Source organism: Myxine glutinosa, unplaced genomic scaffold (genome assembly GCF_964187855.1).
Source record: "Myxine glutinosa unplaced genomic scaffold, kmMyxGlut1.1 SCAFFOLD_1307, whole genome shotgun sequence".
NCBI lineage: Eukaryota > Metazoa > Chordata > Myxini > Myxiniformes > Myxinidae > Myxine > Myxine glutinosa.
The window spans coordinates 53,285-120,355 of NW_027617402.1; the positions used below are offsets into that span (position 1 = coordinate 53,285).

At 45.2% G+C, this 67,071-nt stretch overlaps 1 protein-coding gene across 2 annotated transcripts; it reads right to left on the reverse strand.

Moving 5' to 3' along the window:
• Nucleotides 1-20,661: 20,661 nt before the first annotated feature.
• Nucleotides 20,662-59,738, reverse strand: LOC137431763 (tetratricopeptide repeat protein 21B). Of its 2 annotated transcripts, XM_078769126.1 has the most exons (12): nt 59,672-59,738; nt 51,679-51,808; nt 50,473-50,583; nt 50,179-50,345; nt 47,985-48,107; nt 46,150-46,307; nt 44,466-44,550; nt 40,036-40,134; nt 31,894-32,086; nt 31,679-31,776; nt 21,059-21,256; nt 20,662-20,967 (listed from the first exon to the last, which is right to left on the reverse strand). In XM_078769126.1, exons 1-12 carry the CDS (start codon nt 59,699-59,701, stop codon nt 20,821-20,823), a joined length of 1,539 nt encoding a protein of 512 aa, XP_078625252.1. In that variant the 5' UTR covers nt 59,702-59,738; the 3' UTR covers nt 20,662-20,820. The 2 variants fall into 2 exon arrangements, with proteins under 2 accessions (XP_078625252.1, XP_078625251.1); XM_078769125.1 differs by having other exon boundaries at nt 20,664-21,256; nt 59,672-59,737.
• Between the last annotated feature and the right edge of the window lie 7,333 nt (nt 59,739-67,071).

Below are 67,071 nucleotides of genomic sequence, written 5' to 3' on the forward strand. Positions count from 1 at the left end.
GATAAAGATTATGTACACGCACAAAATGTTTGGGAAAAATATAACATCAAGAATCTTGGCGAGTATCACGATTTGTATCTCAAAACTGATGTGCTTTTATTGGCCGATGTATTTGAAGCCTTTAGATCTGTTTGTCGCACTGGATATGGATTGGATCCTGCTCACTACTACACAGCACCTGGATTGGCCTGGAGTGCGATGTTGAAAATGACAAAACAAGATTTGGATTTGATAACCGATGTTGATATGCTTTTGATGATTGAAAAGGCAAAAAGAGGTGGAATTTCACAAGTCTGCTCGAGTAGATACGCAAAAGCAAATAACAAATATCTTCCAAATTATGATCCAACGAAAGAGAGTTCTTACTTGATGTACTATGACGCGAACAACCTGTATGGCTGGGCAATGTCTCAGGCTCTTCCTTATGGAAAACTTAGATGGGTAAAGGAAAAAGACTACAAAAACGTTTTACAAGATGTATGTATCTCTACACAAAAAGAATTGGATGAAGAAAAAGTTGGTTATTATTTTGAAATTGATTTAAAATATCCAGAGGAACTCCATAACCTACACAAAGATCTCCCATTTGCTTGTGAGAAAGCAAGTCCAAAGAAAGAATGGTTGAGTGATTATCAACGATCGTTTGATATAGGTGAATCAACAGAAAAATTACTTACTACATTATATAACAAGAAAAATTATGTTCTACACCAAAGAAATTTGCGACAATATTTATCAAAAGGTCTAAGAGTAGAGAAGATCCATAGGGTTCTAAAGTTCAATCAAAGTCATTGGTTAAAGGGGTACATTGATTTTAATACACAAAGAAGAACAGAGTCAAAAACAGATTTTGAGAAAGACTTTTATAAATTGATGAATAATGCGGTCTTTGGTAAGACTATGGAGAATGTGAGGAAAAGACAAAATATCAGACTATCAACATCTTGGGAACAAGCATCAAAATTAATTAATAGACCGAGTTTTACTCGAGCTGAGGTCTTTACTGAGAACTTTTGTGCGATCCATTTGATTAAAGAGAGTATTGAAATGAACAAACCTATTTATATTGGAACAACAATTCTTGATTTATCAAAGTCATTAATGTATGATTACTTTTATAATAACTTGAGGAAGAAATATCAAAATGATGTTAATCTACTTTATATGGATACAGATAGTTTTATTTTGAAAATTAATACCAACGATGTTTATTCAGACATGAAAAGAGACATTAATATCTATGACACGAGTAATTACAGTCCAGAGAGTGAGTTGTTCTCTTCTAAAAATAAAAAGGTGATTGGAAAGTTCAAGGATGAATTAGGAGGAAATGTTATGAGTGAATTTGTGGGATTGAGGTCAAAGGCTTATGCTTATAAATACATTGTGAATAACGTTGAAAAGACTGATAAGAAGTTAAAAGGTGTAAAGAAAAATGTTATTAAAGAAACAATAAACTTTAAGGATTATTATAACTGTTTAACAACAAAGAAAGAAGAGTTTAGAAAGATTAATGGAATAAGAAGTTATAAACATCAATTATATTCAGAAGAGATAAATAAGAAAGCATTGGGGGCTTTTGATGATAAGAGGTTTATTTTAGAAAATGGAATTGATAGTCTCCCTTATGGTTATATAAGTATATAAGTGATAAGATATATATATAAGTGATAAGATATATATAAGTGATAAGATATATATAAGTGATAAGTTAAAAAGGGGGGGGGGGTTGGGGATTTTAACGGGCTACCGCCGCCTTTTTTACTATTATATAAATGATAGAACCAAGTATCAACCAGACTAAAGAGTGGAGGTGTAATCAACCTTGGTATATAAATGGAAAACATAATGAATGTGAAAAATATCAAATAGGTATAATTGAAAAGGCAACTGGTAAAAAAGTTCACAAAACAAATAAGAGAATTAATTTAAATACCGGTGAATTGGGTAAAAAAGCTGGAAATATTTTTGAGTGGACGGAAAACTTTGATGGTTGTCAGGAAAATATATACTTTAATTTAAAAATGGTATGTGGCACTGGAGGCGCTCAAGCAAGAACATTGAGGGAGGTTTACCATTTTATCTTAGCTCAGTTAAAATATCTTAATAAAGAACCAAACTCAAACATATTTTTTGTTAATATATTAGATGGTGAAGAGAGTTGTAGGAGAATTAAATTATTTCCCACGCATAAACAAATATTTGTAGGGTCGTTGTTTGAGTGGGTTATATTCACCAGATGATATTAAGAGTAAAAGGTTAAAAGGTCCATGAGGTCAGAAGGATCACAGGTGTTTAAGTGGTCTAATGAATAAGGATAACATGTCAAAAGGTTAGAAGGTTCGTAAAGAACAGGGTGAGAGAAATATAGGTGTTTAGGGGCAATGAGGGAGGGAAAGAATTAATATGGAAGTGAATGGGTCAATGTTTGAGTGGGTCAAAGATTAATCTGCCAGATGATATGTAGAAGAAGGATGATAGGTCTATAAGAGAAAACAAATATTTGTAGTGTTTGAGTGGTCTAATGAACAACATTAAGGATAGGTACTACAGACAAAAGGTTCATAAAGATGAGGGTGGGAGAAATAGAGGTGTTTATGATTTTTGAAAAAGACAAGGGGGTAAATGACATTAGATAGGGATTTCCCATGTTAAACGGAGGTGTCCCAGAAGCAACATTATTACACTACTACTACCACAAGTGCGAAAAGTGGTTTTTCAACACTATCACAAGTGCAAAAAGTGTTTTTTCCACACTAATACAAGTGCAAAAGTGGTTTCCTGCACCAACACAAGTGCGAAAAGTGGTCTTTCAACACTAACACAAGTGCGAAAAGTGGTTTTTCAACACTAACACAAGTGCAAAAAGTGGTTTTTTCCACACTAATACAAGTGCAAAAGTGGTTTCCTGCACCAACACAAGTGCGAAAAGTGGTTTTTCAACACTAACACAAGTGCGAAAAGTGGTTTTTCAACACTATCACAAGTGCAAAAAGTGTTTTTTCCACACTAATACAAGTGCAAAAGTGGTTTCCTGCACCAACACAAGTGCGAAAAGTGGTTTTTCAACACTAACACAAGGGCGAAAAGTGGTTTTTCAACACTAACACAAGTGCGAAAAGTGGTTTTTCAACACTAACACAAGTGCGAAAAGTGTTTTTTCCACACTAATACAAGTGCAAAAGTGGTTTCCTGTACCAACACAAGTGCGAAAAGTGGTTTTTCAACACTAACACAAGTGCGAAAAGTGGTTTTTCAACACTAACACAACTGCGAAAAGTGTTTTTTCCACACTAATACAAGTGCAAAAGTGGTTTCCTGCACCAACACAAGTGCGAAAAGTGGTTTTTCAACACTAACACAAGTGCAAAAAGTGGTTTTTCAACACTAACACAAGTGCGAAAAGTGGTTTTTCCACACTAATACAAGTGCAAAAGTGGTTTCCTGCACCAACACAAGTGCGAAAAGTGGTTTTTCAACACTAACACAAGTGCAAAAAGTGGTTTTTCAACACTAACACAAGTGCGAAAAGTGGTTTTTCAACACTAACACAAGTGCGAAAAGTGTTTTTTCCACACTAATACAAGTGCAAAAGTGGTTTCCTGCACCAACACAAGTGCGAAAAGTGGTTTTTCAACACTAACACAAGTGTGAAAATTGTTTTTTCAACACTAACACAAGTGCGAAAAGTGTTTTTTCAACACTAACACAAGTGCGAAAAGTGTTTTTTCCACACTAATACATGTGCAAAAGTGGTTTCCTGCACCAACACAAGTGCGAAAAGTGGTTTTTCAACACTAACACAAGTGCGAAAAGTGGTTTTTCAACACTAACACAAGTGCGAAAAGTGGTTTTTCAACACTATCACAAGTGCAAAAAGTGTTTTTTCCACACTAATACATGTGCAAAAGTGGTTTCCTGCACCAACACAAGTGCGAAAAGTGGTTTTTCAACACTAACACAAGTGCGAAAAGTGGTTTTTCAACACTAACACAAGTGCGAAAAGTGGTTTTCCACACTAATACAAGTGCAAAAGTGGTTTCCTGCACCAACACAAGTGCGAAAAGTGGTTTTTCAACACTAACACAAGTGCGAAAAGTGGTTTTTCAACACTATCACAAGTGCAAAAAGTGTTTTTTCCACACTAATACAAGTGCAAAAGTGGTTTCCTGCACCAACACAAGTGCGAAAAGTGGTTTTTCAACACTAACACAAGTGCAAAAAGTGGTTTTTCAACACTAACACAAGTGCGAAAAGTGGTTTTTCAACACTAACACAAGTGCGAAAAGTGGTTTTTCCACACTAATACAAGTGCAAAAGTGGTTTCCTGGACCAACACAAGTGCGAAAAGTGGTTTTTCAACACTAACACAAGTGCGAAAAGTGGTTTTTCAACACTATCACAAGTGCAAAAAGTGTTTTTTCCACACTAATACAAGTGCAAAAGTGGTTTCCTGCACCAACAAAAGTGCAAAAAGTGTTTTTTCAACACTAACACAAGTGCGAAAAGTGGTTTTTCAACACTAACACAAGTGCGAAAAGTGTTTTTTCAACACTAATACAAGTGCAAAAGTGGTTTCCTGCACCAACACAAGTGCGAAAAGTGGTTTTTCAACACTAACACAAGTGCGAAAAGTGGTTTTTCAACACTAACACAAGTGCGAAAAGTGTTTTTTTCCACACTAATACAAGTGCAAAAGTGGTTTCCTGCACCAACACAAGTGCAAAAAGTGGTTTTTCAACACTAACACAAGTGCGAAAAGTGGTTTTTCAAAACTAACACATGTGCAAAAAGTGGTTTTTCAACACTAGCACAAGTGCGAAAAGTGGTTTTTCCACACTAATACAAGTGCAAAAGTGGTTTCCTGCACCAACACAAGTGCGAAAAGTGGTTTTTCAACACTAACACAAGTGCGAAAAGTGGTTTTTCAACACTATCACAAGTGCAAAACGTGTTTTTTCCACACTAATACAAGTGCAAAAGTGGTTTCCTGCACCAACACAAGTGCGAAAAGTGGTTTTTCAACACTAACACAAGTGCGAAAAGTGGTTTTTCAACACTAACACAAGTGCGAAAAGTGGTTTTTCAACACTATCACAAGTGCAAAAAGTGTTTTTTCCACACTAATACAAGTGCAAAAGTGGTTTCCTGCACCAACACAAGTGCGAAAAGTGGTTTTTCAACACTAAATCAAGTGCAAAAAGTGGTTTTTCAACACTATCACAAGTGCAAAAAGTGTTTTTTCCACACTAATACAAGTGCAAAAGTGGTTTCCTGCACCAACACAAGTTCGAAAAGTGGTTTTTCAACACTAACACAATTGCGAAAAGTGGTTTTTCAACACTAACATAAGTGCGAAAAGTGGTTTTGCCACACTAATACAAGTGCAAAAGTGGTTTACTGCACCAACACAAGTGCGAAAAGTGGTTTTTCAACACTACCACAAGTGCGAAAAGTGGTTTTTCAACACTATCACAAGTGCAAAAAGTGTTTTTTCCACACGAATACAAGTGCAAAAGTGGTTTCCTGCACCAACACAAGTGCGAAAAGTGGTCTTTCAACACTAACACAAGTGCGAAAAGTGGTTTTTCAACACTAACACAAGTGCAAAAAGTGGTTTTTCCACACTAATACAAGTGCAAAAGTGGTTTCCTGCACCAACACAAGTGCGAAAAGTGGTTTTTCAACACTAACACAAGTGCGAAAAGTGGTTTTTCAACACTATCACAAGTGCAAAAAGTGTTTTTTCCACACTAATACAAGTGCAAAAGTGGTTTCCTGCACCAACACAAGTGCGAAAAGTGGTTTTTCAACACTAACACAAGGGCGAAAAGTGGTTTTTCAACACTAACACAAGTGCGAAAAGTGGTTTTTCAACACTAACACAAGTGCGAAAAGTGTTTTTTCCACACTAATACAAGTGCAAAAGTGGTTTCCTGCACCAATACAAGTGCGAAAAGTGGTTTTTCAACACTAACACAAGTGCGAAAAGTGTTTTTTCAACACTAACACAAGTGCGAAAAGTGTTTTTTCAACACTAACACAAGAGCGAAAAGTGTTTTTTCCACACTAATACATGTGCAAAAGTGGTTTCCTGCACCAACACAAGTGCGAAAAGTGGTTTTTCAACACTAACACAAGTGCGAAAAGTGGTTTTTCAACACTAACACAAGTGCGAAAAGTGGTTTTTCAACACTATCACAAGTGCAAAAAGTGTTTTTTCCACACTAATACATGTGCAAAAGTGGTTTCCTGCACCAACACAAGTGCGAAAAGTGGTTTTTCAACACTAACACAAGTGCGAAAAGTGGTTTTTCAACACTAACACAAGTGCGAAAAGTGGTTTTTCCACACTAATACAAGTGCAAAAGTGGTTTCCTGCACCAACACAAGTGCGAAAAGTGGTTTTTCAACACTAACACAAGTGCGAAAAGTGGTTTTTCAACACTATCACAAGTGCAAAAAGTGTTTTTTCCACACTAATACAAGTGCAAAAGTGGTTTCCTGCACCAACACAAGTGCGAAAAGTGGTTTTTCAACACTAACACAAGTGCGAAAAGTGGTTTTTCAACACTAACACAAGTGCAAAAGTGGTTTCCTGCACCAACACAAGTGCGAAAAGTGGTTTTTCAACACTAACACAAGGGCGAAAAGTGGTTTTTCAACACTAACACAAGTGCGAAAAGTGGTTTTTCAACACTAACACAAGTGCGAAAAGTGTTTTTTCCACACTAATACAAGTGCAAAAGTGGTTTCCTGCACCAACACAAGTGCGAAAAGTGGTTTTTCAACACTAACACAAGTGCGAAAAGTGTTTTTTCAACACTAACACAAGTGCGAAAAGTGTTTTTTCCACACTAATACATGTGCAAAAGTGGTTTCCTGCACCAACACAAGTGCGAAAAGTGGTTTTTCAACACTAACACAAGTGCGAAAAGTGGTTTTTCAACACTAACACAAGTGCGAATAGTGGTTTTTCAACACTATCACAAGTGCAAAAAGTGTTTTTTCCACACTAATACATGTGCAAAAGTGGTTTCCTGCACCAACACAAGTGCGAAAAGTGGTTTTTCAACACTAACACAAGTGCGAAAAGTGGTTTTTCAACACTAACACAAGTGCGAAAAGTGGTTTTTCCACACTAATACAAGTGCAAAAGTGGTTTCCTGCACCAACACAAGTGTGAAAAGTGGTTTTTCAACACTAACACAAGTGCGAAAAGTGGTTTTTCAACACTATCACAAGTGCAAAAAGTGTTTTTTCCACACTAATACAAGTGCAAAAGTGGTTTCCTGCACCAACACAAGTGCGAAAAGTGGTTTTTCAACACTAACACAAGTGCGAAAAGTGGTTTTTCAACACTATCACAAGTGCAAAAAGTGTTTTTTCCACACAAATACAAGTGCAAAAGTGGTTTCCTGCACCAACACAAGTGCGAAAAGTGGTTTTTCAACACTAACACAAGTGCGAGAAGTGGTTTTTAAACACTAACACAAGTGCGAAAAGTGTTTTTTCCACACTAATACAAGTGCAAAAGTGGTTTCCTGCACCAACACAAGTGCGAAAAGTGGTTTTTCAACACTAACACAAGTGCCAAAAGTGGTTTTTCAACACTAACACAAGTGCGAAAAGTGGTTTTTCCACACTAATACAAGTGCAAAAGTGGTTTCCTGCACCAACACAAGTGCGAAAAGTGGTTTTTCAACACTAACACAAGTGCGAAAAGTGGTTTTTAAACACTAACACAAGTGCGAAAAGTGTTTTTTCCACACTCATACAAGTGCAAAAGTGGTTTCCTGCACCAACACAAGTGCGAAAAGTGGTTTTTCAACACTAACACAAGTGCGAAAAGTGGTTTTTCAACACTAAAACAAGTGCGAAAAGTGTTTTTTCCACACTAATACAAGTGCAAAAGTGGTTTCCTGCACCAACACAAGTGCGAAAAGTGGTTTTTCAACACTAACACAAGTGCGAAAAGTGGTTTTTCAAAACTAACACATGTGCGAAAAGTGGTTTTTCAACACTAGCACAAGTGCGAAAAGTGGTTTTTCCACACTAATACAAGTGCAGAAGTGGTTTCCTGCACCAACACAAGTGCGAAAAGTGGTTTTTCAACACTAACACAAGTGCGAAAAGTGGTTTTTCAACACTATCACAAGTGCAAAAAGTGTTTTTTCCACACTAATACAAGTGCAAAAGTGGTTTCCTGCACCAACACAAGTGCGAAAAGTGGTTTTTCAACACTAACACAAGTGCGAAAAGTGGTTTTTCAACACTAACACAAGTGCGAAAAGTGGTTTTTCAACACTATCACAAGTGCAAAAAGTGTTTTTTCCACACTAATACAAGTGCAAAAGTGGTTTCCTGCACCAACACAAGTGCGAAAAGTGGTTTTTCAACACTAACACAAGTGCGAAAAGTGTTTTTTCAACACTAACACAAGTGCGAAAAGTGTTTTTTCCACACTAATACAAGTGCAAAAGTGGTTTCCTGCACCAACACAAGTGCGAAAAGTGGTTTTTCAACACTAACACAAGTGCGAAAAGTGGTTTTTCAACACTAACACAAGTGCGAAAAGTGTTTTTTCCACACTAATACAAGTGCAAAAGTGGTTTCCTGCACCAACACAAGTGCGAAAAGTGGTTTTTCAACACTAACACAAGTGCGAAAAGTGTTTTTTCAACACTAACACAAGTGCGAAAAGTGTTTTTTCAACACTAACACAAGTGCGAAAAGTGGTTTTTCAACACTAACACAAGTGCGAAAAGTGTTTTTTCCACACTAATACAAGTGCGAAAAGTGGTTTTTCAACACTAACACAAGTGCGAAAAGTGGTTTTTCAACACTAACACAAGTGCGAATAGTGGTTTTTCAACACTATCACAAGTGCAAAAAGTGTTTTTTCCACACTAATACATGTGCAAAAGTGGTTTCCTGCACCAACACAAGTGCGAAAAGTGGTTTTTCAACACTAACACAAGTGCGAAAAGTGGTTTTTCAACACTAACACAAGTGCGAAAAGTGGTTTTTCCACACTAATACAAGTGCAAAAGTGGTTTCCTGCACCAACACAAGTGCGAAAAGTGGTTTTTCAACACTAACACAAGTGTGAAAAGTGGTTTTTCAACACTATCACAAGTGCAAAAAGTGTTTTTTCCACACTAATACAAGTGCAAAAGTGGTTTCCTGCACCAACACAAGTGCGAAAAGTGGTTTTTCAACACTAACACAAGTGCGAAAAGTGGTTTTTCAACACTATCACAAGTGCAAAAAGTGTTTTTTCCACACAAATACAAGTGCAAAAGTGGTTTCCTGCACCAACACAAGTGCGAAAAGTGGTTTTTCAACACTAACACAAGTGCGAGAAGTGGTTTTTAAACACTAACACAAGTGCGAAAAGTGTTTTTTCCACACTAATACAAGTGCAAAAGTGGTTTCCTGCACCAACACAAGTGCGAAAAGTGGTTTTTCAACACTAACACAAGTGCCAAAAGTGGTTTTTCAACACTAACACAAGTGCGAAAAGTGGTTTTTCCACACTAATACAAGTGCAAAAGTGGTTTCCTGCACCAACACAAGTGCGAAAAGTGGTTTTTCAACACTAACACAAGTGCGAAAAGTGGTTTTTAAACACTAACACAAGTGCGAAAAGTGTTTTTTCCACACTCATACAAGTGCAAAAGTGGTTTCCTGCACCAACACAATTGCGAAAAGTGGTTTTTCAACACTAACACAAGTGCGAAAAGTGGTTTTTCAACACTAAAACAAGTGCGAAAAGTGTTTTTTCCACACTAATACAAGTGCAAAAGTGGTTTCCTGCACCAACACAAGTGCGAAAAGTGGTTTTTCAACACTAACACAAGTGCGAAAAGTGGTTTTTCAAAACTAACACATGTGCGAAAAGTGGTTTTTCAACACTAGCACAAGTGCGAAAAGTGGTTTTTCCACACTAATACAAGTGCAAAAGTGGTTTCCTGCACCAACACAAGTGCGAAAAGTGGTTTTTCAACACTAACACAAGTGCGAAAAGTGGTTTTTCAACACTATCACAAGTGCAAAAAGTGTTTTTTCCACACTAATACAAGTGCAAAAGTGGTTTCCTGCACCAACACAAGTGCGAAAAGTGGTTTTTCAACACTAACACAAGTGCGAAAAGTGGTTTTTCAACACTAACACAAGTGCGAAAAGTGTTTTTTCAACACTAATACAAGTGCAAAAGTGGTTTCCTGCACCAACACAAGTGCGAAAAGTGGTCTTTCAACACTAACACAAGTGCGAAAAGTGGTTTTTCAACACTAACACAAGTGCAAAAAGTGGTTTTTCCACACTAATACAAGTGAAAAAGTGGTTTCCTGCACCAACACAAGTGCGAAAAGTGGTTTTTCAACACTAACACAAGTGCGAAAAGTGGTTTTTCAACACTATCACAAGTGCAAAAAGTGTTTTTTCCACACTAATACAAGTGCAAAAGTGGTTTCCTGCACCAACACAAGTGCGAAAAGTGGTTTTTCAACACTAACACAAGGGCGAAAAGTGGTTTTTCAACACTAACACAAGTGCGAAAAGTGGTTTTTCAACACTAACACAAGTGCGAAAAGTGTTTTTTCCACACTAATACAAGTGCAAAAGTGGTTTCCTGTACCAACACAAGTGCGAAAAGTGGTTTTTCAACACTAACACAAGTGCGAAAAGTGGTTTTTCAACACTAACACAACTGCGAAAAGTGTTTTTTCCACACTAATACAAGTGCAAAAGTGGTTTCCTGCACCAACACAAGTGCGAAAAGTGGTTTTTCAACACTAACACAAGTGCAAAAAGTGGTTTTTCAACACTAACACAAGTGCGAAAAGTGGTTTTTCCACACTAATACAAGTGCAAAAGTGGTTTCCTGCACCAACACAAGTGCGAAAAGTGGTTTTTCAACACTAACACAAGTGCAAAAAGTGGTTTTTCAACACTAACACAAGTGCGAAAAGTGGTTTTTCAACACTAACACAAGTGCGAAAAGTGTTTTTTCCACACTAATACAAGTGCAAAAGTGGTTTCCTGCACCAACACAAGTGCGAAAAGTGGTTTTTCAACACTAACACAAGTGTGAAAATTGTTTTTTCAACACTAACACAAGTGCGAAAAGTGTTTTTTCAACACTAACACAAGTGCGAAAAGTGTTTTTTCCACACTAATACATGTGCAAAAGTGGTTTCCTGCACCAACACAAGTGCGAAAAGTGGTTTTTCAACACTAACACAAGTGCGAAAAGTGGTTTTTCAACACTAACACAAGTGCGAAAAGTGGTTTTTCAACACTATCACAAGTGCAAAAAGTGTTTTTTCCACACTAATACATGTGCAAAAGTGGTTTCCTGCACCAACACAAGTGCGAAAAGTGGTTTTTCAACACTAACACAAGTGTGAAAAGTGGTTTTTCAACACTAACACAAGTGCGAAAAGTGGTTTTTCCACACTAATACAAGTGCAAAAGTGGTTTCCTGCACCAACACAAGTGCGAAAAGTGGTTTTTCAACACTAACACAAGTGCGAAAAGTGGTTTTTCAACACTATCACAAGTGCAAAAAGTGTTTTTTCCACACTAATACAAGTGCAAAAGTGGTTTCCTGCACCAACACAAGTGCGAAAAGTGGTTTTTCAACACTAACACAAGTGCAAAAAGTGGTTTTTCAACACTAACACAAGTGCGAAAAGTGGTTTTTCAACACTAACACAAGTGCGAAAAGTGGTTTTTCCACACTAATACAAGTGCAAAAGTGGTTTCCTGGACCAACACAAGTGCGAAAAGTGGTTTTTCAACACTAACACAAGTGCGAAAAGTGGTTTTTCAACACTATCACAAGTGCAAAAAGTGTTTTTTCCACACTAATACAAGTGCAAAAGTGGTTTCCTGCACCAACAAAAGTGCAAAAAGTGTTTTTTCAACACTAACACAAGTGCGAAAAGTGGTTTTTCAACACTAACACAAGTGCGAAAAGTGTTTTTTCAACACTAATACAAGTGCAAAAGTGGTTTCCTGCACCAACACAAGTGCGAAAAGTGGTTTTTCAACACTAACACAAGTGCGAAAAGTGGTTTTTCAACACTAACACAAGTGCGAAAAGTGTTTTTTTCCACACTAATACAAGTGCAAAAGTGGTTTCCTGCACCAACACAAGTGCAAAAAGTGGTTTTTCAACACTAACACAAGTGCGAAAAGTGGTTTTTCAAAACTAACACATGTGCAAAAAGTGGTTTTTCAACACTAGCACAAGTGCGAAAAGTGGTTTTTCCACACTAATACAAGTGCAAAAGTGGTTTCCTGCACCAACACAAGTGCGAAAAGTTGTTTTTCAACACTAACACAAGTGCGAAAAGTGGTTTTTCAACACTATCACAAGTGCAAAACGTGTTTTTTCCACACTAATACAAGTGCAAAAGTGGTTTCCTGCACCAACACAAGTGCGAAAAGTGGTTTTTCAACACTAACACAAGTGCGAAAAGTGGTTTTTCAACACTAACACAAGTGCGAAAAGTGGTTTTTCAACACTATCACAAGTGCAAAAAGTGTTTTTTCCACACTAATACAAGTGCAAAAGTGGTTTCCTGCACCAACACAAGTGCGAAAAGTGGTTTTTCAACACTAAATCAAGTGCAAAAAGTGGTTTTTCAACACTATCACAAGTGCAAAAAGTGTTTTTTCCACACTAATACAAGTGCAAAAGTGGTTTACTGCACCAACACAAGTTCGAAAAGTGGTTTTTCAACACTAACACAATTGCGAAAAGTGGTTTTTCAACACTAACACAAGTGCGAAAAGTGGTTTTGCCACACTAATACAAGTGCAAAAGTGGTTTACTGCACCAACACAAGTGCGAAAAGTGGTTTTTCAACACTACCACAAGTGTGAAAAGTGGTTTTTCAACACTATCACAAGTGCAAAAAGTGTTTTTTCCACACGAATACAAGTGCAAAAGTGGTTTCCTGCACCAACACAAGTGCGAAAAGTGGTCTTTCAACACTAACACAAGTGCGAAAAGTGGTTTTTCAACACTAACACAAGTGCAAAAAGTGGTTTTTCCACACTAATACAAGTGCAAAAGTGGTTTCCTGCACCAACACAAGTGCGAAAAGTGGTTTTTCAACACTAACACAAGTGCGAAAAGTGGTTTTTCAACACTAACACAAGTGCGAAAAGTGTTTTTTCCACACTAATACATGTGCAAAAGTGGTTTCCTGCACCAACACAAGTGCGAAAAGTGGTTTTTCAACACTAACACAAGTGCGAAAAGTGGTTTTTCAACACTAACACAAGTGCGAAAAGTGGTTTTTCAACACTATCACAAGTGCAAAAAGTGTTTTTTCCACACTAATACATGTGCAAAAGTGGTTTCCTGCACCAACACAAGTGCGAAAAGTGGTTTTTCAACACTAACACAAGTGCGAAAAGTGGTTTTTCAACACTAACACAAGTGCGAAAAGTGGTTTTTCCACACTAATACAAGTGCAAAAGTGGTTTCCTGCACCAACACAAGTGCGAAAAGTGGTTTTTCAACACTAACACAAGTGCGAAAAGTGGTTTTTCAACACTATCACAAGTGCAAAAAGTGTTTTTTCCACACTAATACAAGTGCAAAAGTGGTTTCCTGCACCAACACAAGTGCGAAAAGTGGTTTTTCAACACTAACACAAGTGCGAAAAGTGGTTTTTCAACACTAACACAAGTGCAAAAGTGGTTTCCTGCACCAACACAAGTGCGAAAAGTGGTTTTTCAACACTAACACAAGGGCGAAAAGTGGTTTTTCAACACTAACACAAGTGCGAAAAGTGGTTTTTCAACACTAACACAAGTGCGAAAAGTGTTTTTTCCACACTAATACAAGTGCAAAAGTGGTTTCCTGCACCAACACAAGTGCGAAAAGTGGTTTTTCAACACTAACACAAGTGCGAAAAGTGTTTTTTCAACACTAACACAAGTGCGAAAAGTGTTTTTTCAACACTAACACAAGTGCGAAAAGTGTTTTTTCCACACTAATACATGTGCAAAAGTGGTTTCCTGCACCAACACAAGTGCGAAAAGTGGTTTTTCAACACTAACACAAGTGCGAAAAGTGGTTTTTCAACACTAACACAAGTGCGAATAGTGGTTTTTCAACACTATCACAAGTGCAAAAAGTGTTTTTTCCACACTAATACATGTGCAAAAGTGGTTTCCTGCACCAACACAAGTGCGAAAAGTGGTTTTTCAACACTAACACAAGTGCGAAAAGTGGTTTTTCAACACTAACACAAGTGCGAAAAGTGGTTTTTCCACACTAATACAAGTGCAAAAGTGGTTTCCTGCACCAACACAAGTGCGAAAAGTGGTTTTTCAACACTAACACAAGTGCGAAAAGTGGTTTTTCAACACTATCACAAGTGCAAAAAGTGTTTTTTCCACACTAATACAAGTGCAAAAGTGGTTTCCTGCACCAACACAAGTGCGAAAAGTGGTTTTTCAACACTAACACAAGTGCGAAAAGTGGTTTTTCAACACTATCACAAGTGCAAAAAGTGTTTTTTCCACACAAATACAAGTGCAAAAGTGGTTTCCTGCACCAACACAAGTGCGAAAAGTGGTTTTTCAACACTAACACAAGTGCGAGAAGTGGTTTTTAAACACTAACACAAGTGCGAAAAGTGTTTTTTCCACACTAATACAAGTGCAAAAGTGGTTTCCTGCACCAACACAAGTGCGAAAAGTGGTTTTTCAACACTAACACAAGTGCCAAAAGTGGTTTTTCAACACTAACACAAGTGCGAAAAGTGGTTTTTCCACACTAATACAAGTGCAAAAGTGGTTTCCTGCACCAACACAAGTGCGAAAAGTGGTTTTTCAACACTAACACAAGTGCGAAAAGTGGTTTTTAAACACTAACACAAGTGCGAAAAGTGTTTTTTCCACACTCATACAAGTGCAAAAGTGGTTTCCTGCACCAACACAAGTGCGAAAAGTGGTTTTTCAACACTAACACAAGTGCGAAAAGTGGTTTTTCAACACTAAAACAAGTGCGAAAAGTGTTTTTTCCACACTAATACAAGTGCAAAAGTGGTTTCCTGCACCAACACAAGTGCGAAAAGTGGTTTTTCAACACTAACACAAGTGCGAAAAGTGGTTTTTCAAAACTAACACATGTGCGAAAAGTGGTTTTTCAACACTAGCACAAGTGCGAAAAGTGGTTTTTCCACACTAATACAAGTGCAAAAGTGGTTTCCTGCACCAACACAAGTGCGAAAAGTGGTTTTTCAACACTAACACAAGTGCGAAAAGTGGTTTTTCAACACTATCACAAGTGCAAAAAGTGTTTTTTCCACACTAATACAAGTGCAAAAGTGGTTTCCTGCACCAACACAAGTGCGAAAAGTGGTTTTTCAACACTAACACAAGTGCGAAAAGTGGTTTTTCAACACTAACACAAGTGCGAAAAGTGGTTTTTCAACACTATCACAAGTGCAAAAAGTGGTTTTTCCACACTAATACAAGTGCAAAAGTGGTTTCCTGCACCAACACAAGTGCGAAAAGTGGTTTTTCAACACTAACACAAGTGCGAAAAGTGGTTTTTCAACACTAACACAAGTGCGAAAAGTGTTTTTTCCACACTAATACAAGTGCAAAAGTGGTTTCCTGCACCAACACAAGTGCGAAAAGTGGTTTTTCAACACTAACACAAGTGCGAAAAGTGGTTTTTCAACACTAACACAAGTGCGAAAAGTGTTTTTTCCACACTAACACAAGTGCGAAAAGTGGTTTTTCAACACTAAAACAAGTGCGAAAAGTGTTTTTTCCACACTAATACAAGTGCAAAAGTGGTTTCCTGCACCAACACAAGTGCGAAAAGTGGTTTTTCAACACTAACACAAGTGCGAAAAGTGGTTTTTCAACACTAACACAAGTGCGAAAAGTGTTTTTTCCACACTAATACAAGTGCAAAAGTGGTTTCCTGCACCAACACAAGTGCGAAAAGTGGTTTTTCAACACTAACACAAGTGCGAAAAGTGTTTTTTCAACACTAACACAAGTGCGAAAAGTGTTTTTTCAACACTAACACAAGTGCGAAAAGTGGTTTTTCAACACTAACACAAGTGCGAAAAGTGTTTTTTCCACACTAATACAAGTGCGAAAAGTGGTTTTTCAACACTAACACAAGTGCGAAAAGTGGTTTTTCAACACTAACACAAGTGCGAATAGTGGTTTTTCAACACTATCACAAGTGCAAAAAGTGTTTTTTCCACACTAATACATGTGCAAAAGTGGTTTCCTGCACCAACACAAGTGCGAAAAGTGGTTTTTCAACACTAACACAAGTGCGAAAAGTGGTTTTTCAACACTAACACAAGTGCGAAAAGTGGTTTTTCCACACTAATACAAGTGCAAAAGTGGTTTCCTGCACCAACACAAGTGCGAAAAGTGGTTTTTCAACACTAACACAAGTGCGAAAAGTGGTTTTTCAACACTATCACAAGTGCAAAAAGTGTTTTTTCCACACTAATACAAGTGCAAAAGTGGTTTCCTGCACCAACACAAGTGCGAAAAGTGGTTTTTCAACACTAACACAAGTGCGAAAAGTGGTTTTTCAACACTATCACAAGTGCAAAAAGTGTTTTTCCACACAAATACAAGTGCAAAAGTGGTTTCCTGCACCAACACAAGTGCGAAAAGTGGTTTTTCAACACTAACACAAGTGCGAGAAGTGGTTTTTAAACACTAACACAAGTGCGAAAAGTGTTTTTTCCACACTAATACAAGTGCAAAAGTGGTTTCCTGCACCAACACAAGTGCGAAAAGTGGTTTTTCAACACTAACACAAGTGCCAAAAATGGTTTTTCAACACTAACACAAGTGCGAAAAGTGGTTTTTCCACACTAATACAAGTGCAAAAGTGGTTTCCTGCACCAACACAAGTGCGAAAAGTGGTTTTTCAACACTAACACAAGTGCGAAAAGTGGTTTTTAAACACTAACACAAGTGCGAAAAGTGTTTTTTCCACACTCATACAAGTGCAAAAGTGGTTTCCTGCACCAACACAATTGCGAAAAGTGGTTTTTCAACACTAACACAAGTGCGAAAAGTGGTTTTTCAACACTAAAACAAGTGCGAAAAGTGTTTTTTCCACACTAATACAAGTGCAAAAGTGGTTTCCTGCACCAACACAAGTGCGAAAAGTGGTTTTTCAACACTAACACAAGTGCGAAAAGTGGTTTTTCAAAACTAACACATGTGCGAAAAGTGGTTTTTCAACACTAGCACAAGTGCGAAAAGTGGTTTTTCCACACTAATACAAGTGCAAAAGTGGTTTCCTGCACCAACACAAGTGCGAAAAGTGGTTTTTCAACACTAACACAAGTGCGAAAAGTGGTTTTTCAACACTATCACAAGTGCAAACAGTGTTTTTTCCACACTAATACAAGTGCAAAAGTGGTTTCCTGCACCAACACAAGTGCGAAAAGTGGTTTTTCAACACTAACACAAGTGCGAAAAGTGGTTTTTCAACACTAACACAAGTGCGAAAAGTGGTTTTTCAACACTATCACAAGTGCAAAAAGTGTTTTTTCCACACTAATACAAGTGCAAAAGTGGTTTCCTGCACCAACACAAGTGCGAAAAGTGGTTTTTCAACACTAACACAAGTGCGAAAAGTGGTTTTTCAACACTAACACAAGTGCGAAAAGTGTTTTTTCCACACTAATACAAGTGCAAAAGTGGTTTCCTGCACCAACACAAGTGCGAAAAGTGGTTTTTCAACACTAACACAAGTGCGAAAAGTGGTTTTTCAACACTAACACAAGTGCGAAAAGTGTTTTTTCCACACTAATACAAGTGCAAAAGTGGTTTCCTGCACCAACACAAGTGCGAAAAGTGGTTTTTCAACACTAACACAAGTGCGAAAAGTGTTTTTTCAACACTAACACAAGTGCGAAAAGTGTTTTTTCAACACTAACACAAGTGCGAAAAGTGGTTTTTCCACACTAATACATGTGCAAAAGTGGTTTCCTGCACCAACACAAGTGCGAAAAGTGGTTTTTCAACACTAACACAAGTGCGAAAAGTGGTTTTTCAACACTAACACAAGTGCGAAAAGTGGTTTTTCAACACTATCACAAGTGCAAAAAGTGTTTTTTCCACACTAATACATGTGCAAAAGTGGTTTCCTGCACCAACACAAGTGCGAAAAGTGGTTTTTCAACACTAACACAAGTGCGAAAAGTGGTTTTTCAACACTAACACAAGTGCGAAAAGTGGTTTTTCCACACTAATACAAGTGCAAAAGTGGTTTCCTGCACCAACACAAGTGCGAAAAGTGGTTTTTCAACACTAACACAAGTGCGAAAAGTGGTTTTTCAACACTATCACAAGTGCAAAAAGTGTTTTTTCCACACTAATACAAGTGCAAAAGTGGTTTCCTGCACCAACACAAGTGCGAAAAGTGGTTGCTTTGCTTTCACCCTTCTGTCCAGTTCATCCCAAACCAGCTCGATGGGGTTTAAGTCTGGAGACTGTGCTGGCCATTCCATGATTTGAAGCCTACCGTCTTGTTCTTTTCCTCGAAGGTAGTTTTGACATAGCCTGGAGGTGTGTTTAGGGTCATTATCGTACTGTAGGATGAACCCCTGACCAACTAAGCGTATACCAGAGGGTATTGCATGGCGCTGCAAAATGCTGTTGTAGCCCTTTTGGTTCAGGGTGCCAGTCACTCTGTGCAAGTCGCTGACTCTGGATCCAGCAAAAGAGCCCCAGACCATCACGCTTCCTCCTCCATGTTTGACAGTTGGTGTCACACACTGAGGAACCATCCTTTCCCCTACTCGACGACGTACAAAAACCCTGCGTGATGAACCAAAGATTTCAAATTTTGATTCATCGGTCCATAAGACCTTCCAGTCTTCAGTAGTCCACTGGTGGTGCTTCATGGCCCAGACAAGCCTCTTTTTCTTATTTTGCCATCTTAGCAATGGCTTTCTTACTGCCAATCGGACCTGTCAAACCTGCAGCTCGAAGTCTTCTCTTCACAGTTGAAACTGAGACTTGCTTACTTCGAAAAGTGTTAAGCTGTGCTTGAAGCTGTTGTCCTTTGAGCCGCCTATCACGCGAGCTGTTGACTCTCAGAAACTTGTCTTCTGATTCTGTTGTGGCTTTGGGTCTGCCAGACCTCTTCCTGTCAGAGTTTCCTCCAGTTTCCAAGTGCCTTTTGATGGTGTAGGAAACTGTACTTGCTGACACCTTGGCTTTCTTTGCAATTTCTCTAAAGGAAAGACCTACACTTTTCAGGGTTATCATGGTCTGTCTGTCTTCCTTTGTTAATTGCCTTTTTCTCGCCATTATGATAGCAATATACTACTGCCTGCAGTGCAATATTGTCCAAATAATGCTTCAGAGGGTGTAATAACAGTCTGTTCCAATACTGCTTTTATACAGACAGGGGGTTTGTAATCAAGTAATCAGCAGAGGTTGGGACACCAGGAGACATTGTTTGCATCAACTTTCAAGGCTTAATTTACTTACATTGCTGCAGACCAGCTGTAAGTTGTTAACCCATTACTTGTTCCCTGAAAAGAAGGCCTTTTTTTTAACAATATAACTGTGAAATTTACATTATTTTCCCGTTTTTGCAAACCTAAACATGTTTGGCCAATGTTTGGCCAATGAGGGAAGAACTAAGGGCCAACACCAATAACTTAGAAAGCAAATTGTAGGGACTCGGAGGCAAATTGGAGTGAGTCGGAAGCAGATTAGGGGACAAATTGAGGGGCATAATTGGCCAAGCCAAATAAATTAATGAGGGGTTGGCGAGGGGGCAAGCCGCATATGAGGTGAGGGAAGCCGAGAGGGAGGTTGACCGCAGGTTGAGCGGGAGGGGCACACGGGTGCACGACGATGTAACGCGGGTCGAGGAGCGCTGGTTGAGCGAGTCGGAGCAAGGCACAGGTAACTGGACCGGGGTAGACATCGCGACCCGGGGTATGGAAAAGCCAGCGACCGCTGAGGTAAGAGAGAAAATTTTATTAAAGCCAGCGGTCGTCGAGGTGAATAAAGAAAAAGTGCTGGGAATTGAAATTGGAGAGACCGGGGGCTTAGAAAAGCACTCGCGGCAGGGAAAGATGGAAAATGTGCAAAGTCCCTGCTCACATCACGATGCTGTGCTTAATAACACCAATGAAAGTTTGCAGGTGGTGTTGGAGCGAAGGAGAAGAATCCCCCAGGTGAGTCGTGCTGTGTATTGTGCGGGGAGATTTTGTTGAAGGATGTTTGGCGACAAAAGAATTTTCGCGCGCTTGGGATCGAGAAAGCATCCGGGCGTTGGTGAAGGGTCCCCTGTGAGTGGTGTGAGTGGAAATGGCACGCTTGTGGAAAAAAGTGTGCATCGGGATTATATTTTGCCAAGTATCACTATGAGTGATTTTTCATTTGTTTGTCTGTCTGTCCGCAAATTCGAAAAAATTTCAACATCGCTCAATATAAAGTACGACCCAATGGGGAAAAAGGTATACATATTCATGATGACGTCATCCGTGCCTTCATTAGGACGTCATAATTAGACAATAGAATAATTAGACTTGATCCGATCGGTTTGAAACTTTGTGTGCGTGATCTACACAAAAATTGTATGGGAGGATTAAATTGATGACATCATCAGTCATGTGGTTCAGCAGCCTTGTTGGAATCGACATCAATCTATGTCATCAATAAACCGCACAAACACAGCAGCTAATATACAACACACAAAATATACCAGATAAACACATCCTGGTGAGGGTCTGCAGTCTCTGATTGCTCTTTCTTGGTTTTATACTGTTGTCATTGGAAAGATTTCATACCTGCAATATACTTTACTTTTGCCATCAAGAGCAGTCCTTCCTTCAAAATGGGAACAGAGTTGATGACTAGGTCGAGAATTGAAAGGCATTTGGTAGAGAATGGTGATGCGTGTTTCCAAACACCTGGCTGCAGGAGAAAAATATATCAGACTTGTTGCAATTTTTACACACCTTGGAAAAATGAAAAAGGTCAATATGATTGTAAAGGGAAAGCTTACCTGTGCTGGTAAAAGCGTTATGTATATTTTTGCCATTTCTAATAAAAAGTCCGCATTCAGCATTTCAAAATATTGGAAACCTAGTGGAATTCTATGCAAGGAAGACAAATGTATGTCAATGGCATCATCCAATAGAGCAGCCATATTTTCTTGCCCTCGTCGCTTTGTTGCCAAAAGTGCTTGCAAGTACTTCAACTCCTGTACGAGACAAGAAGGAGAAGACATAATGAAGTGTGGTGCTGCGCACACACAACTTGCTTGCCAAAGAGGTAGGCCACAACGCGTTTGTTAAAACAAAAGAGTCTTTATTTCGAAAGCTCGAACTGCAGCACTGAGCGGGCTCGAGCTTAGAGCCCGCATATATGTGCCGAGGCCACGCCTAGTCCCCAGGCGTGGCCGATCGGTCGAAGGGCGGGGCATGTGCCATCGGTCCCTGCCTGGGCGCTCGCGCCACCCACTGGTGCGTGGAATTATTACCCCTTGTGCCCGCCTCACGCACCCCCCCAGAATTCCCGCGCACCTGAAGGGTGAGTTTGCGGGGAAGCCGGATGACCCGGCCGAAACGCCCCCTGGCGATGGGTGCAGGGCTGGGGGGTAGCGGGCCGGTGGGGCTGAGGGGTGCCGGGGGTCCGACCGCCGGGGGGCGGCCTCGACGCGGAGGCAGAGCTGCTGGCGGGGGTGCTGGGAGTCCGACCCCCGGGGGGCGGCCCCGACACGGAGGCAGAGCTGCTGGCGGGGGGTGGTCCGGATCGAGGTGGGCCGGCTTGAGGCGGCCCACGGAAATGCGATCCGGTGCACCGCCGATGTCGACCGTGAATAATTTGTCCCCGGTCTCCAGCACGCGGAAGGGCCCGTCGTACGGGGGCCGTAGCGGTGCCCGGTGGGTGTCGTGCCGGATGAACACGCACTTTGCCGTGCGGAGCTCCGGGGCGACGTGGGAAGGCGGGCAACCGTGGTGTGCCGTTGGCACCGGGGCGAACCTCCGGGCGGTCTCCTGAATGGCGGAGCGCTGTTGCGCCACGGACCAAGGAGCCGTGGAGTCGGGGATAAATTCACCCGGTACCCGCAGTGGTTGCCCGAAGACCAGCTCCGCCGAGGACGCGCACAGGTCGTCCTTGGGCGCCATCCTGAAGCCCAGCAGGACCCAGGGGAGTCTGTCGACCCAGCCGCCGTCGCAGAGGCTGGCCCGGAGCGCGGCCTTCATGGAGCGATGAAAGCGCTCGCACAGGCCATTGGCCTGGGGGTGGTAGGCCGTGGTGCGGTGTCGTTTCACCCCGAGCCCTTGCGCCACCGCGGCCTAGAGCTCCGAGGTGAACTGGGGGCCGCGGTCGGACGAGATGTCCGAGGGGGCACCGAACCGGGCAACCCACGTGGCAATAAAGGCTTGCGCCACCTCAGCTGCAGATGTCGCCGCCAATGGGACCGCCTCCGGCCACCGTGTGGTGTGGTCGACCATGGTGAGGAGGTGGGTGAACCCTCGCGAGGGGGGCAGAGGTCCCACCAAGTCGACGTGCACGTGGTCGAACCGCCGCTCGGGCACCGTAAACGGGGCCAATGGTGCCTGGGTGTGGCGGTGGACCTTTGCGCGCTGGCACGCGAGGTACGTCCTGGCCCAGTCGCGGACGTCCTTCCTGAGGCCATGCCAGACGAACTTCGCCCCGACGAGTTTCTGGGATGCCTTTGTGCCAGGGTGGGACAGGCCGTGGATGGCGTCGAACACTGGGCGCCGCCAGCCAGCGGGCACGATGGGGCGAGGCCGGCCGAGGGAGACGTCGCATAGGAGGGCCGTGCCCACGGCGTCTAACGGCACCTCGGTGACGCGGAGGCCCGTGACGGCGGTCCGCAAGGCCTGGACGCCGGGGTCGGTGGTCTCGGCCTCCGCCATCCGGGCATAGTCGATCCCGAGGTGGACCGCGTGCACGACGGACCGGGAAAGGCAATCCGCCACTGGGTTGTCCTTACCCGCCACGTGACGGATGTCCGTCGTGTACTCGGACACGGCAGAGAGGTGGCGCTGCTGTCGAGCCGACCATGGCTCGACGACCTTGGCCATCGCGAACACAAGGGGCTTGTGGTCAACGAAGGCCGTGAACGGGCGGCCCTCCAGCAGGTGGCGGAAGTTTCGGACCGCCAGGTGGAGCCCGAGCAACTCGCGGTCGAAGGTGCTGTACCGGCGTTCGTGCGGGCAAAGCTGCCGGCTAAAAAACGCCAGCGGTTGCCAAGCACCACGCACCCATTGCTCGTGCACCGCCCCCACCGCGTAGGCGATGAGGGCGATCGGTGCATCGGGCGCCGGGTGCGCCAGCATGGTGGCGTCGGCCAGATCCAGCTTTGCGCCAGCGAACGCCGCGGCCATCGGCTCCGACCATGCGATGTCACCTTTGCCCGGCTTGCCCCGAAGGGCCTCGTGCAATGGGCGGAGGAGCCGGGCGACGTGGGGCACGAAGCGGTGGTAAAGGTTTACCATGCCCAGGAACTCCTGGAGCCCCTTGATCGTGCGGGGCCGTGGGAAATCCCTGACCGCCTCCATCTTGGCCGGTAAAGGGATGGCCCCGTGCTCGGTGATGCGGTGCCCCAAGAAGTCGATGGTGGCGACACCGAAATGGCACTTGGCGGGGTTGATGATGAGGCCATGCTGGCCCAGGCGTTCGAAAAGCGTGCGAAGGTGGAGCAGGTGCTCCTCCCGGGACGCGCTCGCGACTAGGATGTCGTCCAGGTAGACAAACAGGAAAGGTAAGTCGTGCAAGACGCTATCCATAAGCCGCTGGAACGCCTGGGCCGCATTCTTCAACCCAAAGGGCATCCTTAGGAATTCGAAGAGGCCGAAAGGGGTGATGACGGCCGTCTTCGGGACGTCGTCCGGTTGGACGGGGACCTGATGGTAGCCCCGGATGAGGTCCACCTTAGAAAACATGGTCGTGTTGGCCAACCGGGCGGAAAAGTCCTGAATGTGTGGGACCGGGTAGCGGTCGGGGGTGGTGGCATCATTGAGCCGGCGGTCGTCCCCGCACGGCCGCCATCCCCCACCGGGCTTTGGCACAATGTGCAGCGGAGAAGCCCAAGCGCTGTTGGAGCGCCGTACGATCCCCAGCCGCTCCAGCGTGGCGAAACCCGCTTTTGCCACGGCGATCTTCGTGGGCTCGAGTCGGCGTGCCCGGGCATAGACCGGCGGCCCGACCGTGGGGATGTGGTGCTCCACCCCGTGTTTAACGGCCACCGCTGAGAAGGTGGGCCGCGTGAGGGCCGGGAAACTGGCGAGGAGGCGGGTAAAGTCGTCCGCTGCCGGAAGCGTGCAAACTAAACTCGCCGGGACGGAACCTTCCAGCAAGCCGCTTGGCAAGCCGCTCGGTGAGCCGCTCAGCGAGCAAGCGAGCGAGCTAAAGGTTTCGGCCTGGACGAGCCGTCTGTGCTTCACGTCAACCAACAACCCATTCGCACATAGGAAGTCCGCACCAAGCAATGCCATTGGCACGCTGGCGGTCACGAACGACCATTGAAAGCGCTGCCCTCCGAACCGCAGGGAGAGGCAGCGCTTCCCGAATGTGTGGATGGGTGTACCGTTGGCGGTAAGCAACGCGGGGCCCCGGCCCACGGTTCGCTTGTCGGACGTGGAGGCGGGGATGATGCTTACCTGCACTCCTGTATCGCAGAGGAAACGGTGCCCGGACAAGGTGTCCGTAATAAACAGGAGGCTGCCGGAATGGCCGACGCCCTGGGCCGCTAATGAGCGCCGGCCCGGTCGTTTCCCGAATTGTCAAACGAGCATGGCGGGCGACACGTCCTAGCCTTGTGGCCGAACCTGGCGTGGAAATAGCACCAGGCTTGCGGCGGCGGCCGCGGTGTTCTCGGCGGCGGTGGTGGTGGGCGGGGCGCGGCAGCGGCCACGAGGGACGCTGTAGCCTCTGCCCCGGGATCCACGACGGCAGCACCGTAACTCGACCGCGTGTCGCAAGCCGCGAAAAACTTGTCGGCCTCTATGGCCAGGGCGCGGGGTTCCCTTATGTTGGAACCGGCCAGCGCGAGGCGTACCTGTAGAGGTAGCTGGCATAGGAAAAGCGCCCTGAATAAGAAATCCGGGGCTTGGTCACCCAGCAGCGACAGCATAAAATCCATCCGCACGGATGGTCGTGTGTCGCCCAGTTTGGGAAGGTCCAGGAGGCAGTCGGCCCGTTCGATCTCCGTGAGGCCGAACGTGGCGATGAGACGTTTGAGCGCCTTGTACTTGTGGTCGACCGGCGGGTGCCACAGAATGGACACGACTCGGGCGGCAGTGCCGGGCCCGAGGGCGGCGACCACGTGGTAGTAACGGGTCTCGTCCGCCGTTATGCCTCGAAGCTGAAATTGCGCTTCGGCCTGCACGAACCACACGTCGGCCTGTGCTTCCCAAAACTCTGGGAGTTTTACTGCGACGAGGTTGGTCGCCATGGCGCGTTCGGTGGTCAGCAACGGCTGAACCAATCGGGGTCACCAGTGAAGTGTGGTGCTGCGCACACACAACTTGCTTGCCAAAGAGGTAGGCCACAACGCGTTTGTTAAAATAAAAGAGTCTTTATTTCGAAAGCTCAAACTGCAGCACTGAGCGGGCTCAAGCTTAGAGCCCGCATATATGTGCCGAGGCCACGCCTAGTCCCGGGGCGTGGCCGATCGGTCGAAGGGCGGGGCATGTGCCATCGGTCCCCGCCTGGGCGCTCGCGCCACCCACTGGTGCGTGGAATTATTACCCCTTGTGCCCACCACAATAACATGTCATATCCCCCGTGGTTTAGGTAATTTTGCTTTACGGAGTTAAAGGCCATCAGTTGGCCATATTTGTTTGGATTACAAAACAAAATCTTCTGTATAAGTATACCGGTACTCTCATGTATTGTCTTTGTGTCAAGTTCGAACAAAATTGGACCATGCATGCTCAAAAAATGGTTGAGGACACGCTTATGTAACAAAATGGCAACCAGTCGGCCATCTTGTATCTGATCTCGAAAAGAAATGACGTGTGTTCAACAAAATGTGTTAAAAATTCCATTTCAACTATATGTGTTACTGTTCCTAAATTTCAAACAACCAGCTCAATAATCTGCCATTTTAAATATTCTCTGCTATTTTGAAATCCCTTCAAACTTCCCAAAAATAAAGAAAACTTCCAAAAGCAACACTTGTACCTTTTTTTGTATACTAGGTCAAGGCTCGTGTAAGGGTTAACACATATAACATATAATAAAGGGAGTGGGAGGCAAGAGGGTGAGGGAGAGGGAAGCACAACAACAGTAGAGAACAGGGACATCGGGAGATCTATGGATGGGAGAGGGCTAGGACAGGGTACGAAATAAACAAGATGGACACTACAAGGACTTTCAGGAAAGAAAACGGAATTTGAAGGAGGAAGATTTGGAGTGGATTAATGCGGGTAAAAAGGATCAAGGTTTTGGATGGGGGAAGATAAGAGATGGTGGTGAACAGCTGTTGTAAAGACATAGAGGGAGGAGTGGGATTGAAGAGGGTGTGGGAGTTTGTTCCAGAGGAGGAAAAAAGAGGTACTGTAGCGGTTACCGCTGGGTGTACACAATCGCCTTGCACCTGCCAGGACGCGGCCAGGGCGCAATCGCCATGCCGGGCTCGTCCGGACAGGCCAGACGCGCCTCTCCCGGGCATGCCCGAACTCGCTGTTCCCGGGCTCGCCCGAACCTCCCGGGCACGCCCGGTCTCGTCTTTCCCGGGCATGCCCGCTCTCGCCTTTCCAGGGCTCGCCCAGAGCGCCCGGGCATGCCCGCTCTCGCCTTTCCAGGGCTCGCCCAGAACGCCCGGGCATGCCCGCTCTCGCCTTTCCAGGGCTCGCCCAGAACGCCCGGGCATGCCCGTTCTCGCCTTTCCAGGGCTCGCCCAGAACGCCCGGGCATGCCCGCTCTCGCCTTTCCAGGGCTGTCCAGGACGCCCGGGCATGCCCGCTCTCGACTTGCCAGGCCTCGTCCAGCACGCCCGGGCAGGTCCAGACTCGCCTTTCCAGGACTCGCCCTTGACACCCGGGCATGCCCGGTCTCGCTTTTCCCGGGCAAACGCTCCGGCATAAATGTGTATATATATTGCTGCCCGATAAACGGGCTTTTCAGAGTACCCGAGTTTGATACGTACATTAAAGCAACTCGGACGAATTTCCGTCTTTGGTCGTCAATTCTTTCGACTCGCGTTGGAGCACAGCTCCTTCAGTACTAGAACCGCACTCGGTTGAGCGCATACCTCTGCCAGTCTGAACAGATTGTTTTGTATCCTATTGATAGGCCGGACCTGGATTCGGACCTGAACCAAAATCTAATCGGCTTGTTCTTGTCACCTAACCAACTCGTCCACCAGGTTTAGTCATAACTCGTCCACAACCTTTTAAAATGTCATGTTATTTATAGCTTTTCGCCAGATCTCTCAATGGTGAAGAATCATTTAGATATTAAATAAATCTGTTTTCCGAATCCATATTCAGATCTTCACCAAAATCGAATCGATTCGTCCTTGTCACACACACAACCAGTCCACCAGGTTTCGTCCAAATCCGTTAACAACTTTTTGAGATATACTGCAAGATATCGGTTTTAGCCCCATCACTCAATGGTGAAGAATGACTTAGAAATTAAACAACTCTCGTATTCGAATCCATATTCAGATTGTCACCAAAATCGAATCGATTTTTCCTTGTAACAGACACAACTGTTCCACCAAGTTTCGTCCAAACATTCCACAACTTTTTGATATATCATGCTATTTATCGTTTTTGGCCCCATCTCCCAATGGTGAAGAATCACTTAAAAATTCTACTGGCCGGATCAGAATTCTGATCTTCACCAAAATCTAATCATTTCGTCCTTGTCACATACGCAACCTCTCTGCCAAATTTCGTCCGAATTCATCCACAACTTTTTGAGATATCTTGTTCACAGACAAACAAACAAACAAACAAACAGACAGACAGGGGTGAAAACATAACCTCCATCCACCTTCGGTGGCAGAGGTAATGAAAGAGTGAAGGTGAGCAGAGAGTCTTGATTTTGGAAGTTTCACCAGAAGAGGGTTGCTGACAGATCTTGTGTGTCCTGCAGGCATATTTGTGGTCAGAGCAGGTGGTGTAAGGCCAGAGAGAAGTCGGTAGAAGACAGAAAGACCACCAACCTGCCTGCAGTGAGCAAGTGAAAGGCCCTCAGAATCAGCTTCATCGTGGGAGATTCCAATGATTCTGAAAGCTTTGGTTGCTACAGTGTGAAGCCGAGCTTGAAGCAGGTCAGGCGTACCATCCCAGAGGGGAGAGCCGTACTTCCTCAAGCTGTGGATGAAAGCTTTGTATGTGGTGAGAAGCTCAGGTGTTCCGAGGAAAGACTTCGCACGACGGAGGATGCCCAGTCGGCAACCAGCCAGCTTGGAAATTAGTTTTCCCGGGAAAGATCATGGCAGATAGTGAGACCCAAAAGCTTGAGTGACAGAACTTCTTCGAGAGGTTTGTTGAGAAAGTAGATGGGAGTGTTTTCCAGATGGTCTTTTCAGAGAGACATAGTGAGAATGTGAAATCTGTCAGGATTAAAAAACATGCTGGACATATTTGACCAGTTTGTGATTTTACGCAGGTCTGCAGAGAGTGAAGAGGCTGCTGCCTGCTGATCTGAAGTTTGAGATATGGAGAGGCAGAGGGTAGAGTCATCAACAAAAATATGGAGAGGATTTTCCAGAGAGTCAGAGAGATCTTTAATGAAGACCAAAAAAAGCACATGGCCCAGATTACTGCCTTGAGGAACTCCAGCCTGAACAGGAAGAGGAGATAAGAGAATTCCATTTAGAGCCACACGTTGACTACAGCAGGAGAGTAAGTCCGTGAGCCATGAGTGGAGATTTCCCTGGCTAACATAAGAGCAGAGCGGGGTGCCAGACCATATCGCCGGCACGATATATATATCAAGGGAGACGGCTCTGATTTCCTGTCTGGCGTTGACCTCCACCCATTGTCGAGACCAAGCAGCATGTCCAGAGTAGAATAACCTGGTCTGAATCCAAATTGATGATCAGACATCAAGCCATTGGAGAGAGGAAGGATTTAATGCCAGAAGCGATGATCGATTCCATGACCTTGCTGATGATTGGTAGCAGACTGATTGGTCTATCGTTGCAAGGATCTGTTTTTGCACCTTTTTATGTAAAGCGGTAATGATGGCTCTTTTCCAAGCAGATGGTAGATGTCCTTGATCAAAAGAGAGGGTGAAGAGAACAGAGAGAGGGTGAGATAGAGTGGTAGAGCAGGATTTTAGAACCCGTGGGATGATGCCGTCTGGTCCATTTGCAGAATCAGAGTCGAGGGTTGACAAAAACTTGTCCACCTTGGGTATGACTGGGTATAAGGTGGGTTCAGAGAGCGATGGGTTTGGGACACAAGATTTTGAGGCAAACACAGAGTTGAGGCATTCGGCTTTGTCACGTGCGGTGCCAGATATGTAGCCATTTGAGGTAAGGGAAGGAATGGAGCGGGAACAAACATGAGAAACAGATTTGACTAGATGCCACCAGGATTTGGAGGAGGGAGACAGGTTTGAGAGTTCAGTTCTGAGAGTAGAGAGATATTGTTTCCTGGCTCTCCTGAGAGTAGACACACACTTGTTCCGAGCTTTGTGGATGGAACTGAGATTGCCTTCAGTTGGATTTGCCTTCCATGAGGCAAAGGCAATTCGTTTCAGGGCAACTGCTTCACCACAAGATTTCGTGTACCATTGATGGGAGGAAGGGTATGACAACTGAAGACGAGATGGGATAATCCTCAACTCAACTTGTACTGCACAATCCTCATCTCTTATATTGTTAGCTTCTCCCATCTGTGGAACCATCTGAGGCTGTTCTATCTCCACTCTTCTCTCCATCATGTCAAGTAGGTGGTCGAATCTTGCATGTGACAAATCTTGCTCACAGATCTAAATCTAAGTTGGACAGCCAAGTACTGTCTGGTGTTAGCTAAGCTGTAAGTCTAAGTTGCACTGTCTGTTGTTAGTCAATGAGTGTCACTTATAGAAGGAAACCTGGAGTTTGCTGTTAGCCAGTTTGTGGCTGAGATGGAAAGCGGCAACTGTAGTCTTAGTTGGGTTTGGGTGGAGGCGCTAATAGATTGCGTATTGCTCCATTACCTTTAAGTCCTGGGACAGGTACTGCAGGGATCTTTGAGATTGATTGCTTGGGTAGCAAGGGCAAGATCATCTAGATAAGCAAACGTTTTGGAGGTGGTACAAGGCATGTCGCTCACATATATGTTGAAGAGGATTGGAGCCAGGACAGACCCTCGCGGAAGACCATCATTCAGAGTCCTAATGGAGCATGTTTTGCCTCAAGTGAAAACCTATATCTTCGTTTGCTTAGCATAGAAAAAAGGACATGCATCGTGGCTTGGCACTGGAAAAGTCTGCCAGCTTTCAGCAGAAGACCATGTTGCCACACAGTATCATATGCTGAGGAAAGGTAAATTAGTGCAACACCAGTCTTGAGCACACGTGTGTAGCCAGCCTCAATGTGGGTGGTAAGTGCAAGTACTTGATCAATAGAGCTCTTACCATGTCTGAAGCCAGCTTATTCCTTCGGAAGGTCAGGCTCTACTAGTGGAGAGAGCCTGGCCAGAAGGACACACTCAAACAACTTGTATGTCATACATAGCAGAGATGATGGGCCGATAGCTAGATGGGTCAGCAGCAGGTTTCCCTAGCTTAAGGATGGCAATAACTTTAGCCTCTCTCCAGATTGAGGGTATGACTCCAGTTGCATGGATGTTAGTGAAAGGAGTAAGTGGTGCAATGCCATCTCATGTTATCTCTCATCCTTACCCACAATCATTTGTTTTCACCCGCATTGACCATGCTGAGCCGAACCCTCTTACTTGTGAGTTGCTCTTACTCTTACTAGAATCCCCTACTATCTCTTTCTCTCCCATCTTTTTTTGTCCATTCATTCCTTTGCTCGGTGTCCAACTGTTGCCCTACTGCCCCACTGTTAGTTCATACCTTGCGTTTCCACGAGCCTCCATCTTGCAATGAAAAACACTCCCTTACTGTTTGCTGAAAACATGCTAAAGAATAACAAAACTGCTTAACAAAGAGCTCACAGTTTATCACAGCAACAGATGCATCAAATGACACTCTGATTCTAAAACGAAATTTGTAACCTAAGTATTCTTCCTCATCCAAAACACCTCAAATATGCCTCTTTCAATCCCCCAAATTCTTTCCTGAAATTCCTAGTAGTGCAAATTTGCTTTATACCGTGTGCCCCTCCCTCCTCCCTAGCCCTCCCCCTTCCACAGATCTAGCGATGTGCCTGTTCTCTTCAGTTGTAGTGCTTGTGTGCTCCCCTCTCCCTCCCCTTCTTGTCTCCCGCTCCCTTCATTGTATGTTTTATGTGTCTGTGCATGTTTTCATGTTCAATGTGTTAGCTCTTACACGAGCCTAGATTCTGTGTACCCAAAAAAAATAAAAAAAATAAAAAATCTGCCAAGTCAACTAATCTTCGTAAAGAAAACAGAATAACATGAAGAAAACCAAAAAATGTCGGGTTAAACAATGAAGTTCTGACAGATATAAAAGAAACCCCACAAACAAGATTCGTAACGACATCAACACTCACCGCTGATTTCCCAATGCTCTCCTGAATTGCATGCAGGATCTCGAGTTGCTGCTCTGCTTCAAGCAAATTCCCCTCCAACAGCTGACATTTGAGGATGCCTGCAATGTTCCACAGACCAGGGTATTTAATGGCCAGCAGAGCACAGTTGCGATCATTGATCTTGGCTGTCCACCGTAAGTATGGCATGAAAACACAAAGGACATGCAAGTCATCACCTATTGAAGCAGGTAGACTTGTCCCATCCATCTTAAAAGCTTTTTGGTACCATTCTCTCGCGCCTTGTATTTTATCTTGCAACAGCAACTGATTGCCAAGTTCAGTCGCAATTTCGGCATTGTTGCAGTCGATACGGAAAGCTTTCTCTGTCAAAGCAAATGTCTGCTCTAGTATCTGTAGGTTCCGTCCACACTGGAAAAAACAAATGATGAATCAGAAAAACAAATTAGCTTGTAAGAAAACCACAATTGCAACAAGGGTCGCCCTCCTTTAGGTACGCTAACAAAATAGTAAAAAAAGGAATTATACAATTTAAAATACTAGTACACCCGCTACGGGAGTAGCAGGGGCGTCATATTATTATCCTTATTATTATTGCCAATTATTATTATTATTACTTATGTTATATCAGGTCATTGAAAAGATCAGACTGTGCCTCACCATTCTTAATTCCCGATAATAAAATTTACTTCTGTGATACTGTCGGGGATGAGAGGGTGGGGGGAGGAGGTGGGCAATATCGCAAGTCACAAAAGCCCTTGGGGAGAAGGATATTGTTTCATAATATCATTAATATTATGCTATTATCATAAGAGTTGTTATTACTTTTGTAATGAGAAGCAGCTTTGGAAAAACGCCACGGAAAACTTCTTGGAAGTATTCCATGGAAGCGGCAGGAAGCGTCATATTATTAACCCTTGTGGGGTATATAGACGACAGTAGATCTTCAATCAGGTGCGGGTGCGTTTGTCGACGTGATAAGCAGACTGATATCCAGATTCCTCCAAATTTATTTCAGTTTAGTGATAAACAGCAGTAGCGACTGTTTAAAATGGTAATCATACGTATTTGTTGTTTATAATATTTTTTACATCTGGTAGAGGCCAGTGCTTCAATAATTTATACATGTTAACAGGGCGTTTTTTCAAGGAGGAAGCAACCTTTGGGGAGGGGGAGATATTATATTAGTATTAATTTTGTTTTGTAATAACATTAATATTATGCTTTTCTTATTTGAAGTGTCCTTGGAAAAATGCCACAATAAAACTACCTGAACATGGACATACACCTCAACATGCAACCCATTTATTTTTGCAACCCAAATGGTTTCCCCATTGGTGGGGAAACCCTCTTGGTGGGGAACCCCCAAAACCAAATTGGGTATTTTAGTATGATTGAAGTATAAAAACATAGGCTTGGTTGATCTGGTACTTTAGAAACTATTTTTGTAGCTTATGATATAACATTAAAACACACAAATAAAAATATCAAAGAACCCACTGCAGAGAAACATTAATTTTGAAAAGAGATCATTTGTTTGACACAACATAATTTTATGATCATTATCCTCGTCAATAAAAGTCAAAAGGCACAAATGTGACACCATATTTATCTTTTACATTTCAAGCAATAACAGAAATAGGTACCTTTGCCCATATTTGGACATATAACTCCAGGGAGGTGCATAGACAGAAAACCATGGATTTTACTCTGTCTTTGTGGTGCTCAATATATGTGGTGTGTCTACTTCTGACATGGAAGCCCAATAGTGTCTTGAAATACTGTGGATGAGCTGCTGGAAGAAATCCTGGTGCAGTTTGTTCCATTCCTGTCAGAGCTTCTCAAAAGTGATCCAGATCATGTGACTGTACTGTTGTAATGTAATCTACATCAAGTGCAACACATGCTTAGTGGGATCCAGGTGGCACAAGTTAACTTGCCATTCCATACAGAAATTGTCTCCTGCTGAACAATCATGGCCATTTTCAGTTGAGGATTTTGTCCATCAGGGAAACGTCAGATGTAACAGTGCAAAAAAAGGAAGAAACAATGGAGTAAAGCATTTGTTCCCCATTTCTCATGATTATGGAACCGTCTTCCCGAGGATATTCAATTCAACTCCTTCCTCCGGAGCTTCAAATTGGTGGTGCATCCCCATCTCATGTCGGTCGGCGCAGCCCCATCCCGGCCTGCAACCTTTTCTACTCCCATTAGCATGATCTAACCCAACCTTTAAACGTGAAAGTTTTCTACTTTCCTATCTCCTCATTCCAATGCTTGTTGCATCCAACTGCTGCCCAACTTCAGCACTTTCAGTATGTTTAATATATATATATATATATATATATATATATATATATATATATATATATATATATATATATACACACACACACACACACACACACACACACACACACACACACACAGTCAAGGGTCATGGAGGAGCGAGAACACAGAACAGACCAGAACAAAACACAAGGAAAATAACAGGGGAAAAGGTAGGAGCATGGGCACACAAAAAGCATAGTAGAAGGACAAAATAGGAGACCTGGAAGAAGAAAGAACATGGGAAAGAATGAGAGTAAGGGGATGGTGAGGCGGACGCAGGGGGTGAAAGCTGATCACTAGATACATACCAACTTTCAATCATAGAGATGGAAGGAAAAACTGGGGAAAAAGCCGAAATATAACAAAAAAAGTCAAAGAGGATGGAGACACACACGAAGCTCCATCATGGGAGACGCCAATGGTTTTAAGGCCTTGGTTTCCGTGGCATCAAACGGTGCAAGGTGTGAGGCAGAGGGACCAGGCAAAAGGGGAAAGCAGTACTATGTCAAGCTTTGGTTGAAGGCCTTGTACATGGATGAAAGTTCAGATGTGCCAAAAAAAGACTTTGCATGATGACGGACGCCCAGTCTTTAGAGGCTGGCTTTCGAGGCCAACTTAGATATGTGGTTTGCCAAGAAAGATTATGGCTAAGAGTGAGGCCCAAAAGTTTGATCAACAGAACCTCTTTGAGAGGGTTGTTAAGAAGGTAGATGGTAGGGTTTGCGGTATGGTCCTTTTGAGAAAGAGTGAATGTGTGAGATTTGTCAGGATTGAGAGACATATTGCAAGTGTTGGACCAGCCTGTGATTCTACCAAGGTCTGCAGAGAGGGAAAAGGCTGCTGCCTGCCTATCTAAGGGATGAGGGACACTGCGGCAGAGGGTGGAGGCATCACAAAATATATAAAAGGAATTCTTAAGACAATCCCAAGACACCGCCTCCAGGCCTCACAGCCTCGACAGGGGAAAAGAGATGAGATGATCCCATTAAGAGCGTGTTGCTGTTGTGTATGCAGCCTGTGGCTGCCGCTTGCATCATTTCTCGAAGTGTGGCTGTGCCGCTGATGCAGTGCCCCTGTTACCAGTAAGCTGGTACTCATTTTTCCAACCTCAGAAGGATGACAGGCTGGTGATATTTTAGGCTGGTGAGTCAACCCACCTGGTGATATTTTAACAGCACGACACAGGGGCTCAAACTCAAGACCCTAAGATCTTAAGCCAGCCACCATAACAATTAAGTCAACAACATGCTTTAAGAGCTACACATTGACTACAAGAGCGGGGAAAGTCAGTGAAACAAATGAATGAATGATCGTTTTACGGCCATTTTCCCCGCTGGAGCGGGGATTAGCCTTGCGGGCCCCATGACAATCATGGTTCCCTGTTTGAGGCAATGTTTTTATGGCCGGATGCCCTTCCTGGCACCAACCCTTAGTCGCCTCTTACGATGCGCAGGGATACGGTGTACCTATTCTAAACCGGGGTACACACTGGGATCATTCATCCCAGCAAGCTCGTACTCAATTTGCCGACCTCGGAAGGATGACAGGCTGAGTCAACCCCCCTGGCGTTAATTAATAATAATAATAATAATTCATTTATTTTGTATAGCGCTTTTCCAGAAGCCCAAAGGCGCTTTGACAGAGTGGAAAACATAATGCATAACAATACATGAAAACAACAATTGCAAAAAGACAAGAATCAAGAAAACAAACAGCAGCGATATACGGCATATATATAAGACAAGAATCAAAAAGACAAGACAAGAATCAATAGGGAAATATTTAAAGCAAAAGGAGGGAGAAGGAGAAGAGATAGTCAGGGGTTAAATGCTGTGGGTTGAATGTTGAATGCAGCGTTGAACAGGTGGGTCTTTAGTGATGTTTTGAATGTGGTGAGTGAGGAGGAGTCTCTGATGGTGTGAGGTAGTGAGTTCCAGAGGGTGGGAGCAGCGATGGAGAAGGCCCTGTCCCCCCAGGATCTGAATTTGGTCCGGATGGAGGGGGTCAGGAGGTTGGTACCAGCAGAGCGGAGGTTGCGGGTGGGAGTGTGTCTGGAGAGGAGGTCAGCCAGGTAGGATGGGGCCAGGTTATGGAGGGCTTTGTATGTCAAGAGGAGGATTTTGTACTGGATTCTCTGGGGGATGGGGAGCCAGTGAAGCTTGTAAAGGACGGGGGTGATGTGGTCACGGGTCCGGGAATGAGTGAGTAGACGGGCAGCGGAGTTCTGAATGTATTGGAGTTTATTGGTGATTTTTGAGGGTGAACCATAGAGGAGGCTATTGCAGTAGTCCAGACGGGAGGTGATGAAGGCGTGGATGAGGGTTTCTGCAGCCGTGGAGGAGAGGGATGAGCGGAGACGGGCAATGTTTTTCAGGTGAAAGAAGGCTGACTTTGTGATCTGTTTAGTGTATTTGTCGAAGGAAAGGGTTTGGTCAAAGATGACGCCAAGATTCCGGATGTGAGGGGAGGTGGATACTGGGATACCGTCGATGTTGAGGGCAAAGTTATGGGTGGATTTTGTGAGCGTTTTTGGGCCAATGATGATTATTTCAGATTTATCACAGTTAAGCTTGAGGAAGTTGATTTGAAGCCAGGATTTTATTTCAGTGATGCAGTTTGTCAGGATAGAGTGGGTGTCGGTGGAGACGGACTTGGTGGAGATGAAAAGCTGGATGTCATCGGCGAAGCAGTGGAATTGGAGACCATGACGGCGGATTAAGTGACCGAGCGGGGACAGGTAAAGGATGAAGAGGAGGGGGCCAAGAACTGAACCTTGGGGGACACCTTGGGGGAGGGGAGCAGTGGGGGATTTGCAGTTATTGATGGAGATGAACTGGCATCTGTCAGAGAGGTATGATTTAATCCAAGAGAGGGCAGTGCCGGTGACGTTAAAGGTGGATTCAAGTCGGGTGAGGAGGATAGTGTGATCGATGGTGTCAAAGGCAGCGCTGAGGTCGAGGAGGACGAGAATGTTGAGGTTGCCAGCGTCAGAGGAGAGGAGAAGGTCGTTGGTGATTTTGAGGAGAGCAGTTTCAGTACTGTGGTTGGAGCGGAATCCGGATTGGAATGTTTCATACAAGTTATTGGCAGAGAGATGATGTTTGAGTTGAGTGGCTACAGCGCGTTCCAAAACTTTTGACAGAAAGGGTAGGTTGGAGATGGGTCTGAAGTTGTTTAGGGTGTCAGGGTTTAGACCAGGTTTTTTTAGAATGGGGGTAACAGCAGCAATTTTGAGGGAAGGTGGGACGATGCCTGTAGACAGGGAGGAGTTTATTGTTGCAATGATAAGTGGAGAGAGAGCAGGGAGGGAGGCTTTGACAAAGCTGGAGGGGATGGGGTCAAGAGTGCAGGTGGCAGTTTTCATTCCTATGAGGAGTTCAGAGAGGTCAGTAGGAGAGATTGGGGAGAACCGAGACAGGGGATGGCAGGACAAGGGGGGGCAGGTGGTTGGAGGGGGAGCGGGTGCGGCGGTGGTCAAGCTGTTGTAGATGTTGTCAATTTTGCGTTGGAAGAAAGAGAGGAAGGAGATGCAGTTGTCTACTGTGAATGACTGGGTGGTGGTGTTCAGGGGGCGGAGGAGTTTGTTTATTGTCGAGAAGAGTGCTTTTGGGTTTCCGGAGCCAGAGTGGATAATTTGAGAGTAGTAGGCAGAGCGGGCACGGGAGAGGGCATCTTTGTAGTGTTGTATGTGGTCCTTGTAGGCTTGGGAGTGAACTGTGAGACCCGTTTTATTGCGGAGTCTTTCAAGTTGGCGAGCACGAGTTTTCATCAGGTGGAGTTCAGGGGTAAACCAGGGAGCAGAATGGGTGAAAGAAACTGTTTTGGTTTTTACAGGCGCAAGCTGGTCAAGGCAGGAGGAGAGAGTGTGGTTGTAGTAGTCAGTGAGGTCGGAAGGGGTGTGGAGGTCAATGAAGGGAGAAGTGGACATTTTTTCAGAGAGGGTGGATGAGAATGAGGTAGGTGAAAGAGCGTTTAGCTTACGGAAGTTGATTGTGCGATAATGCCTTGGTGTTGGGGCGGGGATGTTGATGGTCAGAGTGATGGCTAAGTGGTCAGAGAGGGTGAGGTCGGAGCCATAGAGATGGTGCAAATTTAATCCAGTGGAGCAGACAAGGTCCAAAATGTGACCACGGATATGGGTAGGAAAGTCGACATGTTGAGTGAGGTTAAAGCAGGTGAGTAAATCAGTGAAGTCAGTGGTTATTGTGGAGTCAGTGGAGTCCATGTGGATATTGAAATCACCAAGGAGGAGGATTGAGGGGGAGAGGGAACATAGCTGGGTCAGAAAGTAGGAGAAGTCAGACAGGAATGATGGGTGTGGTTTGGGAGGGCGGTAGACGACAGCCATGACTGACTGCGTGTGACCAGAGAGTTTTAAAGCCAGGTGTTCAAATGATGGAGCAGATGAGATGGAGATGAGGTTGGTCTTGATGTCTTGACGGTGGATAACGGCAATTCCACCACCTCGGCCCTCCGAGCGTGGTTTATTGACGTAGGAATATCCATTGGGTGTGGTGAGGTTGAGTGTGTAGTAGTCCAGAGGTTGTTGCCAGGTTTCGGTGAGACAGAGAAAGTCCAGTTTGTTATCCAGGATGTATTCGTTCAGGATGAGGCATTTATTGTTGAGGGACCGGGTGTTGAACAGGGTGAGCTTGATGTTGTTTTGAACAGCAGGGATGAATTCAGGTGATTTAGCCAGGGTTCGTAGGCAAGAGGTGCGATCGTGTGGGTTGCTGTGACCAGGTGCGCTGGGACGAAGAGTGAGAGTGCGCTGAGCCGACCAGAGGACGGGGATGGAGTGACCTGATTGCAAATAAACAAACTTGCGACCGGAGCCACGGTGAATGTACCTGGGTCGTCGGAGGAGTCCATTTGATTTGATGGCAGAGATGCATGATGGGGTGGAGCGGGTATTGAGCAGAAGAAGCCTTGCGGCGGAGTACTTCAGAGCCATGCCAGGCAGGAGCGAAGGGACGAGTACGAGGCCAAGGTCGAGGAGGCAAAGCGGCAAACGCAGCGGCAAACGCAGCGGCAAACGCAGCGGCAAACGACTGCAGCCGCTAATCAAGACCACAGTGGCAAACAAGGCCACAAGGCCACCAAGACCACAAGGCCACCGGCAAACAAGGCCACGGCCACAAACAACGGGAGCGGGCCTTTCGATTCCGTATTCCGTACCATCAAAAGCAGATTCCGTTATCCAGCCGGAGAACACGCGGCACGTGCGGGTGTGAAAAGGCAGGACAGGTGTGAGATGTCAGGTCAGAAAAGTAGAAGCAGACCCTGTACATCCATCCAGTCGGAGAAGCGGCGAATATGCAACGCCAGCATCCTCTCGCAACCGAACCCGGAACGTAGGAATATCCATTGGGTGTGGTGAGGTTGAGTGTGTACTAGTCCAGAGGTTGTTGCCAGGTTTCGGTGAGACAGAGAAAGTCCAGTTTGTTATCCAGGATGTATTCGTTCAGGATGAGGCATTTATTGTTGAGGGACCGGGTGTTCACATTCAGCGATCGATCGGGATTCGAACCCAGAATCCTAGGATCCCAAGCCGGCACCCTAACCGCTAAGCCAACATCAGGCTAGCGGGGAAAGTCAGTAACGCATGATAAGAGGTGGCCTTGGATGCCATAGGGAGTGAGTCTGGAGAACAAGGCTGGATGCCAAACTGTATGTATCAAATGCTCAAGATATATCCAGAGAGACAGCCTGGCATGTCTGAGGTTGCTGGCCTTCATCTATTGTTGGGAGAGAAGAAGCAGCATGTCCCCTTCTGAGTGAACTGATATATGAAACTGGTACACTGTGTGATGTTGCCACCTGTAAACTTTGGGTGTGCTATAACTTATATCGTGAAAATGAATTGAATATTTGTGACTTTATATCAAGAAAAAATACATTGCTAAGCTTACGGTGAATCAATGATCCCTACATCAAAGTCAAAAAAGTAACAATGTTGAGCTTGATGAAAGTAATAATTGCAGAATTATTGTTCGCTGGGTAAAGAAGAAGACAATAGGATGACTTACAACTCGGCTGAAACACACTGCCAAGTAGCAGCACAACTTGGCATTGCTTGGCTCCAATTGTTCCAAAACATTCTTGAGATTGTGTATTCTTTTGGCTGCCTTCAGGAAACACATGATACATACAATGAGTCAAACTTGTAAAATACAAATATTACATAATCAAAAAGATTGCACATTTTGGTCTCCAGTGGCTTTGTGTCAAACCTAACATAGCGTCTTCCTAATGGGTAACCCAAGACCACCGGAGCTAAACACCCAGGATGCCGTAGGAGAGTCGTTCTGTGCACGCAAGGTAAGTTTGTGGTGCGGTGTGATTTAATAATTAATTTGATCGGCCTATCATTTGGTTATGCTGGAGGGTGATCACATGGCTCAAAAACCACAGTGATAGCCATTTTAAATGGACAAGTTTCATATATTGCTGCAGTCGCCGGATTCCGACCAGTGTCCTGATCCCAATCCTGATGAACCAATGTTACGGTGGGCCACCAAGTGAACTTAAGATTAAATTCTCCACAGGCATGATCACCAATTTAGCGATGGACCGTCAAAAGAGACCATATGCCCTCTGCCGGGAAAGCCGAATAGATCTTCACTTTGGTTTTCGACGCACAGGAAGCTCGCCGGAAGATCTGGCACAGTGATAGGTTCCCCGTTTATCAGAATATGGTGGGCTGAGTGAAGCCCAAGGAATGGTATCACCGTCTGAAAACCCACTGTTGGGTTATAACCACCTTTAGAGGCCATTTTTCCCCGCAAAGCGGGGGTTGGCCTTTTTCGGGAACCGTGGTTGTTGTTGTCTTTTGGTCCCCTTTTTGAAGCAATGTTTTACGGCCGGATGCCCTTCCTGCCGCCAACCCTTTTTGTCGCTGCATTGTGTTGGGTTGATGGTACCAATTTTCATCGGTCATGCTTTTTAACCACACCTAGATTAAAATACTCCAATGTTGAACTGCGTACTGAGCCAAACACAGAGGTCATGCAAAAGGTGTTTATTTAATAAGGGCAGGGAATATGGGTCGAGATAGATCACGCAATTACAGACAGTATTTCACAATTCAATACAATAATAATTCCCGGTGTCCAAAATATCGTGATCGGCTCAACTGTTACCTTAACAGTTCACAAGACAATTACTAAGACAAACACTGGGGAATTCACAACACAGAAAGAGATGGTAGGCTAACCCGGAAGTAGAGCCTGGCAAAGAGTCCGGTAACAGTTTGGTTCCAGTCCCAGTGGAGGGCTAATTGATCGTTCCATGCGGTCGGCCAAGTAAAGAAAAAGGGATCCAGCTTGCTTGGCAATGTGAGACACAGCAGACCTCTCCACAGGTTGGGTGCAGTTAGCAGCACCCAGGAGAAAACAAAGCTCCACTTCCTATTCCCGGAAGCCTATTTTAGCCAATTATGGCCGACCTTTTAAATCACCTCTCTCTCGGCTCGTCGGCGGGCTCATTCTGGCGTCTATGGGTCTATGGCTTTGGCAAAAAGCCACGTGCATAACGAGTTTGCCACGTGAACCCCTGTGGTGATTAACTGCAGTTTGATGACACCTGATTATTCCACCTGGTGCCTCATGCCTCGAGGCCTGGTGTGCGCTTTTAAAAAAACATTTAAAGGACAGATTACAGAGGAAAGTATTTAATGATTTAACAATGAGTAATGGGGTCATCCACACATTACAGAATGGAGGGATCACAATTAACTACGTCTAAACATACCTCGACATGTTGGGATCCTTGTACACAAATAGCGTATGCCTTATGCTGAACATTTAATAATGAAATAACTATACTACATTACCCCAGCTACGAGTATATGAATAACTATACTATGACATCCTACTCAACAGTGATTCGGTTCACTTTTTAGCAATCCTGCAGGGGCGCAATGTATGTTAACATGTACTATAGCTATACTCTGCAAAATAATAAATAATAAATGAAACCCCCTTAAACCTCTATCGTGTCCCCCAACAAATGATAAAATGGAGTGGGGACACAGAAAGCAGGAGAAACATGGAAAGAAAACCCTGATTGGCACAATGCATTTGAACGAGAGAAAATCATTTTTGTAACAATGTATAAAAAATGTTTTTGGTTAAGAACACAGAGTAATTCATCAAACCTTTACATATATACATATATATGGGAGCGTACGCTGGATCAGCACGTCGCTGCGTCCTTGGACGACTCCTCATCACCATCCCAACACCACCACCGTGTGTGCTACGGAATGAGGTGTTTTTACCGTGGCCAGAGTGCAAATCCTGCCACCAACCTCCTTGAGAGAGAGGACCCAGTACCCTGCTACTCATTTGCCGACCTCAGAAGGATGACAGGCTGAGTCAACCCCACCTGGTGTTAATTCAACAGCTGAACGGGTTTTTAAACTCAGGACCTTAGGATCCCAAGCCCGCTGCCCTCACCATGAGGCCAACACCAGGTGTATAAAACCTTTAATACATGCTATTGTCTTTCTATATGTTAAAATAAAATTATCCACCAAATTAAATAATGCTCCATTGTATTGTATTGTGCAGGTAAAAAAAAAAGCCTGGGACAGTGGGACACATACCTACATCACAATCTGGGACATTATGGAAGATAAGATGTGCTGCCAATACGTCTGACCTTGGTTCAGGAAGTGTGAAGTACGTACGTATACAAACATTTTAAATGTCAAAATGATGAAGAGATCGAGGATTAAAAAAACAAAACACTACACTACCAATCAAAAGTTATTGAACACCTCAATTTTCCAGTTTTTATTGAAATTTACGCAGTTTAATGTCTCAATGTACTCTGAAATTAAGCATAGAACAAATAAACAATTGGAGGTAAAAATGAAATCATCATTTTGTTCAACAAAATTTAATTTAAAATTTTGACGAAGCAAATTAGCCACCTTTTGCAGATATAACCGCCGAACACACTCGTGGCATTCTTTCTTCACTGGAAATCAAATATTGTTCAGGAAGTTCTTCCCAACACTTGCAGAAGTTCCCACAAATGTGTGCACTTGTAGGTTGCTTTGCTTTCACCCTTCTGTCCAGTTAATCCCAAACCAGCTCGATGGGGTTTAAGTCTGGAGACTGTGCTGGCCATTCCATGATTTGAAGCCTACCGTCTTGTTCTTTCCCTCGAAGGTAGTTTTGACATAGCCTGGAGGTGCGTTTAGGGTCATTATCTTGCTGTAGGATGAACCCCTGACCAACTTGGCATATACCAGAGGGTATTGCATGGTGCTGCAAAATGCTGTGGTAGCACATTGGTTCAGGGTGCCAGTCACTCTGTGCAAGTCGCCGACTCTGGATCCAGCAAAAGAGCCCCAGACCATCACGCTTCCTCCTCCATGTTTGACAGTTGGTGTCACACACTGAGGAACCATCCTTTCGCCGACTCGACGACGTACAAAAACCATGCGTGATGAACCAAGGATTTCAAATTTTGATTCATCGGTCCATAAGACCTTCTTCCAGTCTTCAGTAGTCCACTGGCGGTGCTTCATGGCCCAGGCAAGCCTCTTTTTCTTATTTTGCAATCTTAGCAATGGCTTTCTTACTGCCACTCGACCTGTCAAACCTGCAGCTCGAAGTCTTCTCTTCTCAGTTGAAACTGAGACTTGCTTACTTCGACCAGTGTTAAGCTGTGCTTGAAGCTGTTGTCCTGTGAGCCGACTATCACGCAAGCTGTTGACTCAGAAACTTGTCTTCTGATTCTGTTGTGGCTTTAGGTCTGCCAGGCCTCTTCCTGTCAGAGTTTCCTCCAGTTTCCAATATACTACTTTCTGCAGTGCAATATTATCCAAATAATGCTTCAGAGGGTGTAATAACAGTCTGTTCCAATACTGCTTTTATACAGACAGGGGGTTTGTAATCAAGTAATCAGCAGAGGTTGGGACACCTGTAGGAATTGTGTGCATCAACTTTCAAGGCTTAATTTACTTACATTGCTGCAGAACAGCTGTAAGTTGTTAACCCATTAAATGTTCCCTGAAGAAGGCCTTTTTTTTTACAATATAACTGTGCAATTTACATTATTTTCCCGTTTTTGCTAACCTAAGCTTTTTTTTAACCTCAAGCAGTTTACTGCTTACCTTTGTACCATTTCAGGTTATTCACTGGACATTAAAACTGCGTAAATTTCAATAAAAACTGGAAATATTGAGGTGTTCTAAAACTTTTGACCGGTCGTGTATATTTGAGAAACTGACATGTACTTCTTCAAAAATGGAACATGTGCCCTTTTCACACCACAAAGCTAACTGTGCTGGGCCATTACTGACACAGATAATTGATGGAGTGATACAGGATATAAGGCATTGTGTATCGGAATGGATATAACAGAAATGATCTCCTGTCCTGCACAGCCCAATTGAAAGCACTGGATTAAAATACGAAAATGAGTACAAATCAAGTTCACACACCTCTTCAAAATTTCCTTCATGACAAAGCATGAACAAAATCCACATTTTCAAAGCCTCCAGACAGTTGCTGTCTTTCTCCAAGATTCTGAAAAAAAATGCAATTGGAATAATTCCCTTAAAAATACAATTATCATTCACTTTAATGCTCATAACAAAAAATATAAAAAAATGCCCTACCAAAATGGAGGTCCGCCATCTTGGTCAGCTCACTGTCACATCGCTGGGTTCTTAAGCTGCCATTTTGTTTCAGCCTATTGAAAATATTTTCACTTCTGGTCGGGGTGCTTCCACCAAAACGGCTCGGTAAGCAATTTATAGACGTTAACACGTGTGTGTTCAAGGAGGAAACACCTCTTGGGGAGATGGGATATTATTAGTATTAATATTGTTTTGCAATAACATTAATATTGTGCTCTTCAATTTAGTGTTGTTGTTACGTTTGTGACATCGTGAAAGTGCTTGGCCTTGCTACCTTCACAATGGGTACAATGAAACATAGCAAAGACATAAGAAGGGTTCATTCTCAACAAGAAACTGTTTTGGGTGCCAAGACGTTATCACGAAGAAGAAGAAGAAGAAGTCTGCCACCCTCAGTCTTAACATATAGTATTTTGATGAAGTTTGTTACATTAATATGTATATTTCTTACATCGCAGATTTAAGATTTAGTTCCCTAGGGACCTATGCACTTATATAATGGGAGAGGTTTATTGACTCACGTGTACATGTAATTATATATTTAATTTCCAAGTTCTGCCATTTATGCTTGTTGGATGTTCCGCCAGCAACTTTGAAGGTTCCAAAATGTTGTCTGGCATGATGGAGTGTGGAGTATGCGTGCACATCCACCATTCCAAGCCGACAAAGATAAAGAATTGGTCGTTCAATAATTCAAGTTCGAAAATAATACTTTGGCACCACATTTGTCCGTCCGTCCGTGCGTGCGTGTGTGCGTGCGGGCGTGCGTGCGTAAGCGAAGGACCGCATTCAAATTTGGTGTGTGGGTGCAACCCACGTCAAAATCCAAGATGGCCGCCGCCATGTATGTCTGATGCCATGTATGTCTGAACCTTGTTCTGTTTTAAAACTCCATTCTGTGCATGCTCATTCTGCAAATAGTGTTTTAATCATTTCATCATCTATGAATGCAGAAATATTGAGCCGTTTCATCGCTGAAGATATTACAAGGACCTTTACTGTTATTTTCCTCATTCATATTTTCCACGAGTGATTGGTGAAGGTGATTCAAAGTTAGCCTTCGCATCACCCTGCATCCGAAAATAAAGTCAATCAAACACTATTTTTCAATGTATTTCTCCACTAAACAAACACAATTGTTCCATCGGTGTGGTAGTTTCTTAATGCCAGAAACAGAAGTATTTAGCACAGGTACGCTGCCATTTAAGAAGATATACTTTCACATCCTCATCAATTTGAAACTTGATGTCACCAAGATGTTCCTTGAGTATGCGCACTAGTCTTTGAGCTCCAAGCTATCCTGCATGCCCAAACTACAATTAAAACTATGTCTCCAAATGTAGAGACAAGCTTCTTCCTCATGGTTATGTCGCAACAGCTAACACACGTCATAACAAGTCACGCTTTGTTTGGACCATAAAACCTGCTTACGAGCTGTGATTTCCTTGGAAAAATCATGAAGAATGACTTTGAGAACATTCATTACCTTTGCGCCGTTCCCAATGCCTCCTCCCAGTCTTGCAATGCCAATTGTAGTTTCATCTTCTCAACCATTGCAGGCAGGAATGTTGGAAATCCTACAATTATTCGGTTCATGATCTCCAAAGCTCCAGAAAAATTTTGCTTCACTTCAAAATACTTTGCCTGAAAGGTGACCATAAGAAATAGTCATCAAAGAGGAATTTGAAAATTCATCTCGAAAAAGGTAAATGGCACCACGTTCAATTAAATAATGGCGCAGCTATACATTACCAATACAAAGAAGAATAATATGCAACAACCTGATATACCATATATAATAAACTGTTCACTAGACGATAGAGGCAGACTGTCGGACCTTGGTAAATAATATAGCAGCCAATATTTGGCATTTATAAATATACATACAAGTAAAAATTACGTCGTATAATGTATGTTCCAATGTACGAGTATAACATGACAAATTTTGAATTAGTACCAACTTCTGCAAATTTGAACAGAAAGTCCAAGTAAAATGTACAGGTTGTCCACAAAATACCGTTCCAAATTCAAACGGTAATAAGTAAAATAATGAAATGGGACACAACGATGAGGTTTACTGCATGTGAAAGAACACTTCTCATCGTTTTATTGACTTTTTCCTTTCCAATTGTTTCATGGAACACATGATGTCACATGTACTGCAAATGACATCACCACAAGAAAAAGCGCAATGTGTTGCCTGGTTTATAGAGACCAAATCAGCTACACAAGTTCACCAAACCTTCAGGATGACCTTTAGAAGGCTGCCACCATCGAAAAAAACATGATTCGTTACTGGTGTAAGAAGTTGATGGAGACCGGTAGCATCCTGCAGCAGAAGTGGGCAGGCTGGCCAAGCACAGGTGTTGAGGATGTTGAACACGTTTGCAAGTCGTTTCAGTGCAGTGCAGTACATAAGGCCTGCAGGCCTTATGGAGATGTTTGGATAAATCCATCCAATGCTCGTATGATGATCTTAACAAACATCGACAATAAAACTGAGAAATGTTCTTTCACATGCATCAAACCAAATCGTTGTATCCCATCTAAATATTTTTACCTGTGACGTGTTGCAGATCGACAAAAGCTCTGCATGGTTGTTGTTGTTGTGGTTCTCGGTGGTGTGGGGGGAGGGAGGTGGGGGAGGAGGGGGAGGAGAATTCTTGAAATGTGCACCCATTGGTCGGACAGCTGGTGGACCCCACCCATATTTCTTGCTCGACTCCACCCACCCAGGCAACCAGACAAAATAATATGGCCGCCATCTTGGTTTTCTGATGGGCCTAAGAAATCAGGCCTCTAGGCCTCTGCTAATTATACACTGCCCAGGTTTGTTGAGTCAGATTTCCATTGGCTTTGTTTGGGTCGGGTGTTGCTCAGGATGAGGGACCCCAAAAATTCTAATCATATTTCGAATAAAAATTCTCAGTACGTTTTAATCAAGAGGAGTTTTGTTGACAGACGACGTGAAAAAAATAGGTGGTGACCACAGTGCGGTCGTTCTTGTTTATATTACGGTTTACATTTGGAATGGTAATTTGGGGACACTCTGTAGTTTATAATTCGAAGTCTAAATTTTTTTAATCCACCAGGCAAAAAATACTCTGAAAAAATAACTGAAATAATACTGGGAAAAAAAATACTGAAAATACTCAAATACCATGAAAAAGGTTCCAGCAAGAATACATCTCCACTCAGTGGCTTTTACATTCTCCTCGGGTTGTGTTAAAAGGTGCATAACCAAAGTGCAAAGAAAAATGGTGCAGATGAAGCATGGTTCTACCAAAAACATAAATTATACTTTCAATTAAACATACTCACTCTCCCCATCAAAGCAAAAACATCTTTCTCATCTTGTAAACTTTCATCCAGATATTTTAGAGCTCTCTTGTAGAGGGCCTCCGTTCCAGCTGTCAAATCAATCCAACCCTTCAAAACAATGCCCTAAGAAAGAAAAAAGGCACGGTCAGCACGAAGTGTGCAAAGGGCTGTGTAATAATGATGTCAGAGTGAAACTCAAAAGTGTACATAAAACCAAATTCATCACTTGTGGCAAATCGAGTTCGTTGAAAGCAATTTATCCATTTTAAAATAACCGGATAAAACCAGCCTTCGGAAATAATGGCCAAAATAACACAACATTATCTGTATCCTTTATGCTACTTCAAAAGCTTAGTTAACCTAAATGTCCATCCTTAATATTTGACACCTTCATCAGCATCTCAGTGGAGTACCTTTGGGCTGGCAGTCCCACCTCAAGCCTTTCTTCCTGTCTTTATCCCATGGAGGACAAGGCCCAGCTGCAAACCCGGACCTGTGACTCCCCTACCACAGAAAGGACGGTGACCTCTCTGGCCTCTACTACCTCCTATCGGGTCTTGCACCCGCCTGCACATTCCGTGCTCTGCCCCCGCTCCCACCCAGGTGTCTGCAAGGTGTGCACAGTCTGCCAGTAACCCACGTGTAGTGAAACCCCCAAAATCCAGGCTAAATGCTCACCATTTTGTTCCTCTTTTTACTACCTGTAAAACCAACTTCCTCGGTCTGTTTGATCTCATTCTTTCCTCCAGTGCTCCAAGATGGCTGGTCACCACAATCTCAGATTCACCATCTCATTATTCCTTCTCTCATGCATACCCATGATCGTTTCTACCCTCATTAATCGTCCCCAAACGTCCCTCTTTCCGTGTTTCCAGATTACTGGGTTTACCCCAGCTCTCTCTCTCCATCCTCTTCATTTTTGTTGTTGTCCCTTTTTGCTTCTTCGACAGTTTTTTTTTTATTCTTCCACTTCTGTGATTGAGAGTTTGCACCTGTTTTCAACTTGTTCACCCCCTGTGTCTTCCTCCTCCTCCCCCCTCCTTTGCTCTCATTCTTCCCTTTGTCCTTTCTTCCTCCAGATGTCCTATTTTGTCCCTCTATCCTGCTGTAGGTGTACGTCGTCATCCCTCCTCTCCCCACCACAATCCCCCATTTTCCACTGTTCTTTTTGTTTTGTTCTACCCTGGTACCTTCTCTGTTCTAGCTCCTCCACGAATCTTGACTATGGATACAAAAAACCCAAAGCAAGCAACTTAACTTCACAATTTTCTATAAAACAAGTTTTATCCAAAAAAAACCCCAAAGCATTTCCTTAAACTAGAACAGCACTCGGTAGAGCGCATACCTCCCCCAGGCTGAAGAGTTTTGTATCCCACTCATAGGCCGGATCTGGATTCAGACCTGAACCAAAATCTAATCGGCTTGTTCTTATCACCAAACCCACTCATCCACCAAGTTTAGTCATAACTTGTCCATAATCTTTTTAAATATCCTGCTATATATTGCTTTTCACCCGATCTCTCAATGGTGAAGAATCACTTAAAGATTAAATAATTGTTGTATCCGAATCCATATTCAGATCTTCACCAAAATTGAACCAATTCTTCCTTGTCACACACCCAACCTCTCCATCAAGTTTCGTCCGAATCCGTTGAAAACTTTTTGAGATATCCTGCTGTGTATCGTTTTTAGCCCTATCACTCAATGGTGAAGAATCAATCACTTGAAAATTCTCATAGCCGGATCCGGATCATCACCAAAATTTAATCATTTCGTCCTCGTCACATACGCTACGTCTCCACCAAATTTCGTCCGAATCCGTCCACAACTTTTTGAGATATCTTGTTCACAGCCAACAGACAGGTAGACAGATAGACAAACAGACAGGGCTGAAAACATAACCTCCATCCACCTTCAGCGGCAGAGGTAAAAAGCAGAAAGACCGTAAATAATCCACTATAGTCTATGTCATAATATTTTTGCTGTTCCTTCCCAAACGAGAAAATCCAGGTTATGAATATTAAAACCCACATCATCATTGGTGCCTGAACAGTTGAATCCTTTCGTTAATTTATCTTACAAGCAAGTTTTCGTGTTTTCACAAAGATTATGTCCTACACACGCCACATCCCTTTAACCACCTGTTTGAGAACAGCAATTTGCACAACATGACAGAAGCAACAGGAAGGCTCACCTTTCTGGATCTACAAGACACCTTAATCATTCGATCGACGTACTCTCTTGCGTTGTCATGGTGTCCGATGTGCCACAGGAACACAGCAGCATAGTACAAAGGGAGTTCTCCTGCTAATTTACGCTCCTCTTTTAGCATAACTTCAAGCTTCTGAACATCAGAAACATCTAAAGGAGACATCGATGCATCTGATTTTGCAAGATGTACACATGACAACTAAGAATTTACTTGGAGCTGAACTTTTGCTCAGCTGAAACTCACCTGGAGCTGAACTTTTGCTCAGCTGAAACTCACCTGGAGCTGAACTTTTCTTCTGTGCATAGATGAGAGCAATGATGCAGCAAAGCTTCAAGTCTTTGTCATTTTTTATATTCTCGAGGTCTCTGATTGCTTCCTTAATGGAACCTAGGAAAATAAAATCGTGCAGGTTAGTGACATCTGTGAAAGAAAGGATTTTAAGTACAAACTGTCGTCGAGTGTCCTTACAGTCATGGGGAAGGAGGTGCGGCTGAAGTTTTGACACTGACAAGGTGCTTATGGCCAAACCATCAACCGCAACTCGTCTTCCGATGCCAGTCGACAGACTCGTTCTCCCTCTGATGTAGCAAATTCTTCAAAGAGCGATGGTGACACCAAACCAGCATCCCGGGCAAGGGTTATTCTGGGAGGTTTGCCATTGCAGTCCCAGCAATAGTTGGGACAGGAATTTTGAATTTGTTCATGGTGCCGGTGATAGCTGGCCTACTTTTCGCGAAGGATATTTAACGTCCATCAACTAATGCCGGCAGACGGGTCTCCCGGTTTAACGTCCATCCGAGGGATGGCACACACATTGATGAATCTCCCTGCCTGTGAATCCCTGAGATGACAGTTGAAAGCTGGGCGGGGATTCAAACCTAAGCAAGCTAGACAGCCTTAGAGGTGAGTGTGCGTACCTCTAGGCCACCCTTCCAGCACGAACACATTCATTAACTTTTAGTTGATAAAATTCCATATTTTATGGTGCATGCCGACGCTGATTGACAGTGGCCTTCACAGAGACAAGTATCCATTGACATCAATCAAAACCTAGGATAGGGAAGATTGGTACAAATAATACTGCAATGATGGGTAAGGAGTAGAATGAACCACCTTTAGAGGCCATTTTTCCCCACAGAGCGGGGGTTGGCCTTTTTCGGGCACCGTGATCCCCTTTTTGAAGCAATGTTTTACAGCCGGATGCCCTTCCTGCCACCAACCCTGTTTGTCGCCTCTTAAGACAAACAGGGGAATTACCAGCGAACTGGTACTCAATTTGCCGACCTCGGAAGGATGACAGGCTGAGTCAATCCCCCTGGCGTTAGTTCAGCGATCGACCGGGATTCGAACCCAGGGTCCTCGGACCCCAAGCCGGCACCCTAACCGCTAAGCCAACACCAGGGGGTAAGGAGTGCAATAAAAGAGGTAAATGATTATGCTATTTTCGAGAAGTCACACATTGTTAACCTCATCATTCCTTACCTTGCATCAACAAGGCAAAGGCTCGAAAGAACACAAACACGGGTTCACACCCGTTCTTTTTGATTTCGTTGTTGGCGACGTTCTCAACATGATGAAACAGGCCCTCCTGACAATAATAGTGGATCAGTTCCTGAGGGAAGGGACAAAAGAAAATAATTCGACTAATACCAATAAAATGATTATTCATACCTTCACGCCACTGAAGGTGGATGCAGGTAAATTTTTCACCCCTGTCTGTTTGTTTGTGAACAGGATATCTCAAAAAGTTTTGGACGGATTTGAACGAATCTTGGTGGACAGGTTGGGTATGTGACAAGGACGAATCGATGAGATTTTGGTGAAGATTTGAATCTGGATTCAGATACGAGAACTTTTTAAGTGATACTTAAACCATTGACTGATAGGGCTACAATCAATATATAGCAAGATATCTCCAAAAGTTATGGACGGATTCGGATGAAACTTGGTGGACAGGTTAGGTGTGTGACAAGGACGAATCAATTAGATTTTGGTGAAGATTCAAATCCGTATCCGGCTACTCGAATGTTTTAAATGACTCTTCACCATTGAGTGAGGGGGCTAAACCCTATATATATATATATATATATATATATATATATATATATATATATAAAGGAGCTGGGGCTCCCACATCGATCGGAAGAATGGACGCGACAAAAAGCTGGAATTCATCCGAGTTGCTTTAATCAAACCAAACACTCAGGCACTCTGAAAAGCCCGTTTATCGGGCAGCAATATATATACACACATTATCCCGGAGCGTTTGCCCAGGAAAGGCGAGAGGGGGCGTGGCCCAGCGTCCCGACCGAGGCCTGGCAAGTTGAGCGCGGGCCTGCCCGGGCGTCCTGGACGAGCCCGGCATGGTGATCGCTCCGCGTCCTTGATAGGTGCAAGGCGATTGTGAAAACCCAGCGGTAGCCGCTACACACGTCCCCCCAGAATCGACTTGCACCGGCAGGGTCAATTTGAGGGGGGTCCTGATGACCCGGCCGAAGCGACCCCTGGCGGATCGTGGGGGGGGGGTCCGGTGTGGTGGTGGGCGGTCGAGTGGGGGGCACCGTGGATGGGGGGCAGCCTCGCCGCGGCGGAAGGACCACCCGTGGTGGGTGGTCGACGTCCACGTGCGCCGGCTTGAGGCGGTCCACCGCAATCCGGTCCGACCTGCCGCCGATGTCGATGACGAACGACTTGTCGTCCCGTCGCAGCACCCGGAAGGGCCCGTCGTACGGCGGCCGGAGTGGCCCCCGATGTGCGTCGTGACGCACAAAAACATACTCCGCTGTGCGAAGTGCTGGGGGGACGTAGGACTGGGGGTCACCGTGGTGGGATGTTGGCACGGGGGCAAACCGTCGGGCGGCCTCCTGGAGGTCCGAGCGCTGGTGAGCTGCGGACCAGGGACTGGTAGCGTCGGGCACGAATTCGCCCGGGACGCGTAGCGCCTGGCCATAGACAAGCTCGGCGGTGGATGCCTGGAGGTCCTCCTTGGGGGCCGTGCGGAGGCCCAAAAGGACCCACGGCAGCCGGTCGGCCCAACCGCCGTCTTGAAGGCCGGCCATGAGCGCGGCCTTCATGGAGCGGTGGAATCGCTCGCACAACCCGTTTGCTTGGGGGTGGTAGGCCGTAGTACGGTGGAGCTTGACCCCCAGGTTGCGGGCGACCGCGCCCCACAGCTCGGAGGTGAACTGTGGTCCGCGGTCTGACGAGATGTCCGCCGGTGCGCCGAAGCGGGCGACCCAGGTGGCGATGAAAGCCTGCGCCACGTCGGCGGTGGTGGTGGAGACGAGGGGAACGGCCTCCGGCCACCTGGTGGTCCTGTCCACCATGGTGACCAGGTGTGTGAACCCCCGTGACGGGGGGAGGGTGCCCACCAGATCCACGTTGACGTGGTCGAAACGTCGTTCGGGCACGGTGAAAGGTGCCAGCGGGGCCTGGGTGTGTCGGTGGACCTTGGCCCGTTGGCAGGCCGTGCAGGTGCTGGTCCAATCGCGGACGTCCCGACGAAGGCCGTGCCAGACGAATCGCGCCGACACCAGCTTCTGGGAAGCTTTCCGGCCCGGGTGGGAAAGGCCGTGGAGGGAGGCGAAGATGCGGCGTTGCCAGGTGACGGGCACGATGGGGCGAGGCTGGCCTTGGGAGACGTCGCAGAGCAGGACAGTGTCCGCGAAGGGGATGTCGGCCAGGCGGAGGCCCGTGTCCGCCGCCCGGAGGGCTTGCACCGTGGTGTCGGCGGTTTGGTCCGCCGCCATAAGCGCGAAGTCCACGCCCAGGTGGACCGCGTTCGCGCTGGCCCGGGAAAGACAGTCGGCCACGGCGTTGTTTTTGCCGGCGACGTGCCGGATGTCCGTGGTAAACTCCGACACGGCGGAGAGGTGGCGCTGTTGGCGGGCCGACCACGGCTCCGTGACCTTGGCCATGGCGTAAACCAACGGCTTGTGGTCGACGAACGCCGTGAAAGGTCGGCCCTCCAGGAGGTGGCGGAAATGGCGGACGGCCAGGTGTAGACCGAGGAGCTCCCGGTCAAACGTGCTGTATTTGAGCTCGTTCGGCCGGAGCTGCCGGCTGAAAAAAGCGAGTGGCTGCCAAACCCCGTTCACCCATTGCTCATGTACGGCGCCCACCGCGTAGTCGGAGGCATCCGTGGTGAGGGCGATGGGAGCGTTGAGTACCGGGTGAGCGAGCAGTGTTGCGTCGGCGAGGGCCCGCTTTGAGCTTTGGAAGGCCGCGTCCATTGCTGCGGACCAGGCGATGTCGTGCTTGGCCGGCTTGCCCCGGAGGGCTTCGTAGAGGGGCCGCATGAGTTGAGCAGCGCGGGGCACGAAGCGGTGATAAAAATTCACCATTCCCAGGAATTCTTGCAGGGCCTTTATGGTGCGGGGACGCGGGAACGTGGTGATGGCCTCGACCTTGGTTGGCAGCGGCACGGCCCCGTTCTTGGTGATGTGGTGGCCCAAAAAATCAACGGCCGTCGTGCCGAAGTGGCATTTGGCCGGGTTGACGATGAGGCCGTGCTCGCTGAGGCGCCCGAACAGTGTTCGGAGGTGGAGGAGGTGCTCGGCCCGGGACGTGCTGGTGACGAGGATGTCGTCCAGGTAAACGAAAAGGAACGGCAGGTCACGCAGCACGCCGTCCATCAAGCGCTGGAACGCCTGAGCCGCGTTCTTGAGACCAAACGGCATCCGCAAGAATTCGAATAAGCCGAACGGCGTGATGACTGCCGTTTTAGGGACGTCGGCCACCCTGACAGGTACCTGGTGATATCCCCGTATGAGATCAATTTTCGAAAAAATTACCCGTCCCGCCAGACGGGCGGAGAAGTCTTGGATGTGCGGGATCGGATACCTGTCGGGGGTGGTAGCGTCGTTAAGGCGGCGGTAGTCGCCACATGGGCGCCAGCCGCCCCCTGGCTTTGGGACGATGTGTAGTGGCGAAGCCCACGCGCTATCGGAGCGCCGCACGATGCCGAGGTGTTCTAAAGCGTCGAACTCGGCTTTGGCCACGGCGAGCTTGGCCGGGTCGAGGCGGCGGGCTCTGGCGTAGACCGGCGGGCCCGTGGTTGGTATGTGGTGCTCGATCCCATGCCGTACTGCGGCGGCCGAAAACGTCGGCCGCGTGAGGGCCGGGAACTCCGTGAGCAGGCGAGCAAACTCGTTCGCCGCCGGGACGGCGCATGCCAGCTCGGTCGGCGCGGAGCTGCTCAATGTGCATACCAGGGAGCTGAAGGTTTCGGCGTTGATTAAACGACGCCGTTGGACGTCCACCAGCAGTCCGTGTGCGCAGAGGAAGTCGGCGCCTAGCAGAGCCATGGGCACGTTTGCGGTTACAAACGTCCAAGCAAAGCGTTGGCCGCCGAAGCAGAGGGTGACGTTGCGCGGGCCGAAGGTGCGGATGGTCGATCCGTTGGCCGCAACCAAGGAGGGGCCGCAAACCGCGGACTGCCTGTCCTGGTCAGAGGCGGGTATGACGCTCAGTTGGGCGCCGGTGTCGCACAGGAAGCGCCGTCCGGACGCTTTATCCGTGATGAACAGTAAGTTGCCCGTGTGGCCGGCGCTCATGGCTGGTAATGAACGCCGGCCCGGCCGTTTCCCGGCTTGCCGAAGGTGCACGGGGGTCGGCATGTCCGGGCCTTCTGTCCGAACCTGGCATGATAGTAACACCACGCTTGGTCAGGTGGAGGCCCCGGTCGTCGTGCTGGAAGTGGTCGGCTCGGTGTAGCGGCCGCCAATTGCGTCGGCAGTTCGGTCGTCGACCGTGCCGGGTGCTCGGGCGCCATGGGTGTTGCATCGGACGGCGGTGGGTCCCATGTCGCCGCTGCGATGCGCTGGCCTGCGGCGGAGATCTTTTCGGCTTCCCTGGCAAGGGCACGGGGATCCGTGATCGTCGTGCTTGCCAGGGCGAGGCGTACCGGGTTAGGCAGCTGACGGAGGAACAGCTCCCGGAACAGGAATGCCGGAGAGTGCTCGCCGAGCAGCGAAAGCATGTAGTCCATTCGCTCGGAAGGGCGCGTGTCGCCGAGCTCGGGCAGGTCGAGCAGGCGCCGTGCGCGTTCCGCCGATGGGAGGGCGAAAGCGTCAAGGAGAAGCTTCTTAATCGCGCCGTATTTGTCAGCGGCTGGCGGGCTCTCGAGGAGGCTCAGGGCGCGGGCCGCGGTGGCCGAACCGAGCGCTGCTACCACATGGTGGAAGCGGGTGTCGTCGGCCGTGATGCCTCGCAGGGCGAACAGGGAATCCGCCTGTGCGAACCAAACCGCCGCGTGATCCTCCCAGAAGGTAGGCAGTTTAAGGGCGACTGCCGTGTCCATGTCGGTAGGTCACCAAGGAAGGAGCTGGGGCTCCCACGTCGATCGGAAGAATGGACGCAACAAAAAGCTGGAATTCATCCGAGTTGCTTTAATCAAACCAAACACTCAGGCACTCTGAAAAGCCCGTTTATCGGGCAGCAATATATATACACACATTATCCCGGAGCGTTTGCCCAGGAAAGGCGAGAGGGGGCGTGGCCCAGCATCCCGACCGAGGCCTGGCAAGTTGAGCGCGGGCCTGCCCGGGCGTCCTGGACGAGCCCGGCATGGTGATCGCTCCGCGTCCTTGATAGGTGCAAGGCGATTGTGAAAACCCAGCGGTAGCCGCTACATATATATATATATATATATATATATATATATATATATATATATTTATATATATATATATATATATGGGGCTTCAGGCCCCCTGCAGGCCTAACTGTGGCCCCTTTGTGTTCTATTATTGTTTGACCTATTACCAAGTATGACCAACCATATGTTTTGTTTTAATTGATTGCTGTATCCTTTAATACTATTATTCATTTTTATCCTTATAAGGAATTATCCCTTACTCTGTGAAAGAAACCAGCGGTATCTTTCTAGCCTCTATCAGAATTTTGGTATGTGGGACCTGAGATCCTCCTCCCAGTATTATGCTAATAATGTTGCTCAATTAACAAAATATAACCAATTTATGTGTTGCTTTGCTTAAACTTTATATTTCCTGTTAAGAAGTTAAGTTACTGTGCTGGCATATTCTCTTTATTGTTCCTGCTCTAACTGTGGCTCTATTGTATAAAGTTACCAGCCGTTACCACTCAAATCAGATGAATACCGACACTTTTACGATCGGCTATCCTTATCTTCATGTGCTTTTCCTGACCTTCAACAAATGTTTATCCAAACTACGGACATGTGTTCATCTGGGCATAAGCCAGGCATGGTCTTCAGTTAAAACCCTTTCTTCCTTACTGAACAAAGGGTGAGATCAAAGAGTGAGCCGCTGAGTCACCCTTTATCTTTCAATTGTGATCGCTATATAAAGCGAAACCATGTTCAGCTTTTTCAGAGCATCTTGTTGGAACGTTGGTCATTTTTGTGGGCTTCTGTCCGACGTGTTTTGCTCTCCACCAAGCTTGTGTGTTTGACGAATCAAATAAATATATCAGTTGTTCCTTTTCTCTGTCATGAGTCTTGAGTCCTAAGTCAACGGATCCGTCATATATATATATATATATATATATATATATAGTTACGGTTTTTAGAACCTTCACTTTGTAAATTTTAGTAAATGTTCCCTTATAAATAATCCCCTGTAAATATCCCCATTATTTGGCTAATATTAAAGATCGCACCCGAGTTAGTCCATGTACAACACATAGAACACCATAGGACCTCTCTGTAGTTATCTCATTATTATGTGTTTGAGTTAAGGATCTGTTCCCAATAGTTGAATCTGCGTTGTATTAATCAAATAAGATAGGCCCCTTCAATTATCCCCAATCATCTCTTCAAAGTGCAGTAGCGGTCTGGCAGCGTTCGCTGCCCCTTGTTTTGGCTTGTTTGCTGGCCCCAAGCCGCCATTACGCACGCGGTAATCTGGAGGAAAAGGGGAGGAGTGGGTTTGAGCGCCAGGAACGAGGCGTGGCCTGTCAATGTCTCCTCAAGAGGTGGAGCAAGCGAGCCCTCGCCGGCCAACCAGGGCCGAGGTGAGCCGACCGGAAGGCGTGTCCTAGGAGCCGGCGTCTGGATACAGGGACGCCCAATAAAAGCGGCTGGGAGGGACTGCTTCAAGAGATGAGTGCGAAGGTCCGATATACGAGGTACCAGAGGAGCATACAGCTGAATCGTAAGGCAGGAGAGCGGGTCCGTTGAAGACGACAATACCGCAATATATACGCATTGTCCGACCGTGTGAAACCGATACGTGCAGCTGCCGCCGGGTTTCGCCTCAAGCCAGGAGCGTGAACCGGAGCGCGACCTGGAGCGGACCTCGACGCTGTGCCATCTGCCCGGACCTTCCTGCCCTGCCATCTGCTTGGACCTTCTCCCCCTTCCAGCCATTCCTTCCTGCCATTCCCTATTCGTGTAAGTCTGTTTGTTCTGTCTGGGCGTATGATAATATAAGACTGTTTTTAAGGTTGCCCTATGTCCTTTTATTTCCTCTCATTGTATATTCCCTTCTTTCGTTTCCTCTTGTAGATAGTAAATAAACCTGTGTTCTTTCTTACCCTTTTGGTTTCTTCTTCCCCCGATCGCTTTAGTCCTTTCCCAATTGAGTATCTGTGGCACGATTCGGCCAACCGCTATAATCGGGTTTAGTCTCTTGTTAACAGCCCGAGTCGCAGCTCGCTTCGCTCGGCGCATCCATTCACGCTGCGGCCCGGGTGGGAGTATCTCCTCGCTTACGGCCGGTGGTGGTAATTAGGTAGTAGGACGGGTTGGGATTACAACCCTACTCACCACCGACCGGAAATGACGTCATACTTCGAGGACCGGCGGACGGCCAGCTTAACAGGACAAGGGGATGACCGGGGGATTAACAGGAAGTGACCAGCTTAACCCCCCCCCCCCCCCCCCCTTGGTAACGGGAGTGCCGTCCCCCGGATCCGTAACAATATATATATATATATATATATATATATATATATATATATATATAGATATATATATATATATATATCACAATATTTCAAAAAGTTATTGACGACTTATGACAAAACTTGGTAAACTGCTAGGTATGTTGGGTGGTCGAGTTGATTAATTAGGATTCGATGGTGAAGGTAACAATAACTACACAAAGTATTAGTAAAATATCGTTGCAAGGTAAGTCTAAGTGTTATCGATCCCGGATTAAATGCAGTGCCTTTACCTATTCGACATGTAATAGGGCTGACAAAAATGTGGACGCGGTATTTTTCCATCAGGCAAGAGTAAAAATGCATTATCGTATTATTATATTAACGTGAACGTGATAAGAAAAGGAATGAAGGAAGGTGAAACAAATCCATTTTCCAAATCTACACCGTAATTCCCTCCCGACGAGAGCGCAGCCAAATACTGTAAAACGAATGGAAAAAGTATGAATACAAAACAAAACTTAAAACGGGTGCTGGTATCAAGAGTACAATAGTAAAGAGTATTCATATTTAATATCAAATCCTAATTGTTATATAAAATCTTGCGTACAAGGCCACACGTTGAAGTACTGGTCTCCATGGTGAAGCGTCACCGGATGTTGATGCTTCTTCTTCTTCAGAAAGTGGTGTTGTTATTTTAAAGGTTAAACTTCCTTGTGTCAGAAACCCGATGTTTCTCTAAACAATTATTTTTTCATTTCTCTGTATTTCCAACATAACTGTTGTATATTTGTAAAACCAATATTATTTTTATACATTTTATAGCCAAGTGTCGGGTCGATGTTAATGCACCATCACCATCACCATCACCATGCTTATTATGTGTTTTCACCCTGTCTGTGTCTGTGTCTGTGTCTGTTTGTCCGTTTATGAACAAAACATCTCAAAAAGTTGTGGACGGATTCGGACGAAATTTGGCAGAGATGTAGCGTATGTGACAAGGACGAAATGATTAGATTTTGGTGAAGATCCGGATCCGGATCCGGCTAGTAGAAGTTTAAAAGTGATTCTTCACCATTGAGTGATATGGCCAACCAGGTGGAGGCATACCTCCACCTGGTTGGCTATATCACTCAATGGTGAAGAATCACTTTAAAAATTCTACTAGCCGGATCCGTGCCGTTGTAGTATTAATTAATTTACCATTAGGATGTACAACAAACAAACACCCACTTCTCCAATTATATCATTCATACTTGTACTACCGGTACATGTATATAAAGTTCGAGGTGTGTTTTTTGTTTGTTTGACTCCATTCTTAAACAGCCGGACAGATGAGTCGAGAGATTGCGTTTCCATCATCCATGTTCTTGGGTTTTGTGTGTAGCATTTCATTTCACGTCAACAGACCCTGGGGTTCAGGGTGGGGGAAGCACGCAAATTCCCCCTTCGTCATCGTGCATCGTATGACGTCGCTTCCAAGTGCGCGAGGGTATCACAAGTCCCACCCTTCATCCAGTGTTCTTGTCCCCACGTTTTCCAGTAAAGTGAGGTGTTTTCAATTACGTGTAAGCAGTAAGCATATTTTGCTTCATGCATGTAACCTGGGTTGTTATTATTATTATTTTGTTTGCGTAGGGATTGGGGTACTTATGCGTTACCTATACACCGCCCAAATACAATTATGCGTCAGAAGAACATGCAGAATGTTTAGAACAAGATCGCCGGTATCGCGGGTACTCTGTTAGTAAACATCAAATTGGGGGAATTATAATCTGTAAATACAGGTTCTTGCTGGTGTTGTACAGTATGCTCGTTTGCATGAGGAGAACGGACGAAAAAGATTGCCGACATCACCATTTACATAATTACAGAATGAACGAAGCACGGAAAAGGCCACTCACTCCATATCGCTTGTGATAAGTCCCATTACTAAATAATGGTCTCTCACCCGTGTGGTGGTGGTGACTGGTGAGACACATGGAAAGGGAATGGTAATGAGGATATGGGGCTAGGCAGTGTCATGAAAAAGGGACACTCGGGTAGGGGTCAATGGGACTGCACGTCGAAGATCCCAGCGTGGTCTTCACGAAGAGTAGGTGAGCTATTGCCGGCATCATGGCGAAATTCCTTCTCTAACCTACAGGGGGCACTGCATCAGTGCCATGGTTGCGCCCATGCGATAACTGATGCTAATTGCTAACCTGCAAATGGACGATGATAACATCTGGCACTGCACGAGTTCCGTATCCACAATTCCGAGATCCTATAATGGCTGCGTCGTTACACCTCTCCAAAACTGCACCTGTATCCATATTTCTCGATTTCTATTTTCTACTACGAGTCGTACGAGTACACCCACGACCTACGGGAGCGGCAGGGGAATCCTGTTATTAACCTTGCTGGGGTATATAGATTACAGTAGATCTAGGCTCGGGTCCGTTAATCTGTGTTGGGATGCAATAAGCATATATAATGCCTCAAAGACGTTTGGATTCTCCAAAATTTCTTTCAATTTCCTGTTAACCAGCAGTAGCGACTCAGCACCTCTTGCCAGCAGTTCACCAGAAAGTAACTTGATTCAGACTCAAGTCCACCTAGAAACAAATCCAGGACTAAACATCTCAGGAATAGGAACAATTGTAATAAAGCTATATCCTCCTGACCCTCAGGACACACTTCTCTAACTTCCATGACGTCTCCCATCCAAGTCCATACTGAGCTTCCAATAAATAAGACTCCTCCGATTTCAGTTCAAAAAGTTTTGTTTCGTAGTAGAATATGAGAACACTTAGAGTCAAACCAAAGACTTAACTAGAGCTTCCAGGGAAGCAGAACTCAACTGAACTGACTGGACAACTTTAATGCCGGCATATGGCGGCCATTTTGTGTTAGATCGGGTTGACATGCGATCTCAACCTACCTTGTGTGGTAAGTCTCACACACCAAGTTTGATCAAAATCCATAAATATTTGTGGACGTCAAAGTCTTAACGTCGTTTCGGAGCTGAAAACAATATGGCGGCCTGTGGCGGCCATTTTGCGAAGGATTGGGTTGGAATGCAATAGCAACCTACCTTGTGTGGTTAGGGTTAAACATTCTAAGTTTGATCAAAATCTGTTAATATTTGTGGACGCGAGAGTGTTAACGTCGTTTTCATGACCAAAAACAAAATAGTCGCCTAAGTCCGCCATTTTTCAACAGACCGGGCTGAAATGTAATACCAACCTGGTCCTTGGGGTAAGGATGCTGCATGTCAAGTTTGATCAGAATCGGTTGATATTTGTGGACGCTGGAGTGTTAACGTCGAAAAGTTAACGGAAGACGTCAGACGACGACGACAGACGACGGACGCCGGAGGGTTCAGTATGTGATGAACTCAACTGGACGGTAGTCCAGTTGAGTTAAAAAGTTAGGGGAGGGTGGTGAGATTGCAGGGAGGAGGTGAGACTTGCCAACAGTTAAAAAGTGAAGCCTTGTGTTGTCTGGTGTCTTCATCTGCATGTTGCGCATGGCAGTACCAGAAGCCTTAGCCCTTGTAGAAACTAGAACGTCACTCTTCGACGTCACAAGGTCGACCGATATGTCTCCGCCCACATTATTACATCATTATAATACTTGTATAAAGTTTGACTTAAATCCATTCAGCTGTGCCCAAGTTAGCACATTTTTCCTGACATGACCTCTGAACTTTGACACCAAAATTGAATCAGTTCATCTTTACATCAAAGTATATACACATATAGTCCTTGAGCCAACCGGCCATATTTTGAAGTGAATGCTCCGGCGGGGGGAGTAATTCTCATTATGATTTTCCATTAGACCAATGTCTCAAGTGTCAGAAAAGGTGTGATGGACATCTGAGAACGGTAGCTTAGTGCCCGGATGGACGCCATCTTTGAAACCACCCAGCTCGAAAATGCCCATTTGGTGGGGTACATTGTTGCACGTGTATCTGGACTTCTATACTAGCTATCGATGTGCGGTTGACGACTAAATATACGTCCGATGTGTACCGTCTAAATAAAAAATAATATGAAGCATTTTGTTTTAGATTAATTATTATAAAAATCAATTATCGAAAAAAAATCATATATTTTTCAATATTTTATTATTAGACTTGTACTTTTTTTAGTGAAACAACACTGGTATGATTTTCCAAATTATGCATTGTGCTACACCGTTTATCTGTCTATAAAAATAACTCAAAAACTAAAACATATCATCCACCACGAGTTTACACAAAAAATATATGAAAAGGCATGCACTTTCCACAAACCGAAACTATGTCAGTTGGAATTTCCCACCGATAATCAACCCACAGAACCCAGTGCCGAAAGTGACGTCAGTCTATTCTATATCTATATTCTATATTCTATATCTCAGTCTGAGATTTGTTGCGGTGACCTTATTAATTTCTGAGGGGGGGGGGGGGGGGGTGGGTGGCTTAAGAACTAAAAGTGAACATGTTAGATGGCGCCACATACAACTCTATTATAGAGTTGCATTGTGGCGCCATCTAACATGTTCACTGACTTGGATGAGTATGTCTATGTAAGCTGGCGAGCTTTTCGGATATCGGAGTAATCTAACGTCAGTCTTTTTGTTCTTTCAGCTGAGATGGCCGGTGTCGAGGCAAAACGGGCGAAGATTGAACCTGAGTCCGGAACGTGCATCCTGTGCAGCAAGAAGTCGCCACTCTCTGAACTAAGCAAGGCAGCGGGCAACAGTTCTTGGAAGACATTGTGTGACGCAGCCGCAGTTAGAAACTTTTATCCAATTCTAAAGCTAGTCCAAGAAGGCGCAGTTGAACTTCCTAATATTCCAATATTATACCATAGGGCTTGTAGATCAGACTTCACTCACAAAAACCACCTAGCTACTTTGACCAATGCAGCTAGAAGTTCTTCAGTTGATACTGGCGATGCGGTGCGACGGCGATCATCACGGGAAGAGACAGGATCAACTTCAACGGTCTACGATGATAAATGCATTTTTTGCCAGCGTGCTTCAAAATTCATAAAAGGCAGTCGTACCCGTGAAACAGTTGTCTTGGCTGTTGAACTTCGAGCAGATAAGACAATAAGAGATGCTGCGACAGCTCGCAATGATGAGAGAGTTTTGGCATTGACTACACGAGATATGGTTGCAGCTGAGGCTCACTACCACTTCTCCTGCTATAGAAACTACACACGGCCCCAAAAACCTCAAGTAGAAACTGACATTGAAGATAATATCGAGAAAAAAGAAATGATACGATGTATATTCAATTTCATTCGCACTGACTTGTTCTTGAACCCGAGGATTGTTCCAATAGTTGATGTTGCAACAGATATCCTGTCTTCAGATACATTTTCAGTTGATGTTCGTGACTCCATCAAAGAAGAATCTGCAGCGCACATTACAAAGAGAGTTTGGAGAATCGCTCATCTTCTTCAATGTGAAACACCGTGTATACTTGATGCCCGATAATCTGACAAAGCGAGAGATTGCTGCAGAGTGCGTAAACCTGAAAGCAGAAGTGAAAGCATTTGAACGAACGGACGGTGAAAGTAACATTGTGCGTGCAGCTACTTCACTGCGACACCAGATCAAAGATGCTCATTACAATGAACGTTGGCCGCCTCAGCCAGCAGAACTCACTTCAGATTACGTGAAGATACCAGATTCTCTTCGTGTATTTCTGCATACTTTGATTTGTGGGAGTGGGGGTAGCTCTGCGCGTGCCGACACACTGGTATGGTCGATGGCTCAAGATATCATCAATGCTGTACACCGGGGTACCATCAGAACATCGAAGCATGTCCTACTTCCGTGAGTCATGAAAACGCTCACCGGTAATACAGAGGTCATCAGAATATTGAATCGACTCGGGCACGGATGTTCGTACACAGTTCTGGAAGAAATCGAGACAGCGCTATGCATAGACAAATTAGCAAGTGTGGAGAAAGATACAGTACCACTTCCGTCACATGTGCACCCTTCGGTCCCGACTGTATTAGCATTCGATAACATCGACAGGCTAGAGGAATCGCTGAGTGGTGGCGGAACATCGCATCGCGTCAACGGTATCATCGTCCAACCGAAGTCGCAGTCGTGTTTGCCGCCCCAACCTCCATCGGCAGTATCCAAAGCAGATAAGAAGCGATCTATCCCGTCATCCAGTGATTTAGTTCCAATATACAGCGGTGGGAAACGAGAGGGCCCACCTGCAATCAAGCCTGCAGATCTTTCTGACACTCTTGCAGGCGCAACATCCCTTGCGCAGCGCCGAAATCACGTATGGATTATGACTCGCATGCTGGAACCATGCGACCAGACAATCAGTTCGTGGACTGGTTTCAACATCATGTCTAGAGATCGTGTTCAGGTGACGGAAGATGTAGTTGGCTACCTGCCGACTATAAACGCGCCTGCCACAGATATGGCAACAGTGCAAGAAATCCTCAGAGAAGCTCTGAACATCATGTCATCACTTCAGCTTGAGCGTATACCGGTGGTGCTAGACCAGGCACTATTTGCTAAGGCGACCGAAATAGCATGGAAAGATGTCGATCGATATGGAAGAATCGTGCTCATGATGGGGAACTTCCATACCATCTGTAACTTCATGTCGAGCATTGGGAAAATGTTTGGAGATGCAGGCCTTCGGGATGTAGCTGTTGAGTCAGGAGTAATCGCTGAAGGTTCCATCAACAGGGTTCTGGAAGGCAAGCAATACAACCGTGCTGTGCGACTCCACAAGTTGATGTACGAGGCACTAATGCGCATCATTTGGAAGGGCTTCCAGGTGTGGATAGAAAGCAATCATCCTGACAAGGAACCCCAGATTCGAAGCACTGACCTCAAAATTCGCAGCATCAAGGAGGATGTTTGCCACGAGACTCTCGCTGCTGCTCTCGATGATGATTCATGTGTACAGAGCTTTGACATGTTCGCGAAATACCTACATTTTCTGCGAACCAAACATGGAGACCTGGCTCGCTTCTGGATGATGTATATTGATATGGTAGAGACCCTGCTGGGGTTGATTCGTGCGGATAGAGAAGGCGACTGGATGCTTCACTTGGCTTGTGTCAGAAGAGTGATCCCTTGGTGTTTCGCAATGAACAAGGTGAACTATGCTAGATATCTACCAGTGTACTATGCACAGATGACGCAACTCCACGAAAAATGCCCCGAGTTGTACAGGCAAGCACTCGAATGTAGCCACGAGGAAGCAGACACGCGTATGTTTCTCCACGCAAAGCACGCCGCTACCCACTACAAGACGATCATCTTAGTGGCAGATGACACCGACGTTCTGATCATCAGTCTTCATCTCAGCAGAACCATCGATAGTCAGCTCTTCATCAGACGAGGAACAAAGGTTCGAGTCAGAATGATCGACGTTGGAAAGTTGGCTGCGGTATTGGGGTCTGGAGTTTGCAGTGCATTGCCAGGGCTTCATGCATGGAGCGGGTGTGACACTGTGAGTGCTCTGGCTAGCCAAGGAAAGATAAAGGCTTTGAAGCTTGTGCAAGCGAATGAGCTGTATCTTCAAGCATTCACAGATCTGGGATCTTCGTGGAATGTACCAACAGACGTCTTCAATAGCATTCAGGCCTTCACGTGTCAGCTGTACGCCAAGAACACGAAGATCATCGGTGTTAATTCGCTCCGTTATCACATGTTCTGTGCAAAGAAGGGCCAGATCGAATCTGGACAATTGCCGCCTTGTGAAGACTCCTTGATGCAGCATACGCTTAGGGCCAACTATCAGGCGGCTATCTGGCGACGCAGCCTTGAAAACCTACCAGACGTCCCAACACCATCAGCAGGACATGGTTGGGAACTCGATGATGGCGGTTCGCTCACAATCCGATGGATGGCGGGTCTACCAGCTCCAGATGTCGTCTTGAATCTCATCTCATGCACATGCAGAAGGACGTGTCGACCGTCAGATTGCTCCTGCATACTGAATGGGTTGAAGTGCACTGTTGTGTGTAAGCTGCAGGGATGCTCCAACAT

What these genes read in the sequence shown, in the direction of transcription:
- LOC137431763 (XM_078769125.1), bottom strand. Translation starts at nt 59,701, where the DNA reads ATGGAGACCAGTACTTCAACGTGTGGCCTT. An exon ending in TGTCTTGTAGATCCAGAAAG is followed by an intron (nt 48,108 to 50,178) that starts GTGAGCCTTCCT and finishes TTTCTTTCTTAG; the next exon opens with GGCATTGTTTTGAAGGGTTG. An exon ending in AAGTCTACCTGCTTCAATAG is followed by an intron (nt 31,777 to 31,893) that starts GTGATGACTTGC and finishes GGAACATTGCAG; the next exon opens with GCATCCTCAAATGTCAGCTG.